The 72,089-nt window shown below is 37.8% G+C and overlaps 4 protein-coding genes across 4 annotated transcripts; 3 read left to right on the top strand and 1 right to left on the bottom strand.

The window, feature by feature from the left end:
- The first annotated feature begins 10,238 nt into the window (after positions 1–10,238).
- LOC148850547 (ABC transporter G family member 1-like) lies at positions 10,239–17,366 on the top strand. Its single transcript, XM_088943031.1, has 8 exons — positions 10,239–10,888; positions 14,624–14,703; positions 14,896–15,360; positions 15,475–15,561; positions 15,667–15,795; positions 15,903–16,097; positions 16,201–16,287; positions 16,459–17,366. The coding sequence occupies exons 1-8, from the start codon at positions 10,348–10,350 to the stop codon at positions 17,122–17,124; spliced, it is 2,250 nt and encodes a 749-aa protein (XP_088799157.1). The 5' UTR covers positions 10,239–10,347; the 3' UTR covers positions 17,125–17,366.
- A 16,169-nt stretch (positions 17,367–33,535) lies between these two features.
- On the top strand, positions 33,536–38,301 carry LOC148850546 (ABC transporter G family member 1-like). Its single transcript, XM_088943030.1, has 8 exons — positions 33,536–34,146; positions 34,276–34,355; positions 34,521–34,985; positions 35,215–35,301; positions 35,392–35,520; positions 35,614–35,805; positions 35,955–36,041; positions 37,418–38,301. Exons 1-8 carry the CDS (start codon positions 33,621–33,623, stop codon positions 38,045–38,047), a joined length of 2,196 nt encoding a protein of 731 aa, XP_088799156.1. The 5' UTR covers positions 33,536–33,620; the 3' UTR covers positions 38,048–38,301.
- Positions 38,302–41,308: 3,007 nt separating this feature from the next.
- Positions 41,309–60,130, top strand: LOC148850545 (polyadenylate-binding protein 2-like). Its single transcript, XM_088943149.1, has 6 exons — positions 41,309–41,548; positions 41,685–41,787; positions 42,561–42,631; positions 59,166–59,357; positions 59,501–59,628; positions 59,725–60,130. The coding sequence occupies exons 1-6, from the start codon at positions 41,426–41,428 to the stop codon at positions 59,771–59,773; spliced, it is 666 nt and encodes a 221-aa protein (XP_088799275.1). The 5' UTR covers positions 41,309–41,425; the 3' UTR covers positions 59,774–60,130.
- A 1,311-nt stretch (positions 60,131–61,441) lies between these two features.
- Positions 61,442–65,069, bottom strand: LOC148850544 (phospho-2-dehydro-3-deoxyheptonate aldolase 2, chloroplastic-like). The gene is made up of 5 exons (XM_088943148.1): positions 64,090–65,069; positions 63,694–63,971; positions 63,075–63,351; positions 62,513–62,758; positions 61,442–61,910 (listed from the first exon to the last, which is right to left on the bottom strand). Exons 1-5 carry the CDS (start codon positions 64,633–64,635, stop codon positions 61,641–61,643), a joined length of 1,617 nt encoding a protein of 538 aa, XP_088799274.1. The 5' UTR covers positions 64,636–65,069; the 3' UTR covers positions 61,442–61,640.
- Between the last annotated feature and the right edge of the window lie 7,020 nt (positions 65,070–72,089).

Here is a 72,089-nt window from a genome sequence, read left to right as displayed (position 1 = left end):
ATCAAAATTTTGAAGTAAAAAACTCACCAGTTCGGTTCGTAGGGGATCCTCAATGGAAGCTCCGATCTGAAGTGTGCGAGCTGGGTCCGTAGCCGAAGTCAGGATTGCGACAGTTTCCTCGGTGGGCAAAGCTCGTTCCTCACCTTGCTCCGCAGGCCGCTCCAGTTCGAGATCGTCGGCCGCCTTGGTTTTTCCCTTCAGGGCGGCAACATAACACTTGTGGGACTCGAGCTGGTCGCCCCGTACTACCCCTACACCGAAGTCCGTAGGGAACTTCATGGCCAAATAGTAGGTGGAGACCACCGCCCGTAGGATATGTGTGACCGGCCGCCCTATTATGGCATTGTATGGGGAGGGGGTCGCGACTACCAGGAAATCATGGTTGAGTCTGACTGCATAAGGCCATGTGCCGACTTCCACCAGGATGGTTACTTTTCCGAGGGGCCTGACTTCCTCTCCGCTGAAACCCACCAGGAGAGTATTCGCGGGCTTCAGCTCGCTCCTCTGTAACTACAGCTGGTCAAATGCTGATTTGAAGAGGATGTCCACTGAGCTGCCCGAATCTACGTGTACGCGCATCACCTCGAAGTCGTTGATCCTTAGTTTAATAACCTGCGCGTCATCATGGGGGTAGTGGACTCCTCACGCGTCGTCCTCCGTGAAGAAGATTGGTTCTTCGGTCTTTGGTCTCTTTGGGGGGTTCCGTTCTTCGAGGGCCGCTTCGCGAACTAAAGTCCGGGCTACTACCGAGGTACACCCCGCTACCACCAAACCTCCCACTATTACATGGATGGTTCCCCGAACTGGCCTCTCTTCCGGAGGCTGCTTCTGCAACGGTTCGGCAGGTCTGTTGCTAGACTCGGGGGCATCCTTTTCGTGCTCCCCTTGCCGACCTGCCTTATTGTTATTATTGTTGTGTTGTACAAAGTTTCTCAAGTATCCGCGACGGATGAGCCCCTCTATCTCGTCCTGGAGGTTATTACACTATTCGGTGCTATGATCATGGTCTCTATGGAAACTACAATACAAATTCTTATTTCTCTCGTTCGGATTTCCCTTTAGGCGAGGTGGCCACTTAACGTACGGGGCGTCTTTGATCGTCATTAAGATCTCCGTCCGCCTCGTGTTTAACGGCGTGTAGTCCGTCCGAACTGCTAGGGGTGCCCGGAACGACTGGTTCAGCTTCGGCTCCCAGGTCGGGTTTTTTATATTCACCGGGTTCGAGAGCTCGCCTTCTCTCTGTCTTTTCTCATTCCCGCCCTCGGTTCGTTGGTTGATTTCTTCCTCTGTCCTCATGAACTTATCCGCGAGTTTGAGGAATTCGGCCACGGTTGTGGGCTGGTTGGCCACCATGTGCCATTTGAATTCTTTGTGCGTCACTCCTCTTTTGGCCGCCGCGAGCTGTACTGCGGGGTCCAACCGCGGGATCTGCAAGCATGCTTCGTTGAATCGCTTGATGTAGCCTCGGATGGATTCTCCTTCTCTTTGGACTACTCCGAAGATGCTTTCCTCTGTTCTGGGGCACCGTTGGCTGGTGACGATGTGTGTGGTGAAGATTTGCACGAACTGGGCCCAACACTTTATCGACCCGGGGGCCAGGTTCCTGTACCAAGTGCGGGCTACCCCCCTGAGGGTGGTGGTAAAGGCCACGCACATGCACGATTCGCTTGCCCTGGCGAGGTGCATTTGGGACTGAAAGGCGTCAACGTGGTCATTGGGGTCGAAGAACCCGTCGTACTTGTCCAGAGGTGGGAGCTTGAAGTCTCTGGGTAAGGGGACCGCCAGGAGTTTCGATGCAAGGGGGAAGGAACCAAGAGAACCGGGGCAGCCCCTACCTCGTTCGACCTCATGTCTTTGCCTCTGAATTCCGACAAGGCACGGGTGGCGGTTCGGCGACTTCGCCGTTGAGTGGGCCTTGTACTGGCGCTGCTGGCCTCCGTGTTACCGAGCTCGATGGGCCCGGAATGCTGGTAGTCTGCCGCCAGGGCGCTGAATCGGTTTTTGGTGAGCGGGAGCTCGGGCTTGGAGCGCCGGGGTGCCGACCTCGCGGGCGAGGTTCCCGACCCGCCTGTGGGTTGCGAGGCGGGGATGACATTTTTCTCTCTTCGACCTAGGGACGAGGCCTGGCTGTTGGGGTGGTTCTGGGGCTGGGAGGCCTTCGCCTGGTGGGGGCGTCCATCCTGCGGGGAGGCCTTGACCGGCCTCGGAGCGGGGTGGCGAGGTGGAAGTAGTGGTTGGTTCAGTGGCAGTTGGGGGAATTGCTGTTGATAGTGATACTGGGAGATGATGTGGAGTACTTGGTGCTGGTGAAGCTGGTGCTGCTGGAACTGTTGCATTTGGGCTTGCATTGCCCGCATGCACTGCATCAGGTCCTCCAACCGGTTTTGGCTAGCTGCCAGGGGGACGGTAGTCGGTTCAGTGAAGGTTGTCTCAATGGGGAGAGGAAAGGGGATGCTTGTGGTAGGAGGGTTTACGGGTGCCACTGCTTGTGGCGCGTTCAAGCTGGGGATTGAACTGTCCAACGCACACTTCGGGGACTTGAAGTTGCTCCCCGGTGGCGTTTATCTCCGTGCCACGTCCGGTGTTGCTAGAGGAGGCCATGAGTGTTGGGTTTTTTGAAGAAAAGGGGTTGTCGATGTTTGGAGGGAGGATTTTTGAAGCGTTTTCCCACAGACGACGCCAATTGATGGAGCACGATCCGGCCGGTCTTAGCTGTCCGCGGCCTTGCTTTTGAACGGGGTAGCAGGGAACCTAAAACGGAGGAGATGGGGAAGCTCCGGGGGAAACCCGGTGTAGAGGCTCCGAAGCTCAAGTTAGAATCCTTCAAAAGCAAGGTAATACCAGATAGCGCAAAGTTTGCATACCTCTGTTGTCGGAGGGCAGGGGGCTCTTATAATCACTTCGTGCACTCGTCCCGAGTTCCTTGTCAGGTCAGGTACGATTACCCTTGTGCTTGTCAATTCGGCCGTCGTCCTTTCTGCTGAGACAGAACCGTCACTGCCTAACCGTCATCTAACTGGAGATGGCGGTGTCAGTGGCGGTGGCAGGTGGCCGTTTAGGGTGCTGCCGCCAAACGTTAGGTCCCAAGTCAGTCAGGCGCGGCACCCTTGGGCACGAACTTCCTTAGTGTTAGGCGATGCGAAGTGCTGAGCGAGGCGGTCTTGAGCTCGGAGGTATCTATAGGGCAGGTCAGTTCGGTGAGGTGTATCCCGAGCTGTTACAAGGTGGGTCAGTTCGGCGAAGTGTATCCCGAGCTGTTACAAGGTGGGTCAGTTCGGCGAAGTGTATCCCAACCTGTTACAAGGTGGGTCAGTTCGGCGAAGTGTATCTGAGTTGTTACAAGAGAGTTCGGTGAAGTATATCCCGAGCTGTTACAAGGTGGGTCAGTTCGGCGAAGTGTATCCTGAGCTGTTACGAAGGGTGAGTTCGGGCCCCCAGTAGGGAGTTCAGTCCACTCGTGTCCCCTTGTTCCCGCCTAGGCTTGGCCCTTTTTCCGAGCTGTTGTTTCTGCCACGTGTCACGTAATAGAGAGGTCGGGCCAAATCCTCCTCCATCACATGGGACATCAAATTCTCATAACGGGGCCTATAAATTTATTACTAAAATGGAATATTACTATTGATTTCATAGCCAGCTGATATTACATTCATCAATCCTAATTACAAACCGGGACATGCTATGTTCTTAAAATATATATTCCATTTTTTATTTTTATTTTTATGAACATTTTCTTGTGAGCTAGAAATTTATGAACTTGATTTGGGCCTGGGTCGGTTCAGTAGGAATAAGCATGGGTTGGTTTATTATGGTTTCATGGCAGAACTTGGAACCTATCTTATAGGGATTTGTTCCATGTTTTTGGAATTGGAACCTATCCTGTAAAGGTCGGTTTCAAATTCGGGTTTGGCCTTGGTGGTTCCAGGGTTGGTTTCAATGTCTATTCATGGAACCTGTTCTTTCTTTACTCCTCCCTTCATAAAAAAGAAGCATGTTTTTAAAAACTTGATTTTTAATAAATATAATATATAGTTTGAAACTTATATTATTTTTATTGATTAAATTAAGTAAATTAATATGTAGATTATCATTATATGGTTCAAAGCTTATTAGGGGTAATTTGGTCTTCTAAATCAAATCACGAGACATGGACTTCAAGTGACACCTCAGCACTACTAGACAAATTAGCTCGACGAGTTAGTCTCAAACACCTCATACACGCTGACGTTCACCTCGACTGGACCTAGTTGGTAGGTTTCCTAACTCACAACAACCCGCCTTAGAGACCGGTCGAGCTGTATGAATCCATGACGATCTACGAGCGAGCTCGCTAACTTGACTTGAAGAAACATTACCAGCCCAAGATATCCATAGCATTAATGCCACGACCATTAGGCCGATCTACTACACTACACGCCCTGGAGTTACTCGGACAAATCGTAACCCCACACACAGAACATGTAACAAATGCAATAAGTCACCAAATCAAAAAGAAACGGTTCCGCAAGAAGAGGAGACCCATTGCAAGGGGATTCAGACCACTGACTCCTATATAAGGCACTCATCTCTACTTATAAAGGTACACGCGATTATTAACTCTCAAGCTCTCTCATTCTTTTAAAGACTCTCAAAAAATTCTCTAACTTAAGCATTAGAGTGCCCTCCCCGGGTAAAGACAACTTGGGCACTCTAACCCTTCTTCTTGCAGAACACATAAGCTCGGCCACCTCCAGCTTGGCCCTAACAAGGAACCATCCAAATCGGCGTCCGAGTCATTTGACATTAGGGAGCAGCCAAATAGCGCTACATCAAAAACTTATAATTTAAATTTAAAATTTGTAAATATTACTTTTTACATTACTTATTATATACATTCAAATATTAAAATTAAAACAAATGATCAAATAATTTAAGTAACTCAATGATCAAGTGAGACCGTGGCCTTTCTAATCATGAGTGTTTGGGTTCAAATCTTCACATCCCTAAATGTATTTTGGGGTTTATTTTAAAGGAAAGTTCAATTCTAAGATAGGTTCCACCAAGGCCAATCAAGGTCAATTCATTGGGTCGATTCGTATAGAATAATCCCCGAACCAGCCGGAGTGAAGGTCAGTTCCAAGAATTTAGAACCAGAACCCTATCCTATAATAAATTGGATAGGGTCGATTTAAGGCTGGCTCAAGGTAGATTCCAGATATAACCTACCCATTTACTCACCCCTACGGTTCAGTACCCTTCTCTTTTTTTCACTAGTACTAGCTACTACACTAGTGAAATTGAAATTAACTTGTCATCATAGAAATTAAGTTGTAGTGCGTAGAGGTGGTCCAGGTGGATAGGCATATGAAAGACCTTTTTATAAGCCCCGCATTCTATCCTTGCAAGTTGCGGCTAATGCTCTGGTGTTAGATCTTGCGAACGTATCCACAAGCCCTACCTCTAAGATGCCAAGTGAATCCTTATCAAGAAATGGGAATTAAGAGATTTATAGAAGATTTAGATGGCAGAAATTAAGCACGATCATCTGGCACTCTAAAAGATCAACATTGACGCTGCTGTATATCCATAAAGGAAATTTTGCATGTGAAACAGGTATATTCCTCTTCCCAGTTGGGCTATGGAGGCTAAAGCAGCTTATGGAAGTTTTGAATCTTCTGATGATGGCCACTGAACTGGGTTTATTCAAAAGGTGAAGACGATGTAAAATAATCCATCATTGGTGTCTTTTTCTGAGACTGAGATATACCTTGGCTAATCAAAATATACCATTGCCGATTGCATAAGTATTCTTCAGGCATGGTTTTATTTCTTGGCCAATTTCACTCGTCGTGTCAATAATGGAGCTGTGTTATCTACTCCTTTGATACACATTTCTTGAAGCATGCAAGTAGCTAGCTAGTATTTCAGGGGAGAATAATTTCTCTATTTATTTGATGAATGGAATTCACCGTCTTTTAAAAAAATGGTTAGAGAAAAACGCGTCCCATAGGCTAAGCGGTTGCACTCGTGGACTACTTGGAATTTTCAGAAGTCGTTGGCTTGCCAATATCAATTCAAATTTCAAACGAGTCATGAAGTCGTGAGACTTTCCACCAGGAAAACGACACACTCCACACCTCGAGTACTAATTTAAGAGAATTTTTTAAACTACCTTTATGATTTTTATGATTTAGTTAATTGTTTAAAAGTATTCAAAATTAACTAATACTTCTCCTGTTCTATTCTATTAATAGAACGACGAAAAAAAGACTTACCTTTTATTCTTCTTTATATTTTCAAAATAAAAACTTCAAACCTACTAATGGTTTACAAGGTCAACTCAAAAGTTTCAACAGTAGCCGAAAAAACAAAGACAGTTTCAACTCAAAAGTTTCAACTTAAAACTGGAAATGATCAACTAATGGGATTTTCCCCTTTTTTGCTGTTCTTTCTATTTTTCTTGGAAATATACAAGTTTTTATTCTACCCGATAACTCGGTGAATGATCTATTGATTCTGCGAAGCTTAAAAAGTAAATTTATATTAACAAATTTCGCTCTTTTTGCTTCTCTTCTCCTGCTATTTAACCACAAGGCCTTTACGGTTGTTTGCTGGATCTTAGAGTTTATTTAATTGAAGTGCAGACAGAAACAACAAAGAAATTTAGCTACGGTTGGTTGATAATGTGGTTCCTTTCTGGGTCAGAGTTGTTTTGGGTTCTGAAGATTCAACTAACCTCTTTCGTTTTCTCTTGGATATCGGTACTTTTTCCATCCCAGTTACTGAGGTGGGATGTCATAAACTTATCAATCTTTGGAAGAAGCTGCTCTTTGATCATGACAGGGATTATGAGGCTAAGCAGGGCTCTTCTCTTAGACTTGTGTAGTGGACCATGAACAGCAGCAATGTTGCATTTCCCCAGAATATCCAACATGGACTGGGGGTAACCGGGAATAAGACCTTTTCCTTCGTTCAACAGTATATACCTGTTGAGCTCTGGATCCATGGAAACTATCGTAGGGCAGCCCAATATGTGTGATATAAATAAGCTTCCATACCTGTTTTATGGATAAAGGGAAGGAAAACTTTCACATATTGATGAAGTTGTAGAATTACAGAGGGAAGTTGTAAGAATGATAAGTGACTTAGAATGGTAATTCAAATCTAAATCAGCAAGAAGACCGAAGATTAAAACTGTTTCATAGAAAGAAAACCCAAGATATAAAGCTTTTTCATGCTTAAAATCTTCATAGCTTTTTTTTTTTAATCAAGAAATAAACCACCTTCTTGGAAGAACCAAGAGCTATTTCTCATTAACGGTATTCTATTCGTGGGAGGTTTGCTAGACTAGAAAGCAGGAAGACCAACTTATATCAGTAAAAAGGAGGTTCCCTTTTTGCATGTAAACTAACTTGGAAAGAGAGCTAAAAATAGCTTAAACAGGATATACGTTTTTGTAATGGTAAGCACCAATGCATCTGAACCAATATGGCCAGAAATGAGAAAAAGAAGAAACCATCCCTAAAACAGGGAAAAACTGGTGACCTTAACCATCAAAACAAGCCAGAGAAGGAGAAAGAACAAAAAAGAGCAGGAAAGACATGGTCGTCAATGAGTCGATATTTCATAAATGCATTAAAATGGGTAATTAGCACCGAGAGAAGAAGAAAAGAAGAAACACCAGCCATAACAAAAACCAGGGAAAACAGACCTTGCTCTCTGGTTTCTCATGAAGCTTGGCCCTTCCTTCAAAAATTCTGTAGTCTCTCCAACCACAGGCCACCCCATTGTCCCCAGAGGCAGCCCCTTCTTCCTGTATCTCACCTCATTCCATCTCAATAGAGCAGTGCAAATACAGAGCCCCAAAACCGCCATTGGTGCTCCCAAGAAGCTCAAAACACTCACTACAGAGTTCAGAGAGCCGTAAATGAAATGGGTATTTTCTGATGCTCAGTTGCTCACGTTCAAATCAGTCAATGGTAATATATGGGCCTCTGGACTGCTTTCCAAGGAGGGAGACCACAGCCCACATATGCCAAAGGCCATGCACGACCACCCAGGATCTTATAACCACTCTGTTAAGCACCCAATTAAGTAAAGCACGAGAAAGAGGGAAGAAGAAAAGGAAACACAGTAAAGGGGGGTTACTGGTTAGTGGCGAGTGACCATTCTTTTCCTTTAATCTTTGTCTTATCACTACCGTGGTTGTCGTGAAGTTACAGACAGAACAGAGGAAAGCGGAAAGAAGAGGGGAGAGAAAGGGGAAGGGGAAGAAGAGAGATCGGGGGAGAGAGAAAGAAATGAAAAGAAATCTGAGGTAGAAGGAATGTATATCGTGTCGTGAGGTCGGGGAAGATGAACGGTATTTTTCTCCCAATTGTCTAAATGGTTAATATAAGAATAGTATCGAAATTAAAAAATATTACAACCGTGGATTTCAACGGAAAGTTAACAAAGGAGGTCTTTGTCTCACACTCATAGTACAGGGGTCTTTATCGCAAAACAAAGTACGGGAGGATCTGGTCTTTATAATTAACCGTAAAAATAAAGATTGTGCCTGAATAACTCCCTTGTGAATCACACGGGGACTAATCTAATACGGTGGACTGGCCGGAGGTCTGAAATCCGAATTCCATGCATTCCATTCGCCCGCTTTTGACCCCTCTCTCTCTCTCTCTCTTGTTGTTGCAGATGGTAGATACTAGATAGAGAGAAGACCAGACTGTCTTATGACTACTTGAATTGTGAAGTCAAAACCCTTTATAATTTAATTTGTATATCAATCTCATTTCATCATGCCTGATGTCACCCAAGTTTAAATTTACAATTTGACAATCACATAAATAATATATGACAATAAAAACGGCCCGTCAAATGATACCACCATAGTATATATTATTTATTTGCTTCTCACTTCCGGTATGATCCCACAGCTTTCGTGTTTTTGCTACAAATTTGCTTTGACTGGCGGGGGAGAGGTTCACACCTTCAAAGATGCGTGTGGAAGGGGGGAGTTGATTGATTCGTTTATACTAAATTACCATTTGAAAAAAAACTCAGAAGAAGGGGCATCATATGATGATTGGTTCCTATGAAAATGAATACTTTTATTATAGCAAGAGCTGTCAGACTTAGAGCCGTTGGTTTCATACATCAAAATTGAGTCTGGACCTGTTAATGCTACATCCATTATGCTGTGGATTGGGCTGTATCCTCCAATCAAATCCCGACAGTTGTTTATTCACTCATCCTGTGATGTGAGCTGTATCGCCAAACAATGCAATTATCTATGTATGGTAGGATTGCTCCCAACCTCGTCGAGGTCTGAATTGCACCCATGGTTTTTTAAAACGACCTGGAGATCGAACCGATCATGGGTCTGACTACTGGGTTAAATGAATTGGCTGTTTGAAATAACAAAAAAAATAAAAAATAAAAAATGGTCAAACCGTTCGAATAGTTAATCGCCCTAATCAATGATCTATTGACTAAAATCAATAGTTTTGAACAAATTTTCAATTTTGGAAAAAACCGAAACCAATCACTTGACTGATTCTTAGTTTTTCTGGTCCTACTATCCGGTCCAGTCTGATTTTGAAAACCATGGTTGCACCCACCCTGTCCAAACATGGGGCAGGTTGATCATTTACTGAACTAGTATTTCCTATTTCTTAACTGGCACATGAGTGAGAGTGAGAGTGAGAGTCCAACCATGATGGGATTACTGCTTCCAAAAACAATTCTAACATATAAAGTTAAATTTCACGAAATTCCTATTGTATTTAAATAAAATGAACTTTTGGATATAATAATAAAATAATTCGTAGTACAAAATAAATATTCATATATATAGTAAAATGTTTATAATTCAGGAAAAAAAAGTGTATCCAACCTTCCAAAATTTCAAAAAGATATTTCATTATGGATCAAGGGCCCGAAACGATCGAAACTAAGAATCCTTGACTTGGACTTGTATGTATACTTGGACCGGACCAAAACAGGACAGGGGACATTGGTTCTCTTCAGGCCCAGCCGCACCAAGCCACCAATGCAACTTTCAAATTTCATAGGCAACGCGTGCACCGAGTGGCACGTGCCTATCACTAGTTATTGATTTGATAGTTGATACTGCGAATCTGCGAGGAATTGAAGGCCGCGTTGGCAACGTGGAGTCGTGGACTTTGATCAAGCTTCGTACCCTATTATAAATAACCATGGACTATTGCAGGCAATTCCATCAAATCAAGGCTGTATAACGCATGCAAAAGGCATAAGCTTAGCTTCATCCATCTCTCTCTTTGTCTGTCTGTCAGCCTTGTTTCAGAGCAAGCAGGTTTTGAGCCAGCTAAAGCTAAAGCTGAACCTGAAAGGATGTCTTCTCCGATTAACATCCCTAGGTGGACTCCAAACGCAAGCCCAACAAGGGTACCTCTACCTCACCACCAGCCCGTTCCACAGGTAAGAGATGACGAGACGGAGACGGGAAGCATTATCTCCTCGGAAGAAGATTCTATGTCCCATCATGGCATGGAAAGGACTTTCCCTTTCAGCGTTTACTCTTCTCCTCCACCTTCCTCATCATTTCCCAACCCAATGGAGGACCGTCATCCTAAAGCCTTGACAACTGACACTGAAATTGCGCAACATAATTCCGAGGTGAGGGAGGTTCAGTTGTCGACCAACCATGGACTACATGCGGGTATATATGGTGCTCGCCACCCAGTAACTTCTGAGTACCGAGCGGACGGCATCTACTTGACATGGAAAGATCTATACGTGACGGTTTCCAATGGAAAAAGCGGAACGCGAGCCATCCTTCAGGATCTCACCGGTTACGCGCAGCCCGGCGAGGTCTTGGCCATCATGGGTCCTTCCGGTTGCGGCAAGTCAACTTTGCTTGATACTCTGGCCGGTAATAATTAATGCACATTCCAATTAATAGCCCAACCTGTTCTTTCCTCTGCTATAATTCTTTCGAGTTTGGATTTGAGACGAACTTTCACTTTTTTAAATATAATCACGTATCTAGAATCTAGATGATGATAATTAAAATAATAATATATTTAAAATTTTCATAAATTTTGTGTATTTTTTATTTTTTGTTTTCTATTATTAATTAGATACAAATTGTAAAATCTAAATCTTTTTTTTAGTAAATAAAGCAAAATGAATATTATATTAGAGAAAAAACAAAAGAAACAAACCATACATTAAGGTTGATTGGCCATATTTTGGATCCACCAATCAATCATGGACAAACAAATCAAACCTATTTTTGCCAATATATCATGGACAAATAATCCAAATCTGACCGTATAAACATATCATCTAAATATGTGATAAATAAATCAAATTGTAAAATTTCAAGTATCTTTGATGGACTTACTTGTTTGGCTAAATTTCTCTTTTTGTAGTGTTTTTTTTTTATCTATCTTTTTTCTTTTATTTATTTATAAAAAAAATAAGATTTAAATAGATATAATTAAATGAAAAAATAATAATAGTTTAATTGACAATTTAAATCTTATAATTAAATAGAAACTAAATTTAAATATTTTAACCATTGTATTTAAGGGTATCAATAGTATCCAAAAAACCAATTTCGAATTCGAGATTCGACGTAATCGAATCGAATTCGGATGATTAAAATAGTATAAACGGTTGAATTCGAATTTAAGTTGATTCGATTTCGATTATATTATAAATATAAATATAATATTAAATAATATATTTCTATCATCCCCTTTTAATGCTTTCTGATCTGACATATCTCTTACAAGATACAGGGTGTTTATAGTTCGCGTACTATTCATTTTCGATTTACCAATAGGCTACTGACATATCTCTTGCAAAACACTCAATTATCTTCTGAGATAAGACCATTCAGTTTACTTTTTCATTTACCAATAATGTACTGTTCATCTCATCTCCCCATCTCTGCTATTCCATCTCATTTGCCTCGCTTCTCCCCCATTCGCCATTCCCCTCCGTCTCTCCATGGTATGAAGGTGGAGGCATTGTTGGAGAAAAATCAGCTGAATGTTTGGGGTTTTCAAGTTCTCCGCATCTTTTTAATGTTTTTTTCCTGTTTCTCTTTTGATGAACGATCCCCTCTTTCTATCTCTCTTGCTCTCTCTTTATTCTCCATCTGTTCTTTTTCTCTTTTCTCTTTCTCTCTCTACGATAAAGGGTTTTGTTATTATGACTAGAGACTTAGATGCTTGCTTTAGATTTTCTAAGTGTTTTGTTTTCTTTTTTTTTTTTTTTTTTCATTTGTTGTTCTTCGTTTTACTTAGTTTTTTAGGTGTTTTGTTTTCTGTCTTTTTTCGTTTGCCTGAGTTGTTTCTTTATGGTGAACAGAGCCTCGTTGTTACACTTCAAGACTTAAGAGTTTTTTATGTTGATTCGAATAACCAATCAATTCGAATATTCGATTAACCAGTCGAATTTGAATTCAGTTGTTAACTCTTCACATCCGCCGAATATTTAATCGAATTCGAATCATCACTTTTACAATCGAATTCGAATTCGAATTGGTGTGATTCTATTCGAATTCGCTCCGTTTACAAGCCTAGTTGTATTAAAAAATCGATCAGAATGGAAGGTCGAACCATTTGGCCCGGGAACTAGTTAGGTAACTAGTTATGTTTTGGCCCTGGATCACTAGTTTACAAAAAATTGTTGAAATGGTTAGAGAGCCGTTGACCAGATCAGTTTAACCATTAAAATGTTCAAGTCAGTTAATGGTTGGGTTGATTTTTAAAATAGAAATTATATCATAATCTTGTTTGATTATTTCCAATGGTCAAAATTAATTAGACTTTTTAGATTTTCAATTTTTTCATTTCTTTGATTCTTTTTAATTTATAACAATAAAAAATTGCAACTCCAATAAAGAAATAAAAAAATCAATGCAAGATATGAGAAATTAAACACCGATCTTATATTAAAATCTGAGATACACCAATGAAGTAAATGATTTAAGATTTGAGAGAGATTTAGAGAGATGTAAAAGAGGCAAAACGGTGTTGTAGCAGCAATGGTGATGAACATGGAAATAGCCGTCGATGGTAGTTACTTCTTATTCTCAAGGCAAATGGTTATGCAACAATGATCAGTGAACATGGTGACAACCACCTCCAGCGACGCTTCCTTTTCTTTTTCTTCTTCTTCTCAGGGCAAATGGTTCTGCAACAATGATCGGTGAACATGGTGTCAACCACCTCCAGTGATGCTTCATTCTCTTATTCTTCTTCTTCTTATTCTTCTTCTTCATCTTCTCAGGGCAAATGGTTCTACAACAATGACTAATGAACATGGTGACAACCACCTTTAGCGATGCTTCCTTCTCTTCTTCTTCTCCATCATCATCTTATTCTCTCTTTCTTTTTTCTCAATTCTCAACTTTAACTAGCCGCCTCTTTTTCAAAGTCTCACACTCCCCTCTCATAATAATGTATATATATGCTGGACTTTGACCCGCTCAAACTAGACGATTGAACCGCTGTCCCAGAAACTAAAAGCCAAAGTGGTTATGTTTTTAGATCAGTTTTTAAAACATTGATTTTTGTCAAAAAAAATTCCACAATATTATTCATATTTTTAACAGTAGTGTAAATATAGAATTATAGATGTATTCAATTTTTTTTTTGTATTTTTGTGTGTAAAAATAATTCTGATATGTCACACTTACTTTTTGTTCAATATGATAAATACATGTTATTATGCATGTGCTTTAATGCTTTTTTTTCAAAATTTATGTATTTTCTTATTTTGTATTTTTTAAATTATTTATTTATTTATGGCATTAAATATTAACACATTTAACCCAAAAGTTGAACTATTTACTATTAGTTTTTATATTTCATTTTTGGCCAATTCTAAATTATGTAGTTCATTTTCATTTTCAATAAAAATAGTTTTGTTTATTACACTTATTTTTTAAATTTAATTAATAACAATATCATAAATGTGTCTAATTTTTTATATTTATTTATATTTTAAAATTTTAATTACCTAGCTATAACTTCATAGGTTGATCAATTTGATTTGGATTGTTGAATTGTTTAGCCACCACTTGGATAAAGAATGAAATTATTTTTTAGTCAATTTTAAAATTACGGGCTTATATTGTTAAAATATTGACATAGATCTAATTAGTAGCATTTATTAGTGAAAAATAACTTAAAAATACAGGATTTAATAAGAGAAAATGAGATTTAATACCTTAAGTATAAGACTTAATGAAAGGGGACTAAATGAGCTGGAAATTAATAATTGAAGTTACATTTTCAAACCTTACAATTATTGGAGATGGATTAAATACACAAATATGGCCAATAAAACTATACTAAAATGATTTGTATACTCTTTTTCAAAGAAGAAAATAAAGAGCAATATTTAGTCCAAAAAAATTTTGTACTGCATTCACAATTTATATATATATATATATTTTGTACTGCATTCAAAGAAGAAAATAAAGAGCAATATTTTGTACTGCATTCACAATTATATATATATATATATATTTTACGTAACCTTTTGACCACCTACAAAGAAATCAAAAGGTCCTTTTGTTTGACCGTATTTAGGATTGAACCCATCCAAGAAATTAATTCTAATAAACCCAACTCCAAATTGCGTACAGGGCGATTGGGATCAAACACAAGGCAATGTGGAGATATTCGTGTTAACGGGCGAAGGCAAGCGCTAGCATTTGGGACGTCGGTAAGAAAAGCATCCTAGCTACATCCTTGGTGACGGGATATATCCCCTAATTAATTAATTATCATCCACACTATATATCTAATATTAATGGAGGGTGGAGGGTGGAGGATGGAGGATGGAGGATGGAGGCACACCATCAGATCGATCCGAAGCAGTACTGAACTGAACTGAACAATTGGTTTTGTAATGTAGGCTTATGTGACCCAAGATGATACTCTAATGATGACACTAACGGTTAGAGAAGCCGTTTACTATTCCGCTCAGCTCCAACTGCCGGACTCCATGCCGTTATCCGAAAAGAGGGAAAGGGCAGAGATGACTATAAGAGAGATGGGATTGCAGGATGCTATGAACACTAGAATCGGAGGATGGGGTCACAAAGGACTTAGTGGTGGCCAAAAGCGGAGGGTCAGCATTTGCATAGAGATTTTGACCCGCCCCAAACTTCTTTTCTTGGACGAACCCACCAGCGGTCTCGACAGTGCAGCATCCTACCATGTCATGAACCGCATTGTAGGCCTCGCTCAGCAGGACGGAAGGACTGTTATTGCTTCCATCCATCAGCCTAGCAGTGAAGTCTTTGAGCTCTTCCACAATCTCTGTCTTCTTTCTGCTGGTAAAACTGTCTATTTTGGACCCGCTTCAGCAGCAAGCCAGGTATTACTTACTTTTCTCCATTCATTTGTTTTAATTCTTTTTGATATGATGAAACAAAAATGAATATCCCTAATTAACAGCTCCCGTTTTCAATTTATTATTGTACGTACCTAGTTCTTTTCTTCAAATGGTTTTCCATGCCCAAGTCGGAGGAACCCATCAGATCACTACCTTAGGACGATTAACAAGGATTTTGATACGGTAAGAGAACTCCTCTACTACAAGTACTCTTATTAAAGACTCAATTTTCTATTTAACAACGTTCTCTTTTTAACTTAAGATGTGATTCTTGATTGTTGTCAACAGGACGTCGAACAGGGCTTTAATGACCAGACTACAACCACAGAGGAAGTGATTAACGTTCTTGCACAGTCGTATAAGTCATCTGAAACTTGCCAGCAAGTTCAGAGACGGGTAGCTGAAATATGCAAAAGGGTATGGATTTACTCGCGGCTCGAATCATCTCCAAATGTTGCCATCTCAAACTTAAGATCGATGATCAACTCTTAAGTTAAGACCTGCTTTCTTCATTAATTTTTCAGGAAGGTGCGCCTTTAGAGAAGAAGGGAAGTCAAGCTAGCTTCCTCACACAGTCCTTTGTGCTGACAAGACGATCTTTCGTAAACATGTATCGTGATCTAGGTTACTACTGGTTACGATTGGCAATCTATATCTCTCTCTGTCTCTGTGTGGGCACTATCTATTTCGACATAGGTTCCAGCTTCGGTTCCATTCAGGTAAGATGGCGAACTTAGATCGAGAGAATTAATTCCTTCTCTACTATGGCTGAAAACAAAGAAGCTAACTGACTCGTTTATATATATTTTGTACATCTTTCAGGCTAGAGGCTCCATGCTTATGTTCGTTGCAGCCTTTTTGACATTTATGGCTATTGGCGGATTCCCATCATTCGTTGAGGATATGAAGGTAACCTAAATTAAAAATCCTCAGAGTTACGTAGATCTCTCTTTTTATTTTTTATCATTTTTGTTTATTTGATCAGTCTGCAACTGCAATGAGCGTTGAAATTTTAATTAATTTGAAACTGCGAATAACTATTTTTTTTGGTTTTCTATTAATTTGTACGTACGTATTCAGATATTCACACGAGAAAGACTGAATGGGCACTATGGAGTGGGTGCATTCGTCCTCGGGAATTCGTTTTCTTCAATTCCCTATCTGCTACTCACTTCTCTGATTCCAGGAGCAATTGCTTATTACCTTGTGGGTCTCCAAAAGGGAGCCGAGCACTTCATATACTTTGCTTTGGTGCTTTTCGTGTGCATGATGTTGGTTGAGAGCCTGATGATGATCGTTGCGAGTGTAGTGCCAGATTTCCTCATGGGTATTATTACAGGAGCAGGAATTCAGGGGGTGATGATGTTGAATGGTGGGTTCTTCCGATTGCCTGACGATCTTCCTAAGCCTTTCTGGAAATACCCAATGTATTATATTGCCTTCCACAAGTATGCCAACCAAGGATTCTACAAGAACGAATTTGAAGGTTTAACCTTCCCTAACAATCTAGCTGGAGGCCCAGCCACCATCACTGGAGAAGAAATTTTGAGGAACACGTGGCAAGTGGAGATGGGCTACTCTAAGTGGGTGGACCTTGCAATCTTGTTCGGGATGGTGGTTTTGTACCGATTCATGTTCTGGGCTATTATCAAGACCGCAGAAAAGGTTAAGCCCATTATCAGAGCTTTCTTAGCTACCCCGCCCAAACAGAAGGCCCAAATAATGGAGACCCCTTCTTCAACTTAGCTGTTGCAGACCTGAATTGGGTGTGTGTGTGTGTTTATTTCTTTTAATGTATTGCATTGATTTGTGCTCGTTCAATTTCCGTTGACGTGCATTGGCTGTTTTTTCATTAACTCTGTAATAGTCGATGATAAGTTTCATGTATTTTCGCTTGGAAGCCCCTTCCTCAGAGAAACAAGTGTTCATTCAATTCAATTCTAAGATTGATTTTTTTTCCCTTTGGGAAAAAAAAAGTTTTCATTATAGTCATCTGATCAAGCAAGTTTCAAGGATGGAACAAAAAAGACATGATCGTTAGGTTCTTATTTGTACATTTGCATGTTACCACCAGATTCTGTTCTAATCCAACTAAACGGCTGGCCAAAACTCTTAACAACCTATTGTAAAAGAGATAATAGTTAAATGAAATTCTTGAATAATATTGGAGCATGCCAAGTAACCAAGTCATTCAAGGAGAAGTAGTAGGAATAACTGAAGAATCTATCATGTGGCAAGATGATTGGAAATTAATTCCCTCTGTTTATGGGGCAAATTAATTTCAGTCTTAGGCCTCGTTCCCTTTTCGGTAAATTATTTACCCATGTAAGTGTACTTATCTGAGTAAGTGTTTCCTAGGAAAGACTTATTCGGGTAAGTGCATTTATCCATATTCTTTTATTTCCCATGTAAATAAGGCAATGACCATTTTATCCATAAAAATCCATTATTAAAAGGGGCATTTTTGTCCCATTCAAGTGTTGGCAATTTTTCCCCCAAGTGGGAAAGTTATTTACCCACGTAGGAGATGGGTATCACTTACCTGATGCCCGGGAAAATAAATTATCCCTGGTTTTCACATAAATCTGAAAATAGAACATGGAATTTTTGGTCAATAAAAATCAAAATCCCATTGACCAACTTTCCCCCTCTCAAAATCCAGAAAAAGAACACTCCCTTAAATTAAAACAGATGATAAATAGAGTGACAATTCCATTAAAACAGATGATAAATAGAGTGACAAATTAGTAAACTATGATGGATTGATCCTAAGTTCCTTACCATTGTCAATAAAAAACGATCGAACTGTTGACATGTAGAGCCATACGTCCTAGCGTATGCACGATGGTCGATAAAGGGAAGAGTTCGGACAGTCCAATTCTGAATTCTGAATTCCAGCCCAGTCATAGCAGAATCAAGAAACACATGTAAGTCATCTTTTTGAAAAGTTATGACAGATTCCCACACCAAGTAGAAATTATTACATTGAATGATTTGGTGTCAGATCAACATTGCTTCAATGTCAGCCTTCGTTTTTTTTTTTTTGGAAGATAAAGATTAAAATACCCTTATTATAAAATATGACTCATTCAAAGAAGAAAATGTTTGAAAAAATGCAATCTCATTCTCGTAAATGTTTACCAACTTGACACATATAGCCTATATATGCCAAATGGCCATTAAGGAGATGTAGAGGTACAAATCGGGCTGTGCCGCCCATGGCCCAGCACAGCCCGACCCGACTTTGGACTGGCCTGGCATGATGGCACATGGGACGTACCAAGCCCGACATGATTGTGTGGGCCGTGTTGGGCCTAGGGTTTTATTTATATATGATATATTTATATATAATATATTATATATTATATAAATTATAATTATATAATAATATCTATACTATTTTAAAAAATGCGAATGGCCTCAAGAATATTTCTGGAATTTTATAAGGACAAAATTTACCCCTCTATATTTAAATTTATTGATAAAAAATGAGAGCAAATAGGGCAATCAATTATTGATATTAAATGAGTTGAAAAGAGATAATTTAAAGATATTCAATGCATTCAATTCTCTTCAATAAATCCAACATTTAAGTTATTAACTTACACTCATGTTCATCGAATCACATATTCAAGTCATTTTTGTTTCTCCTCATCATTAAGTTCTATTAATTAAATCCATACTTAATAAATTAATAATTATAATAACATAAAATCTTATACTTTTAAAATCTACCTAGCAAAAAATAGTGTTTTCATCTAGGTAGTGGTAAGAAATTAAATCATTTTGGGTCAAATGGGTTAATCCATGTTGCCATGATTAAATAATAAAAAATTAAAACATAGATTAAAAAAATAGAAATTAAAAAAAATGGAAACATTTTCAAACAATAATAAGTATGATAAATAAGAAAGGTTTTTATTAACGATGGAAATGGAATGTAAAATTTAAAACCAATTGGAAATAAAAATATTTTCCTGTTCTCTCTCATTAAATCATATATTTAAGATATATTATTCTCATCATTAAATTATTGTAATTAAATCCACAATATTAATTTTAATAGTATAAAAATAAATATTTTGAAAAGTAATTTGAAAAAAAAAACTATTTTCTTCCCTCCTAGTGGTTGGTAAGCAATTCGACCATTTGAGGTCAAATGGATTAATAAATAATGCCATAATTAAATAATATAAAATTAAAATAAATAACTATGAAATGTAAGAAGTATTTTTATTATTGATGAAAATGGAATGACAATTTCAAAATCTACCTAGAAATGAAATGATTTCATAGTCAAATAATAAAATTTTTAATAATAGAAAAATACAAAGAATCACAAAAAATAAAAAATAAAAAAAGATAAAGAAAATTTTGGGTACATGTCTAATGTTATATATTTATAAAAAATAAAATATTGGGCACATCTCTAATATTGTGCATTCATTATATTGAATAAAAATAAGTTTTATACATAATAAATAATTTTATCAATGATGGAAATGTAATACAAAATTTAATGTCAACATAGAAATCAAACATTTTTTTTAGATGGTGGATTAGTGGTTTGAGTCGAATGATACCATAGACAAACAAAAATTAAGTGTGATAAGTATAAAATATTTTATATAATGTAAATGAGATATATAATTTAAAGGGAAAATTATAGTCAAATTCGGTTATACATTTAAAATTAGGTTGGAGGTTGGTCCCAAAACCAACAAAACTCTAACAACCGGCTCTATATTTTAAATTATAAAAACCCCTACTATGTCATCGGAGGCTTATGTGATTGTTGCCAACGTGGGACTCTTAGTCCATATTGGACACAACAAAAAACCTATACCGAAAATAGGTTTTTATTTTCTCTCCCACTCCCTCTATCTCTCAATCCCCCCCCCTCTCTCTCACTCTCACAGTCATCTCTTGATCTCTCGCTCCCTCTGTCTCTCCCACTCTTAGCTTCAATCTCTAGCCAAATCAAAGCCTCCCTCTCTTTATATATTGTTCTCCTTCAATCTTTATCATTCTTCTCCATCACTCCTCTCTCTATCAATATCTCCTTCTCCCTCAATCTCTATCATTCTCCGATTGGTATAAATTTTATAGCCAAGAGCTTCTTGTGAACTTTTATCAAGTTGGTGTAATAATTTTTTAACCATATTAATTTGATTTCATGTTATTTTATACGATTTGATTAATACTATATAAGTGTGTAAAAAATAAAAAACGAGACAGGGAATAGGAGAGAAACTGAGGGAGAATGAGAGAGATTGAGGGGGAACGATAGGTAGAGAGAAAAGAGAGAAAATGAGAGAAACTGATATAGAGGACATAAATACAAAAAAACAAAAATAAACTTTTTTATTTATTTTCAAATCACATAGTCGTTGAACAGATAAAGATTATTGCGAGTGAGAGAGTGTGAGGGATATTGAGAGAGAGAGAGAGAGAGAGAGAGAGACTAAAAGCCTTTTTTTTATTATTTTCCAATCACCCAACATTAAAGGGCAATTTTAGTATAAGTTTTTTGTTGTGTCCAACATGGATTAAGAGTACTGTGTTGGCAACAACCACATAAGCCTTCGATGATATGGCAAAGATTTTTATAATTTGAAATGTAGAGTCAGTTGTCAAAGTTTTTTTCAATTTTTTAAATAAATAGCTTTGGCTTGGCCTAGCCTAAGGCTTAGCCCATGGGCCAGCCTGACCCATGGCATAGCACGGGCTTGGGCTGTGGGACATGTCGGGCCGACCCCCCAAATTATCCCGGGGGAGGGTGGCATGGCCCAAGATGGCCCACCCACGACCGTTTTACACCTCTAAGGAGATGGTGTATATACAATAACCAATACTATTATATCACTATCCTTAAGTTAATTGTGATAAAACAATACTATACATTTGTGATAGTTTTTGCATGTTCTCAAATTTGAAAATAACCCCTTAATCCCATTTTCGTAAAATTTTACCAAGTTGACACATATAAACTCATATTTTCCAAATGGCCATTAAGGAGATGGTGCATACAATAACCAATGCTATTATGTCACTATCCTTGAGTTGGTTGCAATGAAACATATTTTCAAAATGAGGATGGCCATGTTCTCCCCAATGAACTTAGCCAACACCCTAGACCCATCCTCATAAAATTTTACCAAGCTAGCAATTAGGGCAAATAATGCCATTATAGGAGGATAATCAAAATATAACACCACCATACCTAGAATATCTTTATTCCATTGTCAAACAATATTACATATCTATAATGGTTTTTGCATGTTTTTAGATTTAAAATTAACATGTTAATTCCATCCTAGTAAATTTTTACCAAGTTGGTTGGTATGGCCACGTATTGCCAAATGGCCATTAAAGAGAAGTGATAACACAATAATTAATATTTTATGTCATTGTCCTTGAATTAATTGCCATGAAACGTACTATCCAAGTGGCGAAGGTCATATCCTTTCCAATGAATTTAGCCAACATTTTGAATTCATATTAGTAAATTTTTACCAATATAATATTGAATTCATATACAATCATTATGGGAGAGCAATCAACGTGTAACTAACACAGGTATGTCTAATATATTTTTGATTTATTATTAAACAAAAAATAAACATTTGTTATGACTGCCACATGTCCCCACACTTCTGATTACATATATACACGAGTCCAAGATAATTGGATCGGATGTTGGATCGGGCCTCAAGTTTTCGGGTATCAATGACAAGCCTAAAACCTGAGGTCATGCCCAAGCTTTCCAACCCATGCCTAGCCTGCATTAATATAATTTGATGCATTCGAGTTGGTCAATGAACCCACTCCAAAATTATACATAGATATATGTATTTATGAAAATATGTATGCAAAATATGTATGTATGTATGTATGTACGTGTATAGTTGAGTTAGGCTTAGGCGGCGTTCAGGCTACATTAAGAGCTAGGCTTGGGGCCCAACCCAAAACAAAAAAACAAAAAAACAAAAAAACTTGACTTCTTGGGCCTGAGCCCAGCCTGAGGACTGAAAATCCATACCCAACCTGTGTAAAATTTCAGGCTGGGCCCGCCTAAGTTGCACCCCTAGTTTGAGATAAGCTTATGAGGTCACGATGTAAAAACACAAGAGGGAGAGACTGCAATGATTGGGAACAGAGGGCGAGAGATTCAAATGAGTCATGTTTTGTAACAAGGGAATGTTAGTCTTTGTCTTTTTAAAGGGGAGATGGGGTTTTGAAAAGTTTTATTTTGAAGAATTCAAAACTCTTAATGGCCATTTGGCATATATGAGCTATATGTGCCAACCTGCTAAACATTTACTAGTATGAGATTGCATTTTTTTAAATATTTTCTTCTTCAAATGAGTTATGTTTTGTAATAAGGGCATTTTAGTCTTTGTCTTTTCAAAGAAAAATAGGAGACTGACATTGAAACAATGTTGGCCTGACACAAAATTAGTCAAGACAATAATTCCAACATAGTGTGGGAATCAGTCCTAACTTTTCAAAAAGTGGAGTTATATGTATTTCCAGATTCTACTATGGTTGGACTAGAATTCAAAATTCTGAATTGGGCTTATCCGTACTTTTCCCAAATATAAAATGTAATTTTAGATTTCTAAGGGGGAGTACAGTCTACTTATCCCAAAGATAAAACTCAACCATCAATGTTGAAAACCAAGTGATAGTTAGTAACTCAGTTCAGTCAGTTGGTAGGGTCTCTAGATTGGATTGTTGTAGCGGAGACCGGGGAACAACTGTTGTTGCACCAAGGTTTTGTGGGGGGAGCAAGTTATCTCTAGCTGCAACCCTATTGTAGCGGAGACCGGTTCTTCCGGTTGTATCTGTTGCACCAGCCAACTTTGAAAGTGCACTAGTCTTGGCATTTTCACATCCTGGAATTTGCTGGAAGTACCAAGAACGAAAGTATAGGACGAGCTCTCTAACCTTGGCCAAGTAAACCAATATGGTGGGCTCCCATGCCTCATACTTTGTTTCGTTATTTGATGCTCGGAATGGGAATCAGAGAGCGTACTCCAACTTGACCTCGCTTGGTCCATAGATGATTAGTCCGACTCCACTTTCTCCCTGATTGGACAAAACATTTACATGGAGGATTCAGAGCTCTTCATCCTAGGTTGGGATAGGTGCAGCATTGGTCGAAGCCTTCGATGTAGTAACATGTTCACCTACTTCAGGGGTCAACGTGTTGAACGTGCACTCGACAACGTGGTAACATGTTCACCTACCACGGGAACATCGGCTGGGATGAGATATTTCTTCTGCAATTCCTTATGTTCAAAGGCTCCTAGAAATAGAATATTTGTTGAGCTGCCAGAGTGTACAAGGATTCATTTCACTTTGAAGTCATGTATTATAAGCTTGACCACAAGGGCGTCATCATGAGGATATTGGACTTCGTGTGCATCATCCTCTGTGAAGTAGATGACCTATTCGACATGTGGATGCTTCGCTGGATTCCCCTCTTCGCAGACCAACTCTTAGACTGATTTTTGACCGGCCGAGGTGCTGCAACACCCAACTATAGACCCGCCCATGATCATGTTGATAACTCCCCAAATCGGGTGATCCTCTTGTGGTGGGTTACGTGGGGGTTGTTCTCTCCTCGGCGGAGATTCATCTCTTCTTGGCTGGTCGAAAGGGTGACCACAGTCGTCTATTTTAATAAACTTCTTTAGATAACCTCTCCTAATCAACTTATCAATCTCATCATTGAGGTTCTGACAATTTTCAGTATCGTGCCATCTCTTTCTATGGAAGTGGCAATACCTATCCTGATTGCGATTTGTTGGGTCTCCCTTGAGGCGAGGTGGCCACTTCAAGTACTTGGCTGGCTTGATCTCCCTTAGAATCTCCCCCCTTCTAACATTCAAGGGAGTGTAGTTCTTTGCCATGACTAGGAGAGTCTGGAAGAGTTGCCCTAATGATCTATTGCTTCCTTGGGACGACCTAGTTTTGCGATTGAGCAACCTGCTGTGTCTATCGTGAGGTGACCTGTTGTGCTTAGGAGATTTGCTCACTTCGGGACCCGAGCACTTCCTTTGCCTTTATATACTTGGTCGCTTGACCCAGGAACTCCTCCATTGAGGTAGGAGGATTCAACTCGACCTCCCAACCCAAGTCAAAGTGTCGAATGTCATTAATTGCCACGATGAGCTGGACGGCAGGGTCGAGGTTTGAGATCTACAATCGCTCTAGGTTGAATCTCTTGATGTTGTCCTTGAGCAATTCATCATGGCGTCGGACCACATTCATCAGGCTAGTTGCGAACATAGGGCACCACTTGTTGGCCATGAAGTGGGACGTGAATAGGTCTGCGAATTGCCTCCATGTCTTTATTGAGCCTGTGGCCAGCCTTGAGTACAACATCCGAGTTGCACCTCGGAAAGTGGTTGGGATGGCCATGCACAGAATCATGTCTAACCCCCCGTGACGCTGCATTAGGGCCTAAAAACTATTGAGGTGGTCAACTGGGTTGGTAGTCCCATCATAAGACTCGAGGTTGGGGTGCCTTGAAGTCCTTTGGCTTGGGAGCTACAAGGATCTCGGCCGCCATTGGGGATATGTAGGACACTTGTGGCGCAAACGTGGCAATATGACTTGTCACCTCCTTCTTTGCCTCTTCCTTGTCCTTTGATGCGAAACAACTTTTCCCTGTGGTGTGATGACTATGTTTGTGATGCCTCCTTTAGGACACCTCAATAGAGCTAGTGTCGGTAGGCCCGATCGAGGAGGTAGTTTGGATTGCATCTTTAGAGGGGACATCAGTTGGATCCCGAGCTTCAAAAGTAAGTCCCCTCCTGATTATTGTTCATGACCCGATTCTAGTTCTAGTTGTCCTATTGGTGGGGAGGATCCGACACTTGGTTCTGGTTCTGATTTTGGTCGCTAGGTTGTCGGTTCACATTAACAGTCGATGCAAGGATCTGGCCGATGACCTATTGTTGCTACTAGGGTGCCTGCGGCACCTACATGCTAGGCACAAACTATGGTTGCATCCCAGCCATCGCTGCGAACGGTCTTTCCATGTTTGCATCTGTAGATCTATAACACGGATGTATTGCACCAACTCGTATAATTGATGACCATAGTTCCCAACAAGAACCACTAGGGGCTTAACCTGAGGGAGAGGCGTCGTTAAAGCGGGCAGCGGAGGGAGGTTCAATCCCAAGGCAGTCAGGATGCCTGGTAGGGTCAGAGGAATGGTAATTTGCCTGATTATAATGGTCGTGATCTCCACGTTCTATGTGGTTTGATTCTGCCCCCCAGTGGTAGTGTTATCAACCTACATGTTGTCAACGTTGTTGATGTTTTTGTTTCTTGAGGATGTCATTGCTGAGTATTCGGTAATTTGCAAGAACTTATCATTTAGTATAGTGTTTCCCACAGACGACGCCAATTATTGGTGTGCGATCTGATAGCTTCCTATTGGTGGAAAACTCGGACGATAGGCTGAGTAGGTCGGCTAGTCAAGCTGCAAAGAAACAGTCAGAGTACCTGGGTTACTTTGTTTGGGGTGGGCACTCCGATGCTTAAGCTAGCAATGAGTGTGTTGTAAAAGCTAGAAAGCGAGAGAGCAAGAGAGATGAGTGCTAAATCGTGCATACCTTTTTTTATCAATGGGATGCCTTTATATAGGCACAAGTTGTCGTGGGCTTCACATAGCACGTTTGAGATCACTAGCCCATCTCGCTCGAAGGTGGTTTCTATGTACTAAGCTTTAAATATGGATTCTACTTAACTTCTGCCCAAATCTAAACATGTACCTTTGCTTGAACCAAAATTGATGCCAAAAACTTAAAATTGTCAACTAAAATCTAACTAAAATTTGCATGGGTTTATTTTATAGTAAATAAAATAAATACCATGACTATTCTTCTTTGTCGTTGCCTACTCTCTCTCTCTTTCCGCCTTGAAATTGGATTTGCTTCTTTATTTTATTATTTTTGGCACTTCAAGAAAATGATATCATTAACACTATTCAGTGTACACATCAAAATTGAAGGCCTCTAAGAGGAAGGGAGAACCACCCAAGTCAAAAGGTGTAGCTAAAGACATAGTAGACTAAGCCAATTTATGAGCCACCTTATTACAAGAACTATGCGCTAAAGACAAAGCAGACTAAGCCAATTTATGAGCCACCTTATTACAAGAAGTATTCACAAAAGCCACTAAATAGTTGGAGAAATGTGATAATATGTAGCTCTTTGAAATTGGCAAGAGTAGTATTTATCCACCAAGGAAGTTTAGCGGACACCTTCAACAAACAGCCTATGACAACCTTAGCATCTCCTTCAAATACAAAGGAATTCAGTTTCATCTGCAAAGCCAATAACATAGCTTCCCAAGGGCAAGACCTTCACATTCTACAGGAGAGCAAACAGACAAATACTCTTACTTTAGAACTGGCAGCCCCATCAAAGTTTATTTTCAATCAATTCAGAGGAGTACAAACCCAAGTATTAGGCTAGGGTTCCGGCTGTGGAAAGATCCGTTCTGGTTAAGAATTCAACACAAAACCTTGGTCTCAAAAAGTAGCACAAATTGAATTAATAACAGAACATGGATCAAAGGGGAAATTTTCTATCACCAATTTGCATCTTGCTTTTGAAATGGTCCAAAAAACTATTGCAATCTGAGCCACCAAAGAGATGGAATGTTTAGACCAAGGATCATCATCCAACTTCACCCACTAAGATAGCTCGTGTATTATAAATATCTGTCATGAATGACAGCATATATATAGACATTCCTAATGCACAGCTGGAAGTGTTGTGAAGTTGGTGTAAAGAGCAAGGAACATATATTTGTCCACGTGTGAAATATCTACCATAGACCATTAGACCCCTTCCCTTCCTTCCCCCATAGACCATTAGACCCTATATTTGTCCACATGTGAAATATGTACCACAATACAAGGCTCGTCACATTCATACAGCTGCACATAAGGAACATATGTGTGTATGTCCATGTATCCAGCAATGTGTTGTGGTCAGTAGATCCGAACTCATCACGTTTGACATAAACCTAACCTAACTCGTCTCTACTTACACCCCCAGTCCACAGTTTAAGAAATACTGTTTATATGGAAATAGAGATTAGACAACTGAAAAAGAAATATTCATTAATACACTTAAATGCAGACAGTGGAATGTTAAATCAACCAAAATTAGGTTCCAACTTTGCATGGGAATTGGGAAGCATCTCCCAATTGTAATTTGTATATATAGAATATCTCCGATCAAAAAGTATATCTACTAAACTTGTGTGTTATTATCTATGGAGAGACATTCTAATGCACGGTGGAATGTTTGCTGTGAGTTCGGTGTGAGGAACAGATATCCTCTAGGCTCTATGAAGTGTGAAGGGCACATGAAGATTCCAAACGCGCCAATTAGACAGACAATAACCTTGCATCAACCAGAATATTCAGTTTCAATGCAAATTTCCCAAGTCACCACAAATCTCCATTAATATACTTAGCAAATTTAGTGACTGAAAGTGTTTGTGTTTATGTCTTCAACCTTTTTTTCACCTTCTTTAAATAAAGGGACTAATTTTTACCCCAGGGATCTTCTTGGAATAAATAAAATTCCAGATAAACATAATTACGGCGAAAGGCTTTCAAATTTAAAGGGACTAATTTTTTTGTTCCCCGCCCGACCAGTCTATTACATCATTTTCATTTGTGTTGAAAACAATTATTATCATTATTATTATTCAAAAGATTGAAAGTCTAAATAGAAAAGAATTTAATTAATAAAAAAATAAACATCTACAAATTCCTCCACAACATGTCATCCATTTCAGCCGAATGATCAAAACATCAATATCAGCCGCCTCGTTTTTAGATCCACTTATTAATTTTTTTATTTATTCCAACATGATCTGTGGCTATACATACATACATAATCTCATTGTTAGATGTGAGGATACAAATATGGTTTATAGTGTGTTGGGACAGCTTTTGCCCAAGTTTGTAATCAAATATGGTTATTAGTGTGTTGGGACACCGAAAAACCAATGACTACTGCTTGATGCTTTCCTCCAAAATTCCAAAATAAAGTTAATAGCTCAAGCCTAGCTATATATCAAGGTTATTAAGTGGTGTAAATGCCTGCAGCTTACATCATCACTATATATACTTCATAGGCTTGTACCTATGCAATCTCTTGACATGAGATGTATCTTTTTCCTACTTTAATTTTAAAAAAGCAAAATCCAAATTCATTTTATTCATCAACCATAACTGATAATATGGCTTCATTGATGACTGAGTAGAGTAGAGATAAGTCAATATGTATTTGCACGAATTCCTGAATGATTGTTATCGATGAAGACAATATTGATACAATGGTCAATTTCTCTGCCACTAACAAATATTGGAGTCTCCACCAATTGTACGTATTTATCTATATATGCGTGTATGTAAAAGCTTGATTATGTTCAAGCTCAGTTCGATTAGCAAATGCGTCTAAATGTTGGACTCGAAGCTCAGTTTAGATAATGAACTTTTCACATATCGAGCTTGAATAGCTCATGAAAAACTTAATTTGTATTCACCCCAAAAAGATGTTTAGTTCTTTTGTTTTCTTTCTAATGTATATGCTAATGTCAATTTTTTGTCTTTTTAATACTCTAAATAGATAACTAATCAAGATATTAGAAGATTGTTTGTGTAATTATTTTTTAATGGTTTGGCTTATTATGACTTGTTCATTACCATAAGCCAAAGAAAATTTATATAACTTGACCTCCAAGATAAAACTTCAAGCTCTGCCACTTTTTGGATGCTTCATGTTTCATTACATTTAGGCCTTTCTATGATACCTAAAAACCTAAGACCCGATCCAAAATCCAATCCAATTATCTCAGATTTGGATGATGTATTTAAATAATTGGATTGGATTTTGGGTGTTACAATCTATATTTGATTAATAATCAAACCAGATTTGATTTCATCTGGCCCAATTAAAATCTGAATCCAATTATATTATAATATTATTGAATTTAATATACAAATTACATATAATTATAATTGTAATTATAATAGCTAGAAGGCCTATTTGTGTGGTTGAGTAGTAGTTGAGGCTTTAAATATGATAATTGAAATGGTACGTAGAACCCCTTTTAAAGACCAAGTAAGAAATGTTTTAGATGATTTAATTAAGTGATTTTCAAAATGTTAAATCTGACTTATTCCCTTTGATTGCTGCTATTCTTTGGCCCATTAATTCGTAACCATCATTTGCCTATTCTAGTGCTGGTAATCTTGCTGTGGATATTCTGTTGTTAAATATTATATGGTTAGTGAAAAGAATTAAAAGATAGCCTCTTAGTGAAGGATCATTATTATTAGTAACTTTGTTGTGAGTGACCAAAATCTTATTTATTAGATCTAACCCAGTACTTTTAACAACATAAAATCTATGCTTTTATTTAAGAAAATGATTAAAAAACTGAAATCATTCTTCTGTCCAAGTGGTGGATAAGAAAACAATTTTGTATATCTCTAATATTATATATTTATTATTTTAAAAGATGGTGTAATAAATAAGAATTACTTGAACAAATAAAAATGTAAAAAAAAAAAAAAAAAACTACAGAAAAAATTGATCTCATATATTACTATCATTATCATCTAAAAATATGACATAGATGGTGCATGTATATTTGCTAGTACAGCAAAAAAGGGTTCGGATGAGGTAGGCACGAAGTTGTAAACACGTTCAATAAACACTAAAAATTTTTTTTGACACGTGTCTCTTGAAATACCCTCACCCCACCCTTGAAAAAGATTAATATCCAGTTTGGATAGTTGTGAAAATATTTATCAAATACTCGTTTAATGTACCTACTAAATCCGGTCATATAAAAGTTTGAGGCTAACTTATCATCATCATCATATAAAAGAGCCACGTGGAAAGTGCATGTATACTTGGTAGTACACAAAGAGAATAAGGGGGTTTGAGGTTAACGAGCATGGCTCATGGTCCGGTTAAGAAACATCCCTTTCACAAGTAGTTGAGACAATTTTATTGTACATTTATATTAAATCTTATTTTGCTATTACTTTAGATTTGTCTTTGACATCAACCATTGCCTACATCTTTAAATTAATACAACTACGTACCACCGCCAATTGAAAGTCCCTACAAAATCTTAGCTTATGCTTCTATGGTTCTTTTAAGTGCGAAATCACCTCCATAACTCACCCATTAACAAATTTCATTCAAAGAAAATGATTAAGGGCTCATTTGGTGTGTCTTTTTATATGGTTTTTTGTCTGTTTATAAGTCAGAAAGACCGAAAATTGGTTTATTTTCAGTTGGCATATGGAAGATCTAATCACCAAAAGACGAGATGCACGAAATCTATTTTGGACTGATTTTGAAAAGCTCCAAATGAAGTTTTTCGTGTATTTTGCATTTTAATCTCGTGCAAAAAATCCCAAAACGATGCACGAAAAAACACACATCTGCCAAACGGTATTCAGATTGTCCAAACCTTATGTCAAAAGCTTAATGCATCTTTTGATTGTCAGAACTACAAGAAGATTTTCTCAAAAAGACTTACCAAACAGGCCCTACATTAACCAAAAACTATAAACCCCTCGCTTTCCTGTGATGATCAATTAGAGAGCAGCTTCACTCAAGAAATTTCAAAATGCACATGCTGATAGTTTGATATGGTTTGTAACTTATATAAATGCTTGACTGTTACACGCAAAATAAATTAATAAATAAATAAAACAATATATAAATAAATAAACTGATTCATGTTCCTAGCAAAAAGGATGGATCTGAAATATGATATTATTCTACCAAGACGATTTCATTGAAATTGCTCGGTCCAAAGTAGCTTTGATTTGGATGACAAAAAATCTACCAGCTGCTTGGAATTAGAAAAATATATTATATAGGTGATATCTGAGAATTTGGATTATCTGAATGCGGTAGCTGTTTAGCCGGTTGTGGAATCAATGATAATGCCCCTCATTGGTAAAAAAAAAAATACATAGGGCCCATAGTGAGAAATTAAATAATTGTGAATCTCATGCATTTTATTACTTGCGTGCGTGGAAAGATATCATTGGTTCCACAACCCGCTGAACAGCTATAACATTCAGTTAATCCTTATTCTATATCTGCTCTAAGACAAAGCAAAAAGTAAAGAGGATGGATCTATTTCAATACCAGCCTATTGAGTTGATTATTACAATTTACAACTTTGAGTATTTTATCCAAGGAAGGACCAAGCAATATGTCTCTTACTGTATAACAAACGGCCCCTAACCCACGAGAGACATTCCATTAGGGTTGTTTACGGATCGGGTTTGATTGATTTATTGGTATTTTTCCAATCGACCCAACCCGGTCGGTTTAAGTCGGTTTTGTGAATGATTTGATGGATTAAAGCAGAAATTTTATATATAATATATATATTTCTAAAATAAAGCTGAAATATATATATATATATAATATTTAAATCGGTTTGGGTCGGTTCAATTTTGATTTATACATATAAATTTCGAAATCGAACTGAACTATCAGTTTATGTTTTTTTGTAACCCAAAACCAACTGATGCTGAAGAAAAACTAACGAACTTGAATTGGATCAGACCAAATTGATCAGTTTGATTGATTTGAGTCTTGTTATGAACAACCCTATACTCCATTGGCTCAAAAGTTAGGAAAAAAAAAACAATTTTTTTTATTATCCAAAGGTTTAAGTCATTTATTTGCAAAGGCCCGAGTTGTTGGATAAATTCCTACTGCATCCTCTAAGAAAAATCTGAATGAATGAATGAATTGATTGAATAAAAATGTCAGACTTTATCATGTCCCCGGCCCATTAATAAGTAGCTAGGGCGCTATGACGACGTTGATATAATGATACATATGAATAGGCAATAATTTCATGGGGCCCAACAGCCTTCTTCCTGCTTGCGTACGTACTATCATATACCAGTATTTTGGCAAGTGATCCGGACTCCAATGGATCGGCCTAAGATAGATAGCACAATTAATTGTAGTTAAATGTGTCTCAATAATAATTAAGTTTTGAAAAAAAATATTGTACAAATTTGCAGAGTCAAATGAATTGATGTTCTAATTTCAAGTATATCGGTCCTCCTAATACTTGGAATATAATTTCAATTATAGAGGACAAAGTAGGATATGATGTCGGAGGAGTGTTTGGGAAGTAGATTTAGGAGCTTTTAATTTCTTTTATATATCTTTGTTGATGTTTCTGAATGGAGGAACAAAGCGTATAGAAGAATTTAGTTTAATTACTATAAAATCATATATGAAATGGTCTTTTATAAATGGAATGTTCACCAGATTGGTCTTTATCAACCCTCAAGCAAATTAATTTATGATTAGTATAGTATTTCAATTGGTATACCTAGGCAAAGTCTTCTTAAATGTCTAATTATATGTATGTAGTGCTGTTTATCAAAGCAATAGAACAAAATTAAAACTCAATCCAGTGATAATTTCATGTAAGACCCAGACCCTGAATGTAAGTAGTAGATTTTAATCAATTCTATCACGCAGAAGAAAATGAAGTATTTTATTCTGTTATTATTGTTATTAATTTTTTTTTTGTAGCAAGTTATTTAAAGAATAGAGCCACATAATATCAAAATAATTAAGAAAAGATAGAGTATATCGATGAGAGCCTCCCCAAGTTATGTAGAAAGACAAACATAAGGCGGCCAGGTTAATAAACTCGTCTAATGGTTCAAGCAACCTGATTCATTCATTGAGCGGTTAAGACACCGTTATTAAATATTAATTAAGAATCCCTCTTGGGTGACTTGACTTGGATTCGTCTGGAAATAGTCATCGAAGATGACTAAATAAAGCATTTAAAAATTGTTAAGCTTGACCCATCCTATTTTTTTAACTTGTTTTTGTTGCTTGATTAAGTCCACAAGCCACCAGGAAATATGGGAAAATTACAAATTCAATAAGAAAGATAGAACGTGTGGGTGTGTTACCAGTCTCGATCACTCACTTCCTGATCGAGCTGATCATGTTCACACGAAATAGTAATAATAAGTTCGTTTGCGCGCGGGTTGTCGATCCCTATTATATAGCATGCATATTAGGCGCTAGAAAGACACAAGATCTCTCTCTCTCTCTCTTCCTACCCAAGTGCTTATAGCCTTATAGGATAAACCCTGAGCGTATTTGTTGCAGAGATTAATCATGGCTTCTCCCGGAAATGTCCCTGCTAGGTGGAATCCAATAAGTGCAAGCCCATCAAGAAAACCACATGAAGAACCCGCGAAGAGGGTGAAAGACGATGGGTTGGAGACAGAGAGCACTGCTTCCGAAGAAGATAACACTACTAGTTGTCATGGCGTCGGCGTAGGGAGATCCTTCCCATTCAGCACTTGCTCTTCCCCTCCACCTCCTTCTCTTTCCAACCCCATCTTCAGCCTCCCTCACACCGCCCCATCCGACGAGTCGGAGGTAAAGACGGTTCAAATGTCCCAACAGCTGGCGGGAGAAACGGGTTATGTTAGGCGCGAACCAGTTCGATCGGACTTCCAAGGGGAAGGGGATGGTGTCTACTTGACATGGAAGGATCTGTGTGTGACAGTTTCGAATGCAAAAACGGGGACCCGAGCAATCCTTCAGGATCTCACCGGCTATGCCCAGCCTGGCGAGGTCTTAGCCATCATGGGTCCCTCTGGTTGCGGCAAGTCTACTCTACTGGATGCTTTGGCAGGTGATCACCACACTAGTCCTAATTAATTCTCTTCATCATGATTAATGATTAATCTGCGCTGCTCTTCCTTAATTAATTAACACCCACACTGCAATTAAGCTGATCAATCACATATTCATGAAATTGCAGGACGACTGGGTTCAAACACAAGGCAGTCTGGAGATATTCTTGTCAACGGTCGCAGAGAGGCACTAGCGTTTGGGACGTCGGTAAGGAAATTAAAATATATAGCTAGCCTAGCTAGATGCTACGATGCATGTCATCTGGAATGATGAATAGTTAGCTAGGCTGGTATATATATAAGCTAAGTTTTATTTCCTAGCTAGCTAGTTTAAGTTTAACTACTGGTTAATCATCAATTTAATTATAATTAGGCTTATGTGACCCAAGATGATACTCTAATGATGACGCTAACGGTTAAAGAAGTCATCTACTACTCCGCACAGCTCCAACTGCCGAACTCCATGCCTTTATCTGAGAAGAAGGAGAGGACAGAGATGACTCTCAGAGAGATGGGTTTACAAGATGCAATGAACACTAGAATTGGAGGGTGGGGTCACAAGGGGATTAGTGGCGGCCAGAAGAGGAGGGTGAGCATTTGTATTGAGATCTTGACCCGCCCGAAGCTCCTCTTTCTAGACGAGCCCACCAGTGGCCTCGACAGTGCGGCATCCTACCATGTCATGAACCGAATCGTGGGCCTAGCTCGACATCACGGAAGGACTGTCATCGCATCCATCCATCAGCCTAGCAGTGAAGTCTTTGAACTCTTCCATAATCTTTGTCTTCTTTCCTCTGGTAAAACCGTCTACTTTGGTCCGGCTTCAGAAGCAACTGAGGTAATTAACTATTTATATATATATATATATATATATATATATATATATATATATATATATATATATATATATATATATTATTAACCACTTATTGATCGAGCGCTTTTGCCTAGCTGTATCTTCATGATCAGTTTCCTAGCTTCTTAATTTCTTATTAAAATTTCCATTGGACATGGTAATAGTTAGTTAACACTGATAACAATTCTCATTTGTTTTTGAATGAAACTAGTTCTTTGCTGTGAATGGTTTTCCGTGCCCAAGTCTGAGGAACCCATCAGATCACTACCTTAGAACCATCAACAAAGACTTCGATACAGTGAGGAATCTGTGTTTTAATTAAGTTCCTAGATCTCTATCTTTAATTTCACTCTAGAAATTAAAATTTTCCTTTATGATCATTAATTAGGATATAGAACAAGGCCTGGATGGCCAGAAAATAGCCACCGAAGCTGTGATTAACATTCTTGTACAAGCATACAAGTCATCTCACACTAGCCAACAAGTAAATACAAGGGTAGCTGAGTTATCTAAAAGGGTACGCAAGTAGTGTTCGACAGCTGAAATCCTCTTCCATGTTATATATTTGTGTATATATAGCCTTACGTAGACAGCTTTTGCTCTTCATCAGGAAGGAGAAATTTTGGAGAAGGGAAGCCAAGCTAGCTTCCTTACGCAGTCCCTCGTTCTTACGAAACGGTCCTTTGTGAACATGTATCGTGATCTAGGCTACTATTGGTTACGATTGGCAATCTACATCGCACTGTGCTTATGTGTGGGCACTATCTTTCACGATATAGGTTCTAGCTTTGGCTCGATTCAGGTAAGCCAGCCGATGAATATTAAGGATTTAATTAATTAATATAGTGAAAGCGTAAGTAGATGATATATATTATGGATTTAATTACTTCTTAGTGGCAATGGAGTTCACTAGCTACTGCATTCTAAGGGTAGTTCTAATTAAATTCTCAGGCTAGAGGCTCGATGCTCATGTTCGTGGCTGCTTTCTTGACGTTTATGGCCATCGGTGGATTTCCATCTTTTGTTGAGGATATGAAGGTGATGAATTTCATCTCTCAAACTGCATTAGTTTTATAATGGGCAAATATCTTAAAACTGTCCTTGCACCCTTATTGTTTAGAAATTCCCTTAAAGTATCCCTAAGTTTTTTTTACAATTGATTAAATCCTCCCTTATTATTAGTATCCGTTAACAAAAAGATGGAAATGAATATTTTATCTATCATTTTTCTCTGCATTTTTAAATGAAACATTTGAATAACACCTTGTTGGCCTTGATTTGACAATAACACTTTTGTTGGTTTTCTCCTCAGGGAAAACTTTCTCCATTAGCAGAGCTTTCTAATGAATATAGATGTCTAACAAAACCATCTACAACCCAAAAATTAGATGGGATCATCTCCCTTCTTTGTTGCTACAAAGACCCCTGAACAGGTGAATAGGAGGGATCATCTCCCACTGAAAAACTAGATTTTTGGGATGCCACCTTAGCTCTTACTAGCTCCATGTCCATTTGTTTCAGTATCACAAAAAATGTTGAAGGAATTCCCTGACCTTCAATCAAGTAAAGGTTGAAGGGTGTGTTATTGTCTGCTAGGTAGATGTTGAATTCTATTTTGAATTTTTGATAAATAATGGATGGTAAGATTGACCATAAAAGGGGATTATTAGGTTTTGAAAAATTCTATATGTCAGTGGTATCACATATGAGTGGATTGTGATGGAAGGGTAACAGATGCTAACAGCAAGGGAGGATTTAGTCCATTATTGAAAAACTTAGGGGTACTTTTAAGACAATTTCTAAATAGTAGTAGCAGTAGAATTTATCAATTTCCTAAAAAATAGAGGTAATTTAAGGTGGCATTTGGCATCGATTATTGATGATTCTTCGTTGTTGATTTTCAAAAATTGGTGATTTATGAAATCAATTAATGTCTTTTCAAAAATTGACAAATTTTATTATTTGGTATTACTTCTGCCATGTAAGACAATTATTGAGAAATCAACTTTGAGTCTATTTGGTACCGATTCTCAAGGGCTGATTATTTTTTGTATTGGAGTTATTATTCAATGCCACGTAGGATGTCATGTCATCTTCAAAAAATCTGAATCAGGTAGAAATCACAAAAAAAAAGTGATCCCTAAAAAGGCTGATTTCAAGATTTGATTTTTGGCCAATTTCTTGAAAAACATCAAAACCGACCAATCAAACAAAAATTCGAACTGCGATTCCTCTAATGCTGATGCATCTCCTTCATGGTAGTGATTTTCAAGAATTCATCATCAATGCCAAACATCACCTAAGTGATTTGCCCTTAATTTATTTAATTATCAAAAATTAAAGTCGTTGCATTAATTATTTGTTTCTTTCTTTGTGTTAAAATTATTTGTTTCTTTGTTTGTGTTAAAATTCAGATCTTTCAGCGAGAAAGACTGAATGGGCATTATGAAGTGGGTGCATTTGTTGTTGGAAATTCGTTTTCGTCCATCCCCTACCTGCTTCTCATATCTCTGGCTCCAGGAGCAATTGCTTATTACCTTGTTGGTCTTCAAAAAGGAGTTGGACATTTTGTATACTTCGCTTTAGTGCTTTTCGTGTGCATGTTATTGGTTGAGAGCCTAATGATGATCGTTGCAAGTGTTGTTCCAGATTTCCTCATGGGTATTATCACAGGGGCTGGAATCCAGGGCGACGATCTTCCCAAGCCTGTGTGGAAATACCCCATGTATTATATTGCATTCCACAAGTATGCTAACCAAGGATTCTATAAGAACGAATTTGAAGGTTTAACCTTCCCCAACAATCTAGCTGGAGGCCCAGCCACCATCAGTGGAGAAGAAATTTTGAGGAACACATGGCAAGTGGAGATGGGTTACTCTAAGTGGGTGGACCTTGCAGTCTTGTTTGGGATGGTGATTTTATATCGACTCATGTTCTGGGCTATTATCAAGACGGTAGAAAAGCTTAAGCCCATTATCAGAGCTTTCTTGGCTGCCCCTCCCAACCAAATGGCACAGATCATGGAGAATCCTTCTTCAGCATAAATATGATACACACCACACCTGTAATGCATAGTTTGTAGTTTGTGCGTGGTTAATTTTCAGTCTGAGTCTCTTACGAGTTTCAATGTTGTATTGTTCAACAGTCGTTGACGTACCGCGCGTGCACTTGTATTCGTGCTTAGTCCCTACTCTTTAATTTTAGCGTAATTTCAACATTGTAAAAGTTGAAATATGTATAATAAGCAAACGATAAAAGGGGGGTTTTATCCTAAGAATGCAGTTGCAGTTTACTTAAATCTCCTTCCTTCCTGTTTACAGTCGAATGTCAATTAAGTTGGGGGTGTTCCGCCTTATTTGTTTTAAAAAATTAAGGCTGCATTTGGTAAGTATTTCCGTGCGAGTTTCAAGCTGTTTAGAAGTTTGAATTTTGGGCTTTTTCGGTTTGGCAATAAAAATATTTATTGGGAAAAAGCTTCAGGCCATAAAAGAGTCTAACAACCCTAATTTGGGCTTTTTCAGGAAGCTTCAAATGAAGTTTTTACAATCTTTTAGCGTATTCTATCTTCTTCGAATGCATGGCATGATGCATACGATTGAGAGAAAATGGATTATCTTTTCACACTATATATATATATATAGAATGTGTGAAAAGTGAGACCTAGCAATGGTATGTGGGGTTCACTTTGGAAAATGTATATGGACCCCACATACATGTCCACCAATGATATGTGGAGCCTACCTTGAAAAATGTATGGTGAGCCTCATATGCATGTCCACACATGGACTCTACATGCATGTCCACCAATGGTATGTGGGGTCTAACTTAGAAAAATGTATATGGGTCACATGCGTTAAATGAGAAATTCGTTAGCCCACAAATATTTTAATTACATTACCAAACCATCTTTAGCTTTTATGGTCTTTCATGAGATCTATGAAAAATATTTCAATCCAACAGTCTTTGGTCTTCCAAAATCTATTTGTAAAAACTACCATGTCTTTTAAGTTTTAACTATCAAATATTGTAAAAGATCTTCTAGAAAAGATTTGCCAAACTGGCATTAAATAAAACCATATATACATACTAGCCAATATCAAGTTAGTGAGTTTCCTAAACATTACATTTGTGTTGATCAATACAAATACAAATTCAAATTTATAAGAGATACCTTCTGTACAAACCTTTTAGGTTAATGATAGCTGAAATGTCAATTTTAATGTTTCAACCATGAGTCCAACTACATTTTGGATTGATGCTTCTACAAACATTTTGAATATGTAGATGTACACGTGGTTTGGTGATTCAGTTCGAGTGTAGGTTTTGGGTTTGACTGATCACAGTTGTTATAGACTTGTAGTCTCTAAGCTTTGCATTTCTAGTGTAGGCCCTTTTGTCTGGCCCAATCCAAAATGCTTAGAATCCGATCAGAACCCAAAATGCTTAATTATGTTTCCCCACTTGGCACTTGGTTGAGTTGGTTCTTCTAATAGGGGGTGCATGTGCATCTCGGTTTGTCCCGATCCCGAGTCCCGACTTAGCATTTTACACTGGTTCGGGCTCAACCAAGCAGAGGCTGAAATCACTAGAGGATAGTATCAACTATAAAGCATCCGTTTGTGACAGCCTTATAAAACGAAAAGCTGGTGCTGGCCTCTCACAGAATGGGGAATTATTGGCCATCAAGTTCACAGTTATAAGTGAATGGCTTCCACAATTTTATTCTTCTTTTTTAATATTGAATGCTTACAGCTTACTGCCAACCGAACATGAGCTACCCGCAGGCCAAACCAGCCCAACTTTCTCTAACATCTTTACTTGGGCTGAAATTTGGGCGGATTGGGATTTTATCAAAACTTACACCTGTTCATAAGCCCGAACACAATATATATATATATATATATATATATATATATATAACCCCAAGCCTAGTATAATTAAAACTGATAATCAATCAACTGGTATCACAAAATGTGGTAACCAATCACTGTGTATTGCATGGGATATGGTCTCCTCCAGTATATTTACCTTATCCTATGAATATATCAACACATTAATATGATGAAGGGTGAGGCTTTTACTTAAAGCTGAAAGCTGAACTAAGGGCGGGACAAAAATTATTATAATGGATGGGACCAAAATAGAAGCCTTTTTTTTTTGAAGAACAAGGTATCCATTAAATTGAGAAGAATATATTACAGTGAGATCATGAGAAAGTTGGTGCAGAAGACCAAATATAGACGCTTTATACTGAGCAAGCAAACTTCGTTGTACTGTGTTCTACACATTTAGAGCATGGGGCATGGCTTCCCTCCACCACCCTGTTTCTGATTTTGAATTTGATTTAGGTTGCATTCATTTGCCGTGTAAATATGGATTGGTGTAATTAAATACTCTAGTCTGCATTTATTGGTGTTTGGATAGTGTAATTTTATGTTGATAATTGATATAAAATTTCATTGATTATAAAGTTTGATATCAATAACAATGTAAATACAACATCGATAAAATTGATATAAATATTTACATCGATAATCACACTTTTCACTTTATAACAGTTTATAACTTTAAATCAATCAGGTATTTGAACTCCACCAATGTATTTTTACATCAATAAATATTTATATTACATTAAAACTCAGACTTGAGGATGATTAAAAAGTGATCTATTTATAATTGAATGGAATATGGATCGACACGTGTTTCTCGATATACCTATATCTAGGGATGCAAAATGAATCGGCCCAGAGGTATATTCGAATCCATTCCGATAGTATAACATCGGATCCAAAGATGTGATCAGATCTCATAACATCCAATAGGATTCAATTGAATTTGATCTGACTATACAACATCTGATCCGATGTTGGGGTGTCTAAGTATGATTGATTCAATTTAATTCATGAAAAACTAAAAATTATAACAATTTATATAAAAAACAAAAAATACAAATATTTTCTTTAACTATTTTCATCACATAATACATGTGTCTTTATAAAAAACATAAATAATAAAAATGAAAAAAATACATTTTAAATATATTTATAAATAAATAAATAACATATATATATATATATATATATATATATATATATAAGATGGAATAGGATTATTTTGGATCGGATAGGGGGCTGATCCCAATCCGATCCGGAAAACCGACAGGAATATACCCGAATCCGACAAAATATCGCTGGATTTCGGATCAGATATCATGATCGGATATTCGGATCATGGGTAATTGGGTATGAGGAACGTGTATAGTGTCAGGTATTTATACGGACTACGGTAGGAATCATACGTTGTACGGGCGTACGCTGCACAGTTCGAGCACGTAGTATTGGAAGTCGCGGGAGATTATAAGTTCGTCGAGACAGCCTTTTATTGTCATAAGTTCAGAGAGAGAGAGAGAGAGAGAGAGAGAGATGGAGGAAGAGGAGCATGAGGTTTATGGGGGAGATATCCCAGACGAGGGAGAGATGGAAGGGGACATGGATGGGAACACTGCCGATGTCGAGATGACTAGGGCGGACGAAGATGCTGTCAAGGTTTTTATTTTTCCTTCTTTTTTTTAAATATATGTTTTTTGTGTGTGTGTGTGAGATCTTCTTCGGAACCCTAGTGATGGGAGGATTTATGGCTGGAAAATAGCTCTAACTGTTGGGTTTTCCTCCGGTGATGCAGGAGTTGGACGAGATGAAGAAGCGGTTGAAAGAGATGGAAGAAGAAGCTGCTGCCCTTCGGGAAATGCAGGCCAAAGTTGAGAAGGAAATGGGTGCCGTACAAGGTCCGTTTTCGTTCTTCTTTGTATTTTTTGTTTGATTCCTCAATTTTATACTATGATTTTTATCTTGTTTTTCCAGGTAATTTTGGGACTCGGATTGTTAACTTTGTTCCTTTAAAAAAAAAAATTAATCCAATTTTCTTATCACTTTCCTGTTCAGGGAATTGTGCTCGTTAAAACAGTGCAACGAATCATTGGGTTGATTTGTTTTTTTTTTTTGTATTTATCATTATTCCGGTTTTGTTATATTTTTTCAAAACTGTTCCTAAATAGCTTCTTCTGGCAGCATATATCTCGAAACGTTAGGTAATCGAAATGAGATTACTGTTGTATACTGTCTATTCAATACCATGAAGCCTTTCAGTGGTTCATCTAGAAACTTCCAAATTTAGTTACAAAAAAATTAAGTTGTTGCATTGTCATAGAATGGTAAAGCAACTATTTGAATGTAAATTCTTGTGAAATTTATATACATTATATTGGTAGATTAAGTAATTTAGGAAACTTCTTCTGGAAATTTCTAAGGAATCTTTGTTTTTCAATTATGAAAAATAAAATGGGTATTCGATGGTTTGAATAGAAAAATAAAATTTCTAAGGAATTTTTAGTTTGTGAAGTTGGTTAGACTATTTATAATGGTTCTATAATAGCACTCACTTTACTTAGAGATCTCAAGTGTGCTAAACCCGTTTTGTCTGAGTTCGATTACATTCAGTGCCCTCGTTTTTTGTTTTCATTGTTTTTTGCTCATTCATATTCCTCTACGTTATATACAGATCCTGCTAGTGCAGCTGCAACTCAGGCAAGTAGGGAGGAGGCAGATTCTCGATCAGTTTTTGTTGGCAATGTAAGTTTCATGATCCCTTGTTCTGTTTGCATTTTTCCATTATAGAGTTTCAATGCTTTTTCAACTGTAGTACGCGTACAATTTTGCAAATTGTCTGTTAGTATTCCTATGAGGTAAATTTGAAGAACGAGGTGCTATTGTGGTTCCTTTTTGGCATGCTGATTTATTCCTTTCCACTTCTGTTTCAGAAAGTTAATTGAACATAAATTAACATAAACAGACTACATAGAATCTCTCATGCCTTTGCTTTTGTTAAACATCGAAACTAGAAAAGGCCTGTCGTATTTGTACTTTGTGCACCAGACATGGTTGTTCCACTTGATAAAAAATGCCAATATTCATTTTCTTCTCCTATTAGCAGTTAATTAGTTAGAAAGACTCTCTCTCTCTCTATAGTTTGTAAGCACTTTTTTATCAGCTCTGTAGTTTGTAAGCATTGTATGGTAGTCATGTCTTTTATTGTTCTAGTGTTGTTTGATAATTGGATTTAGGTTAACATGGTATGGATAATGGAATTTGTCTTTTTAGCTTTTTTTTGAAGATGGTAAGGTAAACATGATTGTCGACACCCGAATTTTGCTCAATCCTTCACCTGAACCCCCACTCACCTTCGAACACCCGATTATACCATTTTGATCCTTCCAACACCCAAAGAACCCAATTCTCAGCCCCCAAATCCCCAAATTCACAAAATACTCCTCGACAATACCACTAGAATACCCTTAAATCCCGAAAATACCCCCTCTTACCAAACAACCAAAATACCCTTAAACAAATTACCAAAATACCTCAAACTAAATTCCTAAAATGATCTACATTCCAAATTCCCAAAGTACCCTTCATTCAGAATTACCAAAATCCCCTCATTGGTTAAAATGACCAAAAAACCGTTCGTTCTCCAAATATCCCTCTAAACCTCCCTGGTCAAACCCCAAATTACTCCAATTGCCTTTTAATACCCAATTTACCAAATTCCCCTTTTAATCCCAACTTTCCAAGTTGCCTCCATTCCAAAATTATGAAATTACCATTTGGACCCCAAGTTATTGAACCCTCCTATCCCTTTAAATCCTATCTTGCTAAAAACCCTTCTTCCATCTTGAGAGTTGGTAGAACCTCCCCTCCCCGCATTATAAATAGAGTCTCCACTCCTAAGAAAAAAGGTTGAAGGAAAATGGGCTTAAGAAGAGAGGGTCCTAACTCCTAAGGGTTTCAAATGAGTGGGGAAGACCTGAAGTGAGTCGGTGAGGTATCTTTTGAAAGGTAAGAGACGAGAGAGAGAGCTCAGGCAAGAGTAGAGAGGAATTGAGAAAGGGAACGAGAGGTTGCAGAAGAAAAGAGAGAGGAGACTCTCGAATGGAAAAAAAGAGACTGAGAGAGGGCTTTGAGGGAGAAATGAGAGTAGAGAAGAGACGAGAGAGAGCTTGAGCAAGAGGTTGCAAAGGAGTTGAGAGAGAGATTAGAGAGGCAAAGGGGGAGAAGATTTCTTTTCCTTCTATACTAGCTACCGAATACATTAATTGTCTCTACCCTCCCTTCCGTTGATATCCTATTTGCCATTCGGGTTCGATTGTTGCTGTTAGAACCCTCGATCTGCCTCCTTTGTCACTGCCAAGCTAAAGTTTCCTCAGCACCAAAGAGCCTAGCTTCATCAAGTTATTAAAACCTTTGCATTCAAGTTTGCTAGTTCTACAGATTCTCGCAACAACATCGTTAGTTTGAAGGCTACAAGAGGTAAAATCCCTTACCTCACATCTTTTTTTTTCTAGGCATGTAATCTATTAGCTTGTTTCAAGTTTTCTTGCTTTGTTCAGTCTTTTATCTTGCTCCTAAGTTCAAGTACGAGAATCACCGAGGTGGGGGTTATGATAGAAAAGGGGTGAGAATTCACCCTTTTGCTCAAACCCCTACATCCAAGGTCAGGAGGGAAGGAGAGAAGCTTCCATGTCCTTTCGAGCTATTGGAGATCCCAGATCCTTAGTTTGAATTAAAGAGGGAAATCCAATATTCACACTGACAAGAGAGAGGGGTGCCTAACTCCTTCCCTCTCTCTCTCTCTCTCTCAACTTACCCAGATTGGCCTTGTCCTGGCTGAATGATGTGGATGTCGCTGTTAATTCCAAATGCTTTGTGAAATTTAAACCCGGGAGACCCATCACTCCCTATTTTGCTTTGTGGTGGGTGGTGACTCCATCTGATCAGCCATGAAGTGAACAGCTGGGTTTTCCCAACGTTCACAATGATAATAGTACAACAGGTCCCATTCCTGTACAAAACAGAGCTATGGGGTGACACACCTTCAAATAAGGAGCACAGAGGAAAAAAGAAAATTAGAGGGGGCACAAGCATTTCTATCTAAGCAGCATAAAAATATTCAGGGTGGCAAACCTTAACAGCTGCAGTCCAGGAGGCAATCTTGCCGAGCACCTTGTAGAGGATTTCATCGTCCTTAGAGATTCTGCCTTTGAAGATCCTATTGTTTCTCTCTGTCCAAGCCACCCAAATCCCAGCTGCAGGAATCTTGTCTCGCACAATTTTGCTCTGCTGCTAAGGCCCCTAACTCTCCAAGTGGAAAGGACTGCAATGGAACCTGGATGCACCCAATAACTATTAACTACTTGGATGAAACGTAACGAGATTCTCTGAGAGAAAGGGCAGTGGATGAACAAATGATCAGTTGTCTCCGAGGAGTGCCCACAGATGCACAAATAGGATCTTGAATTTGAATTCCTCTTCCGAGTAAGCCATTTCTAGTTTCACTCTTGCCCAGAGCAAGGGACCAAATAAGAAAGGAGATTTTTTATGGGGTATGAATTCTCCAAGTTGATTTATAAGGGACAGCCTCTGATCTGACCGTCTGTCTCAAGCAAGCACACAAGATTTAACTGAAAAACATGCGCCATCTACTTTTAGATGGCCAAAGTGAAGAGGGAGAACGATCTGGAGATGCACAAGGGCAGAAGTACTATGGGTACTATGGGAGGAAAGAAATCGGAGATTATTTGAAGATAAGGAAAGATGCAAGGCAGAAATGATAGAAAGTATTATGATGAAGGTGATCTCATGGGTGAAAACACTGAATTTATTTTCAAATTTTATAGTGGATGATATGATAAGGAATTGGAGGTTAGTTGCTTTCTCTTCCTCGTCCAAAAAGAAGATCCTGAAGGAGTGGGTGCCCCCTGAACCAGGCATTGTCAAATTGAACTTTGATGGCAGCAGGTTTGGAAACCGAGGAAGATCTGGAATCAGAGGGGTTATAAGAAATGAAAGAGGAAATGTGTTGGGGCTGTATTCGGGTCCCATTGGAATTGGAAATTCCATTACAGCTGAACTGAAGGCAATGGTATATGGGATACAAAAAGCTAAGGAGATGGGGGTGGAAAGGTTGGTTGTGGAAGGGGATTCCAAAGTTATCATCAGTTGGCTAAAACAACGTGACAGCACACCCTGGATATTCAGAAATGACATCAAGAAGATTAAAAGTCTATCCAAGGACATGCAACTTTCAATTCAGTGGACCCATAGAGCAGCAAATGGACTTGCAGACCAGCTAGCCAAACAAGGGGTGAACAGGGATCAATGTTTCTGGGCTCAACTGTAAGAGTGAAAAGTAAATTTATTAGTGGATGCACTGTAGTGGGGTATCCGAGGCTACACATAAACTATAGCCCCTGTAATTTCTTTACATTAATGAAATTTCTTTTTACTGATTAAAAAAAAGGAGTTTTTTTTGAGAAAAAGTTAACCAGATTTCATTGATAGAGATAAAGGTGTACTAAAAGAGAAAACAGCAATTTGATTCATCTCCCTCGAGATCCACTTCAGAATAACATTCAAATGTTCCAGGGTGTCTCTTGCCTCTGACAGGTAATGACTCAACCTCCATGGGCCCCCCTCCTCTTTCAGCCATTTGATGGTATTGGCTGAAATCTCCTACTATGGATAATTTCTGAATGCCTAGGTTTTTTATGATTCTGATACCAGTGAGGGCTGCCATCACTTCAGCCTTTGTTGAGTCTGTAACACCTAATGGACCACTAAACACCCAACAAATCAGTCCCTGTTCATCCCTCAAAATTTCACCTATCCCAGCTTTGCCCGGATTGCCTGCAGCACTCCTATCAAAATTTAGAATCATCCCTGCTTCAATTTGAGGAAGCTGAAGACTTCTGGTTGGTTGAGGGTGATTTGGGAGCTCGTACAGTAACAGCGAAACAGTGGAGTGTAACAGTGAAACAAAATTCATGTAGCTCATCCATTTAGTCAGAATAAGGATTGTGATGTGAACAATTTCAGTAACCAAATACCTTTTACTGCTGTGTTGAATATTCAATGCCATAGTTGACATGATATCCCTAAACAAAGTGAGTCTTCAAGTCTAGAAGAAAAGAGAACAAAAAGCAAAAGCTGAAACAACAAAAAAATCCTCATAAATGGAAAAATTACCCAGGGGGATTAGAATTAGAACCCAAAACCCAGAACAGATGGATCATTCCAAGTTCCAACCCCTTCCCAGCCTAGACATTCAGGAACACAGTTTGCAGGTTTAGAAACATATTTGTTAAGGTACTAAATCAAGATTGGGTGACAGGGGAACACCTTGTTGCCTAGAGAACTAGGCCTAGGTGCCCACCTAGGTGATATTTCTAAATAAAAATATAGTTGTTTTTATTTTGGATAAGTAAATGCTGAAAAAAGGTTGATTTTAATTTGTTTCCCTATTCATTTATGAATTATCTTGTTTTCTCATCAGTATAACGACTAGAAAACAATAAAAGCAAACAAACAAGAAAGAATCAATCAATTAAAGTGGAACTAAAACAACATTCATAGCCTATGAGAATCTAGGGGATGAATGTCTATTTAGTTAATGCAAGAGGGAGATGCAAAGAAAATGTGCGTTAAGCAAGAATAGGAGAAAGCAAACATAAGGGCATAGTTGTCAACGCGTCACCTAGGCAACTAGGCACCCTTGGCTGGGCACCTCGCAGCCTCACCCCAATGCCTTGACTTTTGGTAACTAGGCTCCCTTCTAGGTGACAAAAATGACAAGGCAGGCGCCTTTTATAATATCATTTATACTGCTGTGTCTTATTAATATGTGTGTTAATACATTTTATTATATGCTATATACTTTGTTTTAATGTTTTACAATTTAAATTTAAAAGATCAAAGGGTGTTGAGGAGAGAAAAAGAAAGAAAGAAAGAATAGAATAAGAGGTTTTGTTTTTTTTGTTTTTATTCTCTCTCTCTCTCTCTAATTAAATAAAACAGAAACTCCATCCTTGTTTTTTCTATTTTGCTTTCCATCTTAATACTTATCATATAAAGTTAACCTTCTTTAGCCGCTAATTGATATGATAATTTTCTATTTAATCCCTATTATAGCATAATTGTTTTTGAAAATAATGAAATCAATCTATGTAAAAGATTTTTTTTTTCTTTTATGTGATGATTTTCCACATTTTTAGAGGAAATTTAATGTTCTTAATAAAGAGAATTGCTATTTTTTCAATCAATGTACATGCTGAATGGTATATAAAACTAGGGAACTAGCCAAAATTTAGATTTTTATATTATGGATTTTTTATTGCCTAGGCGGCTAGGCAACCAGGCACCCCAGTGTTGCCCATCACCTAGATGCCTTGAAAACTATGCATAAGGGGCAAAGCTGTTGTTATTTTGCCTCCACAGCCCCCCAATAGGCTACAGATAGAGTGAAAAGCTCTTATAGAGGGTGTGGTAAAGCTGAACTTTGATGGCAGCAGTCTAGGTAATCCAGGGCCTTCGGGCGTAGGAGGGATCTTAAGAGATAAGGATAGAAACATCCTATCCCTATTCTTGGGACCAATGGAAGTTGGAGATTCAACAAGGGCTGAGATACTGGCTGCAGTGCAAGGAATACATGTTACAAACCAACTAGGAGTGGAAAATCTGATAGTTGAGGGAGATTCTAAGGTGGTAGTAGGTTGGTTGTTGAGTCTAGAAACAGTTCTATGGGGCTACATGGGTCTTCTTAAGAAAGTTAATTGGCTCACAAGGAATATGTCAGTCACCTATCAATGGGTCAGTAGATCAGCAAATGCCATGGTAGATTCTTTGGCAAAACAAGGGGTCTCAAGGGTTGAGTTATTTTTTGCCACTCTATGATTGTATTCTATTAAGTTTATTTTATGCTCTCACCTCTAAGGGGAGGTAACATCTCATGCTTGCTCTTTGGGTGAATGTACACTCCCTTTCTTATTAATAAAATCATTTTTTCACTTATAAAAAAAAGGTGTTGTTATTTTGAAAATACAGATGTAGAGGAGACAATGCGTAAGTGTTAATTGGGAGGCCTGCCTAAGGAAACTCAGAGGTAGATGTATCTCTCCTCATGTTTTCTCCCTCTGTCTCAACAATAGCGAGACAGTGGAGCACCTTTTTCTGCACTGCCCAGTAACAAGGAAAATCTGGTGTTCCTTTTTTAGTCTAGTGGGATTCAACTTGGTATTCCCAGAATAAGTCATAGCTCTTCTACGACAATGGCACTACAAAGGTCTTGGAAGTAGGGGCAAGATTTATTGGAGTATGGTGACCCACACAGTGATGTGGGGGGTCTGGGAAGAAAGAAATAACAGAACCTTTGAAAATAAAGCCAGGAACATTACTGTTCCAATCACTAGAGCAGAGGGCGGAGAGGAGAGGAGGAGAAGAAGACAAGGGAAAAGAGAGGAAGAGATTGAGAGAAGAGTCAAACTACCAGTATTTTTATCATATATACTAGGGCAAACATACAACTTAAAAGAGGAAGAAAAAGACCAAAATGCCCCTTGTGGAATACACTAAATATTACATTACTCCCCCTCAAGTTGTGGCATAGATGTCAATCATCCCTAATTTGTCGCAGACCATAATGGCGCAAGGAATTCAATCCCTTAGTAAAGACATTTGCAAGTTGTTCTTCTGAGCTGATATAAGGGGTGCAAACTTCTCCTTTCTCAAGCTTCTCTCTGATAAAATGCTTATCAACCTCAATATGCTTGGTTCTATCATGGAGAACTGGATTTGCAGCAATGTTGATAGCTGCTTTGTTGTCACAATAGAGTGGCATAGGGTCTTTAGCTTGGAAACCCAATTCACTTAAATGGTTCTTGATCCATAGTAGCTCTGCAATTCCATGTGACATGGCCCTATATTTTGCCTCTCACTGGATCGAGCAACCACACTCTGTTTCTTACCCCTCAAAGTATCAAGATTTCCCCCTACAAAAGTACAGTAACCACTGGTGGATTTCCCATCATCTACCGAGCTGGCCTAGTCAGCATCAGTGTAAATCTCAACTCTCATATGCCCATGTTTCTTGAACAATAGGCCTGTCCATGGGAATTTCTTCAGATATCTCAGTACCGTGTAGGTCGCTTCCATATGTGCTACCTTAGGAGCATGCATAAACTGGCTAAGAACCCCCACAACATTTGCTATGTCAGGCCTAGTCATGGATAAATAGAGAAGTCTCCCCATAAGTCTTTGGTACTGCTTTGGATCCTCCAAAAGTTCACCACCACAGTCCCCAAGTTTATGATTCACATCTATAGGAGTGTCGGCAGGTTTGGTCCCAAGTTTTCCTGTACCTTTTAGGAGATCTAGAGTGTACTTCCTTTGAGAAATGAAGATGCCCTGTTGAGAGCAGGCCACTTCAATTCCAAGGAAGTAACGCAATGGACCTAGATTCTTTACCTCAAACTGTATCTCCGAGGCCCAGTCATCGATAATGACAATATCATCCACATAAACAATCAGAGTTGTTGTTTTCCCTTGTTCCTTCTTCACAAAGGGCATGTGATCAGATTGGTATTGCTTGAACCCCATTTGTTGAATTGCCTAGTGAAATTTGCTAAACCAAGCCCTTGGTGATTATTTTAGGTCGTATAAGGACTTCTTTAATTTGCACACTTTCTGCTCTTTACCCTTAGCACAAAAACCAGGAGGTTGAGTCATGTATACTTCCTCTTCCAAATCCCCATTCAAGAAGGCATTTTTAATGTCTAGTTGATGAAGCTCCCAATCAAGGTTTACCGCCAAAGAGATAAGAACCCGGATAGAATTCATTTTTGCCACAAGCACAAAAGTCTCAGCATAGTCAACACCATACACTTGTGTAAAACCCTTTGCAACCAATCTAGCCTTGTATCTCTCAACTGTGTCGTCTGCCTTGTGTTTCACAGAGAACACTCATTTGCACCCTACAGGTTCCTTTCCCTCGGGAAGATCCACAATCTCCCATGTGCCTTGTGTTTCACAAAGAACACTTAGGAGAAAGGAGAGCATCTGTGACACTTTTAAGAATTGGCACATTATCAATTTTAGATAGAAAAGCACGAAATGAAGGTGAGACATTTTCATAGGATAAGAATTGAGCCATGGGATGGTCTGTGGTGCATGATCTAACCCTCTTCCTTTTTGCAATAGGAAGGTCTAGATCACAATTTGAAGTGTCAATGTCAATGGGTTCAGGAGTTTCAACAAGAATAATAGTACCTGAGTGAGGGCATTGATTCGGCTCCTGGCAGTCCGATGGCATTGAGTGCGTAGTCTCAGGCTGTCCCTTGGCTATTGAACTCTATTGACCTTGACTTCTATAACGTTGTCTCCGAAAGACACGAAATGGAGGAGGGTCAGGTGGGGAAGGCAACAAGACTGGAGTCCGTTTTTGTTTCTCTTCACCAAGATTCTCCCCCTGAGGGGAAACAGAAAAGAAGGGAACATTTTCAAAGAATGAGACATCCATAGAGACAAAATATTTCCTTGAGACTGGATCAAAACAACGATAACCCTTTTGAGAAAGGGGATATCCAATAAAAACACACATAACAACCTTAGAATCAAGTTTACCCCAGGTAGGAGAGAGATCATGGATGAAGCACTGGCACCCAAAGATACGCATGGGTATGGGAAACATTGGAGCCTTGGGGAAGAGGAGTTGGTGAGGGGACCTATATTCCAACAACCGAGAGGGCATCCTGTTGGTAATATATGTGGTAGTCATAACAGTATCCAACCAAAATCTTTTTAGAACTTGCATTTGCAACAAGAGTCCTCGAGCAACTTCTAAGATGTGACGGTTTTTTCTCTCTGCAACCCCATTTTGTTGGGGAGTCCTTGCACATGAGCTCCTGTGAATAGATCCACAGGATGTAAAGAAGTTGGAGAGGTCTCCATGAAAGTACTCCTTGGCATTGTCTGATTGAAAGATCTGAATCTCTGTTTGAAATTGGGTGTAGACCATTCGTTGAAAATCTTTCACAAGCTTAGGAACTTCTTCTCGTGAGTGCATAGGGTACACCCAAGTGAATCGTGAAAAATCATCAATAAAAGAAATGATGTACTTGTAGCCATTCTCAGTTGGAATATTCACAAGTCCCCACACATCAGAGTACACAATATGGAAAGGAAAATTTGATATTTTATTACGTAAAGGAAATGAGGTTCTACATTGTTTGCTTAGTTGACACACTTGACACTGAAACTTATTGACAGAAACAGACTTAAATAAATCTAGAAATAAGTACTTAAAGATATATGACCCAAATGATGGTGCCACAAAAAAACTTGACTGTTACTAGACTGACTCAAAGACTCTGAAACGGCAAGACCAACTTTATTCTCTAGCACATAGAGGCCATCGACCATTCTCCCTCTACCAATCGTCCTCCCGGAAGCCAAATCCTGAAAAACACAAGAGTCGGGAAGGAAAGTTATTGAGCAGTTCAAAGCATGTGTAATACTACTGATGGATAACAAATTAATAGGCATTTTTGGGACATGCAAAACATTTTGTAATGAGAGACCAAAAGGTAAAGACATAGATCCTCGACCAACAATGGAGGAGAAGGATCCATCAGCAAGCCTCACTTTATCTTTCCCAGATAGAAGGATATATGATTGAAACAAAGTTGACTTACTAGTCATATGGTTGGAGGCACCAGAGTTAACAATCCACGGAGACTTCGGGGGATCAGTAGTCACATGAAAAGCAAAGGTTAAGTTACCTAAGGAAGAAGCAAATGAGGTGGAAGGTGTAGGTCTAGGATCTATTTGTTTGATGGCCCTACCATACTTCTCCAAATGGTCACAAAAGGAGCTGATAATATCTTCCTTGGGATCAGAACTAGAGGGACAATCTGGAGACTCATATGAGGCAAGATTGGCAGAGGTGAACTTCCTCTGAGTTGGCTTCTTGTTTTGTTGCTGATTTCTTGTTGAGTTCATGTGTCCATTTCGGTTTTCCATGCAGTTCCCAACATGTCTCACGGGTGTGTCTAGACTTTTGGCAATGAGTGCACCATAATTTATCCTTATCATCCACCTTTTTCTGATTTCCCCCCTTCCTAGCTGAATTTGTGTTATTTCTTATGGCTAAAGCTATGGTCTCCCCCTCAGGAGGATTCATAGCAGATCTACTCTCCTCAGATTGAACTAAAGCATACACCTCTTGGACGGACAGGAGATCCTTGCTGCCCAAAATCTGTACCCGGGTAGTCATACATGGGGTTAAGGCCAAGAAGGAAAGCAAACACCCGTTGTTGGGAGACCAGCTGTTTGTAGGCCTTGGCATCTTTCTCACTCTCCCATTCAATGGTTTGGTAGTAGTCTAATTCCTTCCAGACAGATGTGAGAGCAGAGTAGTAGGCTGATAATCTCCTCTCACCTTGCTTGCATGTTGATGATTCAGCCTGCAGCTGATAAATCCGTGCATACTGTCTCTGTTTTGAGTATGTTGCCTTGGCTTTATCCCAAATTTCTTTTGCTGTGTCAGCCCACATGAAATTTTGCTTGACAGACGGCAGCATTGAGGTCAAGAGCCAAGACATTATCATGCAATTTTCCTGGTCCCACTTATCATACTCAGCAGTACCAGCTTTAGATTCCTTTGTCTTCCCAGTTATATATCCAGCCTTACCCCTGGCAGTGATGTACAGTCGCATCTCCTTAGACCAAGCTAAGTAGTTTCTGCCGTCCAAGGGAGTAATTTTCATAGGAAAGTGCAGGGTCTCATAACCACCAGGCATATCCCTCCTTGATGTGAGGTAGCTTCTGAAGTTGCAGACTCTTCAGAATTCATTTGAACCAAGTGAAGGCAGCAGACACGAACTGATTACAGTCCTTACCCAACTAGGCAAATACAAAAAACTGCTAAAAACAGAGCACAGTTCTTGCTGTCTCAGATTTTCACAGACCTGAGAGGTGTCTTCTTAATGCAATATGAACTATAGAAATCATTTAACGAGGCTGCTGCCTTCTATCAATCGAACCAGGTCACTTATGACCTACCAGATTCTTCAAACATGAAGATTATTGGGTCTTCACACCCACGAAGAGGGATGAACTTCCTTTATATCATTCGGTCAAGCACAATAACTTAATCAGTTCTTGGTTTCAACATCAAGAACTAAAAAAAAAGGTGGTGAAAGCTTCTTTTCGTATTCAGTCCAGGGTCTGTAGTTTCCAGCCCAGGAACAACAAAAAACACAGGAAGAAAAAAAAAACCGACCTCTTAGGGAGATTCAGTCAGTCATCCACTGGCCTCTGGGTGTCGTATGAATCAGTTGCAGTCCAAGAAAACAGGGGCAGGGCAAGAACGAACAGTCTTCAAATGGGGCAGGAAAGAGTTTCGACTTGCGGGAGATGATTTACAGAGCACTGTCCCGCTGTGATACCATGTTCCAATCACTAGAGCAGAGGGCGGAGAGGAGAGGAGGAGAAGAGAAGGGAGAAGAGAGAGAGATTGAGAGAAGACTCAAACTCATACTGGTGGCACCCGTATTTTTGTCATATATACTAGGGCGAACGTACAACTTAAAAGAGGAAGAAAAAGACCAAAATGCCCCTTGTGGCATACACTAAATATTACATCAATTACGTTCCTTTGCAATAGTTGGGCTCTAAATTCTTAAATATTTAAAGGCATCTCATTAAATGACATTCAGAGAAACCTAGAAGTCCTCTACACTTCCCTGGAATTGGCTTCACTTGAACATTTCATCCTAGGGAGGAGAACCAGTTAAATCTAAGCTGTGACGGTAGAGTTCAAGGATCCACAGGTCAAGCAGGAGTCGGAGGAGTAAACCGTGGGAGTGGGGGAAGCATCTTTTGGGCTTTCAGTGGTCCGATTGGGAGAGCTGATGCCACCAAGGCAGGGATCTTAGCTGCCCTCACAGGTCTACGCTACGTCAAAATGTTAGGCCTTTCCTCTTTATCAATTGAGGGTGATTCAGCTAATACAATAAACTGGTTAAGGCAGAGGACTGGAGGTCCTTGGAGGCTTGCTCATCTGTTGACTGAAGCCAGAGATATTCTAAATACCCTGAATGCGAAGCTGCTTTGGATTCCTAGGGAATTAAACCCTGTAGTTGACAGCTTAGCCAAATCTGGAGCCCATAGAGCTAATATGTTTTCTGATGTTTCTCTGCCTGTGTAACTCTGTTCCTGCCTTCCAAGGCCTTGTACTCTGTTAACTTATCTCAGTTCTCTCTTAATAAAATCTATTAACCTTTCTCAAAAAAAGTGTGTAAGTGTTAATTGTAGAAAAAATAGGAGGAAAAAAACTTACTGAAGTACAAAAACCTTGTTATTTATAACATGACACAGATATAGAGGAGTGAATAAAAAAGTGTGTTAATTGTATAGGAAGGAAATGAAGGGATAGACCCTTATTCTGGTAGTAATTAAAAAGAAAAAAGATGAGTCATCTGTCATTCTAGATGATTAAAAAAAGGAACAAAAGAAGTGGCAAAGCCCATTTTATGCATCTGTAAATTTTAATGATGCCCTTTTACTCTCCTTACCTTATTTATATGATATGATATGTTTTAGCTGCAGTTGTATAAAATTATTACACCTCCCATATGGAAACACCAAGGTGAGGCACAAGGTGATCCCTAGAAAGCATGTGGTCTGAGAGTGATCAAGGGTCAACATAGCCAAGTCTGGATATCCTCCCAACAAAAAATTGTCCCAACACGCTCCAACATGATCTGTGCCCGCACATCTCATGTATGGTGGATCCCAGACTCATGGTGAGATGTGTGGACAGAGATCGCGTTGGAACCATCTTGGAACGGTTTTTGTTGGGCGGGAGATCCTAGCTGAACATAGCCATCCAAATACACCTTACAATGTTTTGGGATTCACTTCACAATATGATCAAACCTGAAAACGAATGTCAACTGTAGTCCTTGAAGCAAGGCTAAGATCTTATATTTTCATGAATTCCACTTCCCAAGGTGTCATGTGAAGATAAGAATGATATTCCCCAATTGTATTTTGAATGTTAGACCTTTCAAAAGCAACCTAGCAAGAAAAAAAGAATCTTTTGGGGGGGGGTATCTCTTGCTTGGGACCTATGAAAAGATCATGAGAGAACACAAATATAGAAGAAAGTGGAAACTAAACTGGTAGGGCGGAGTTCCGATACAACTTCTACTTAGCTTACTCCTTTTCTAGAAGGCTAGATCATTAAACATTCAGAAATTTGATCAGGACAAACACTTCATTGATCTCAAAACAGCTGAAATTTTTCTGAAAGCATAATATCTGCCTAAGATCTCGAGGGAGGGAGGGAGGCTATAGTTAATTAGATATAATTGATTCTATCAAATAGTGGGATGCAATAGATATAAATGATTTTGTTTAAGTTTATTTTTCGATATAATCTTATGATGCTAGTTGAATTTATATACCAGTTTCGTTGGCAGCTAATGTAAAAAGTTTGTTGTTGATCTATAAAGTGTGGTCTAATGGGGATTGATTTTGATGAACAGATCCTGAGCTTATGTGCATACATTCTGTAGAATTTTTTTCCACTATATCTGCAGTTGTTAGGTTTCTGTCAGCCTGTATTGATTGCTAAGTTTGTAATCATCTTCTAATTCTTTGCTCTCTTTGTTTTTTTTTTTTTTTTTTTTTTTTTTTTTTTTTTTTTTTCTGCATGGGAAGGAGGTATATAAAAGGTTTTCTGCTTGAGTTCTAGTGCAAATAGGTTCTGGATAATAAACCATGGAGAAGGTCCTCCCATGTTGCTTTTGAAACATTCACCCACTTTTCCTGCTCTGGAAGATGGAACCCTTCCTATTAAAAGCTATTGTTAAATCTCTATAACCAAGAGTAAAACTTTTTCATCATAATCCCAAAGCGGAAGAAAGAAAAATGGTTTGGCTAACTATTGTATTCTTTGTTTCATTTAAGTTCTCTTGTTGCAAGTGTTTAGAAAGCATGAGCAATTATTATTTTGGCAATTGATGTGTTTTTATACTGCCTTCCACACTATGTACTGAATTTGGGATTGATCTTCCTTCTGTTGCTCATTTTGAGTTGTTTGGTAGTTGAAATATTGATTCCAATATTTCATACAAAATTTTGTGTCGGTTGACAGTTATCTCTTTTTAACTTTTTTCTTAGATATTGGAATGGTTGTGGGTACTCTTTAGCTCTGGAGTCATTGGTTGACTTTGTCTGACAATGATCGCAGGGTCATTCTTCATTCTTCAAGTTCTCTGATAATTTAGCGCTGGATTTGTTACCCAGTTGATGAAGTTATTCAGATATAAAATGTGCTTGGTCTAGAAAAAAAAAAGGAAAAGAAAAAGAAAAAAAAGTTAGCCATATGTATGAACCTAACAAAAGAAAAAAAAAAGGAAAGAAAGAAAAACTAAGGCCAAATAAGGTAGACACAAAATGGTTAAAAAAGAAAATGGTGTAAAACCAGTTTTTTGGAAAAAGAAAAGTGAGACAGGAAAGGGGGCAAAAAATAGGTGAATTTCCTATATAGGAGAAAAAAAAAAAAGAAAACAAAGAAGGAAAAACCCAAGTGGAAGGATTTTATAATTTATTGGCAAAAGCATTCGGATTGGTGAGAAGACCAGGTCACTTGACGTGAATTGAAAGACAAATCCAAGCTGTGGGCATATGCTGACTTAGCTGCAGAAGCCAGAGTTCTACTAGTGATGGTCGTGAATTCCTCAAGAACATCTAATTACATTGCAATATATGGTGAGGGGTCTTTGATCTCCTTCTCATGAACTTGATCTCTTATTCTCATATGGTTTGCTTAACCATGATGGGTCATCAATAATATTTGACAAAATATAGGTGATATTGTTCCCATGAGGAATCTGGTTGCTGTTTTCACTATATAAAAAAATGTTTTCCGGGTTGCAGCGTTTTCTATGAAGATATATCGCAAACATAAAAAAACAGAGATAATCTGGTTTTACATTAATGTCTATATACTGTTATATTTTATTTATTTATTTATTTATTTACAAGGAAAACTGAGCTTGTTGATTGCCTAATTTGACTGATGGCCAGCCACAAAATTGTGGGTTTGGATAGTGCTATCTTAAAAGCAAAGACAATTATCTAATGTGATTTTGTTAATCTAATTTCTGGAGATATTTTGTATATGCTTCTGGCATGCAATTATTTCTTAGAGTTGTCATATAATAATATTTCTATTCATAGAAATAATACTATTTGTTTAAATATATTAGACGTGATTTTTACAGTTAACAGTCCTGATTTTTGGTTTTTTGTCGTGTGTTTTTGTTTTTGTCATTTATCCTTTTATTGATTTTGCACTGTATCGATGTTCTCTGTTATTACAGTCTTATGGTAGTAGGGTTTCTCTTTTCTCCATTAATCAAACTCTTTTTGTTGTTGTAACCGTTCTCTGTGTATTGGGGAAGATTGAGGGGGGAGGGGGTTCCCTCTGGACAACTGCATATTCAGCCAATCCAAGCCATCCACCAACTAGAGGACCCTCTGGACAATCAGGTCAAGTAGGGAGTTCCCCTACAACTGCATATTCAGCCAATCAAAGCCATCCACACTAGAAGACCCTCTAGATAATCAGGTCAAGTAGGGAGTTCCCCTACACAACCACATATTCAACCAATCGAAGGCATCCACCAACTAGAAGACCCTCTGGAGTCTGGACAAACAGGTCAAGTAGGGAATTCCCCTACACAGCCGGCATATTCAACCAATCAAAGCCATCCACCATGGTGTCCCTCTGGATTTATCATCAGTTACAAAATCACATCAGCCCTGTACCCGAGTTTTTAGCAGTTTCTCTAAATGGTATTTGGCTGTTGGAAGTTTTAATATTTTGACATTAGATGTCAACCTAAAATAATTCTTTTCTTTTCCTCCACATCTTGTATGATAAGGTTTGTTCTAATATACCATAGATATAATTGGTTAAAACGGACCAAGGTTCTAGGTGTGAATGTATCCAGATTTTGTTATTTGTTCTAATAGCCATGCTTATTAAAAGAAAATTCAGAGGTTCCACAGGGGATCGATCGGTTTTCCATGACAGGTGAGGTTTTTAGTTGGAATTGTTTCGTCTATTTGGACCGGTGTTATTATTAGACTCACATTTATCATTTGTACGGAGTCAGAGCTGTTGAATGCGGTATTGTTCTGCTGTTGTAGTTCTAAGCTGACTTCAAATTGTTACGCAAAACCATAGATTAAATGATATTTGCAGGTTGATTATTCATGCACCCCGGAGGAAGTGCAGCAGCATTTCCAATCATGTGGAACGGTGAACAGAGTGACTATATTGACAGACAAGTTTGGCCACCCAAAAGGTTTTGCTTATGTGGAATTCCTGGAAATAGAAGCAGTTCAAGAGGCTCTCCTCCTCAACGAATCTGAATTACATGGCCGCCAATTGAAGGTTTAGTCTTGGGAGTGAACACACATGCTCTACTTTTAGTTTTAGGGCTGAAATTGAATTTCCTCATCAAATGCATATGGGCAGGATCCCATTCTATTCAATATTTTTCGATTTGATAAAATGCAATGAATGTACACTTGTAGGTTTTAGCTAAAAGAACCAATATTCCCGGGATGAAGCAATTTCGTCCACGACGTTTTAATCCATACATGGGGTACCGTTTCCGGAGGCCGTATGTACCTCCATATTTTTACTCTCCATATGGATACGGGTATGTTAATGTTATACTTGGGTGCAGATCCCATCTTTTTTTATTTGGGGGGGGGGAGTGGATTGTTGATGGATCTCTCTTTTGCATCTGTTGCAGGAAAGTTCCCAGGTTCAGAAGGCCAATGCGTTACAGGCCCTACTACTGAAAGGCTCTGTTAAAGTATGCAAATGGAAGATAAACACATATACAGTATGCTCTACTTGAGACTTGAGAGAAGTCCCAGAATAATTAATTATTGGAGGACTACCTTATGAATGACGAGTCTCTTTGCTTTATAACCGCTATCCATTTCAGACATCGTGACCTCTCCCAGATAGAGTAGAACAAAAAAGCAAACTTATCTAATACTCTGCTTGATGGTAAACAATGCGATTATGTTTGGATATTTACCTAAATCGTGTGGCTGGTAGCTCCATTTTGGGCTTGTAGTCTATAGATACTTGGTCCTCTTAACACCCTGAATTTATATATCTAGAATTAAACATTTTGATTTTTAGGCCCAGTTTGGGAAGAGTGCAAATATAAATATGCATTTGTCTTTAGCGCCTAGCATTAGGAACGTAAATTGGTTCCCTCAGTTTTGAAGGATTTCAAATACAAATATATACAGTGCAAATGCATATAAAATAAAACAAAATACAATGATTTGCATTCTACATATTTGTATTTGCACTCTTTCCAAATTAAACCTAAGGCTCAGTTTGGTAGGAGTACAAATATAAATATGTACTGTGCAAATACATATAAAATACAAGGTTTTGCACTTACAAATTTGTATTTGTACTCCTTCCAAATTGAGCCTAAGGCTCAGTTTTGAAAGAGTGTAAATACAAAATTGTACAATGCAAAACCTTGTGTAAGATATTTCTAAACCTTGTATTGATACTGTACATTGTATTTTGAATGTATTTATGCTGTATATATTTATGTTTATAGGCTCGGTTTGAAAAGAATACAAATATAAATGTGTATAATACAAAAACATTCAAAACAATACAATGCAATATAAATTTACAATACAATACAAATACATGCAAAGCAATACAGAATATAAGGTATTGCATTTTACATATTTATATTTATACCCCTCCCATACTGAGCCTCTTAGCCGGAGGATTTAGGGATGGATATGTAGTGTGAGGGTTGGTTGCTCTACTTCAACTTCTTGCATCATTTCCATCTGATAACCAATCCATCAGTTGGATTCATTGTTGGATTAACGGTGGATGTTAAACCCATTTTGTCGATATAAGTTTTATTGTCAAGAAGTTAGTTAGGGAAGGGGACACGTGACTGACACCAACCCTTTGCGTTTGCCAACTATTTCACTGATCTTTTATATCATTTACTTGGTGGCCATGTCACCTGTCTTTGTTGGACAACCTTGATATATTATTATACATCCGATCAGCTGGCTGATGGGCGATCGTCCCCACCCATTCTCATCAATACTTGCTGCTTTCTCACGCTTTTATTGATAGTTGACACCTTGTATTTTGCACATTCTTCCGAGCTTTGAGAACCTCGACCCATTCTAAAATGAATGGTTGAGATTTAAAAGATGGGCATATTTTTGCAGTTAATCACGATCATCATCAATCCTTATCCCAACCCTACCCTCTATGGGGTCGGCTAATAACCATCAGAGTTTGACAAGTCTTATGACAACTGCAAACCTAACACAGACCTCCCTACTTCAAATGCACAGGCTAAGGAGAGAGTGCCTGATGAATGAACATGTGCCCCTCTTCTCTTATGACCAAAGGCTAAGAGTTTTTAACTAATCCAAAAAGAACCTCTCACAGTTTGAATCTGAGAACAATAATAATTAGCCATGGCCTTAGCTTTATTCATCTCAACTCTCAACCATCATGTGTTCCAGTATACATGTTAATTAATACAAAGTACAACCCAACATAGAATATATTAAGAAGAGGGCCATGGCCATTCCTAACGGAAGAACCCACGCAAATAATGAATAACCCACACAACCCTCCCCAAGTCCTTCCTACCTACAGCCCCCCCAAGGAACCAATGGCGCTCTGCGTTCCGATCCTCCTCTTTCTAAGCCGCTCAGCGATGATGAAGGCAAGCTCCAGAGACTGAGATGCGTTGAGCCTTGGATCGCAGTGGGTATGGTAACGCGAGCTCAGGTCATCAAAGGTCACAGTCCGTGACCCTCCGATGCACTCTGTCACGTTTTGACCAGTCATCTCTAAATGTACACCTCCGGGGTGGCTGCCTTCTTGCTCATGCACATCAAAGAATGCTCGGACCTCCGCCTGCCAACAATTACAAAATGATGTTGATGATGAGAACATGAAATGGTCAAAGACCGGGGGAAGGGAGGGGGGGTGGATGGCTGAAATTGTTTCAAACGGATTATTCCAAGTTCCAACCTAATCTCCAAGACAAAGAAACATAACCACTACCCACCCCCAGCAACCAAGGAGTTTCCCAATCTCCTAGTTGTATATGCATGTATTAAGAAGAGAAACATTATTTCCACTTACCTATATACTACCACATCTTTGTTTTACTAGGTCGGTCTATTATATATTTTAAAACAATTCATTTGGTGATAAATTTTATCCGGTGGTGCTTTCTAGTTGCTACAACTAAACTAGTTGCAGGACCACCCTCATGGCTCAAAGACGACACAACAGTCGCCAATACCAATACCAATGGGCTTTATTTATTCATGGAGAATGGACCATTCTGAAAATGATGGTTAATTATGTAATACTTATTGGGCGATGGTTGGTGTGTAATCTATCTAAATTTAAACTCTAAAGGAATTGAAGATACTGGTGGGTGGTGTATATGAAGTGATTTTATTTGTAATCGCATTAATTGAAAAGGAAAAAAGGGAGAAAAGACATACCCTAATTGCGTCGAAGGGACGTGTTTTGAGACCACATGGAGCCTTGATAGTGTTACCGTGCATAGGATCACTAACCCATGTGACGATTTGCCCTGCTCTGCGGACTGCCCTTATCAGATGCGGAAGTTTCACTCTCATGTTCTCAGCTCCCATCCTCGTAATTATTGTTATTCTCCCGGCCTTGTTCTGTGGGTTGAGGATTTCAATCAGCTTAACTAGCTCATTGGGGTCCATTTTATCACTCACCTGCATCATGCACCAGAAGCAGCAATCAGCTTCTCTCTCTCAGAAGTCAGAAATCAGAATCAAATGAAATGAAACCTCCTTAATTACCATAAAACAAAAACATGATACTCAAAAGAAAAGTAGAAAACAAAAAGTGTCAACCCAAAATTTGGGAGAAACACACATACGATTTGATAAACAGAACTTTGAATTTCATAAAAGTAGAACAACTATTATGGTATGTATGTATGTATGCCTTAACTAGCTCATTGACAGGTTATGTATGAGTTATATGGGAAGTATCTTGCTCTGTTCCAAATATATCCAAATTCCATACCTTGATTCCAAGGGGATTGGCAACTCCTTTGAGGAACTCGACATGGGCGCCATCTAGCTGTCGGGTGCGTTCCCCAACCCAAAGCATGTGAGCGGAGCAGTCATAGTGAAGGCCAGAGGTGGAATCTTCCCTAGTGAGGGCTTGCTCGTAGGGCAACAGCAAGCACTCATGGGATGTCCAGAACTCAGTCGTGGTCATGATTGGGTGGTCTACCGTGAGCCCAGCAGCAGTCATGAACCCCAGAGCCTCGTCAACCCGGTGAGCCAGTTCCCGGTACCTGTTTGATGTTTGAACCAGTGAATAATCAGAAAAACAAAAACATATTTAAATTAAATCAGAGTAGTTATAAGCTTAATTAGAACAGATACAGAAAATGACCGTCCATATAAAGTTGATGATAATTACTGGGAAGGATTGAACTTTGAAGGAAGGAAACATATAATTAGATGCAGGGATTCAGCAATGAAATGATAGGGACGGGAACTGTGTGAATTGTGATTCATAATTTGAGTTTCCAATCCTTGGCTTGTTACCCAGTTCACTAAATGGCATGATTCACATCATAAACCAATAATGGGAAAAAAATGAATTCTGGCTGGATAATTGATGTATTGTATACCTGTCTCCCTGTTCGCTGTGCTCAGTGAAATCGAGATTCCACTGGGTAACTCTCTGCATGGCTGCGTAGCCTCCCGTAGCAAAGGCCCTGATAAGGTTTAGAGTCGCTGAAGCTTGGCAGTAGGCCCTAATCATCCTCTGTGGGTCCGGAACCCTCGACTTCTCATTGAAAGCATCGCCGTTGACATTGTCCCCTCTGTAACTCGGAAGCTTCACTCCGTTCTTCTCCTCGAACGGTTCTGATCTCGGCTTTGCGAATTGACCCGCCATTCTCCCCACCTAAACCAAAAGCGGCCCACATCTTCAGGCTCTTGTAATTCTCCATAAAAACCTAACTTCGAAGAAGGAACCACAAAAAAGAGGAGCAAAGAGTGACGAAAGAGAGAAAATAGCAGACCTTGATGACAGGCATCTGTCCTCCAAACATGAGGACAACACTCATCTGGAGAAGAATACGGAAGGTGTCTCGGATGTTGTTGGCGTTGAACTCCTTGAAACTCTCAGCACAGTCGCCGCCTTGCAGAAGGAAAGCCCTTCCCATTGCAGCCTCAGCGAGGCGATCCTCCAGAGTCCTCGCTTCACCAGCGAAGACAATCGGGGGGAAAGATTCGATGGTTTTAAGAACAGATTCGAGCTCTAGCTGGTCTGGGTATTCAGGGAGCTGCAGAGCTTTCTTGGATTTCCAGCTATCGACGGACCATTTGCCGGAGGTGGTCTTTGGGGATGTGGAGGTGGGAGTCGACTTGGATGGCTTGTCAGCGACGACGGGAGTTTGGGCAGGCTCAGCGGCGTGGACGGCCGAGATGGGCTTGACAGATCTGGACATGGATTTGTTGGTGGGGAGAAGAGGGAAAGAGGGTTGGTGGGGTTTGGAGGAAGGGAGTAGGGATTGAGATTGTAGAAGAGATTTGGAGGAGAGACCACAGCTGCTTGGAAGAGCCATTTTTTTTTTCCTTCGGAAAAACCTACCCTCTCTCTCTCTCTCTCTCTCTCACTTGTTCAACTTGGAAGATGGAAAGAAAAACAGAGAGAGAAAGAGTTGCAGAGGATGCGAGAAAAAAGCCCTGAAGGAAGGTAGAAGAAATGAGAGGGATTTTATAATGTGGTAGCGTTTGGTTGTTGAGGGTGGGGAAGGTTTAGCTCATGATGGAAGCGAGAAGGGGGTAGGTAGGTCGAGTTGAGCCTCCACTCTCCAGTCTCCACTGCAGGCGGAGGGCGGGAAGCGGCCCAGGCGGGTGAAAAATATCGAAATAAATAAATAAAGAAATAAAGAAAAAGAGAACACACACAAACACAAGTGATGTGACAATTGGAATTGGTGGAAGACTGAGGGGTAATTTGAGAATAAATTAAAAGTATTTTTTTCTTGTTAAGCAGATTACAAATTAAGATCAATCAACATATATATAATCTGGTTTTGTTCGTAGTGCTTCGTCATTCACCACCAATTATGACGGGACAGACTTTAGCTGTTCGGGGCCCACAGCGAGAGAATTTATAGGAATGCCACGTTATCATAAGAATAGGTAAATTAATAATTATATATTATTTTATTTTTATTAAAAACCAAAATATAGACGTGGATAGGTAAACTGCTCAAAACGTGTCCAGCCCAAAAACGGTCTGTTGGGCCCCAATAGACAAACAGGTCGTTCCGTCCCAATACACGGCGTCGGTTAATGAACAGGAAAATGGCTATGGGTAATGGGATGTGATTGATTGCTGTTCCCTTAACTTAATTTTATTCCCATCCAAGGGAGTAGAACTTTTAATACGCATGTGGAATTTTTGGAAAAAGAGAAATTTCATGATAAGGCGCATGCATTATGCGTGGGAATTCAGATGACAAATCTTGACCAAGAATTTTGTCCTGTCTGTCCACGATGATTTCAAAAATCTCATCATATGCATCATGGATCAAAAAAAGATATTATTATTATTTTATTGATATGGGCCATATGGCATCTTTCCGCTGAATATGAGAATATCCAGCTCCAGCAAATGCAGCCGGTGGCCACCCACGTGAGGTGAGACTCTTGGGTAGGTTGGTCGTTGGTGTATGAGATTAAAACGCCTCGCCCGGAGGTCCGATCAAAACATTTTTCTCTTTTCCTACAATAAACAACAAATTAATAGCTTATACATTTAACCAAATTAACATGTGATTGATTAATGGTAACGGCGGTAGGCTTTGAGCCAGTTTGGACAGTTGGATTTGATTTGATTTGATTACCAGTTTTATTTGACGAGATCAAAAAGAAAAATTCACTTTGTTGGGATGGGATCATCTGTCCTCCCATTCTCGAATCTCCTTGTCCCGGATGCATAGTTGGGGATGTGGAGCTAGGTCTAAGTAATCATACCCGAAAATACTAGTTCCTATCCGATTATCTTGTCTTCAGATGATTTTAATATATAAATTTTATATAATTATATTTAAAATTATATAAAATGTTTCTATATATTATATTAGTGGGGACCCGTGCGATGCATAGAAAAATCAAAAATTTTGATAATTTTATTTGCTATTAATTAATTAATTAATAATTAAATTTTATTGTTAATTAACTAAAAATATTCAAAATTAGTGTTAATATTTAAAATTTTAATAATTATAGTTTTCATAATTTATAAAAAATAAATATTGTTAATTTAATATAAATCAAATATTTTTTAATAAATTTAGTTTTATTAATCATTTGTAGTAATTTTAATATTTGCTATAACTTTTATTATTTTAAATGAAATTTTAATCGACTTTAAATGAATAAAAATAATTATAAAAGCCAGCATTTTTATTAATTTCACTAATAATTAACAATTATATAGGAATGGCAATGAGGCAAGTTCAAGGTGGGGCACCCCATAGTCAAGACACTCTACCCTATCCCCGTCCCGTCCCCGATGTCAAGCTAGTTCAAGGCAAGGCACCCACTCCTTATCAAGGCACCTCGTCCCTAGTGTTAGGTGGATTCAAGGTAAGATACCCACACCCCGTCAACCCAATATTCAATTTGATGACAAAAATGATCAAAAAGATATACTGAGTATTGACCACAAAGTAAATTTCTAAAAGTACACTAAATTGTCTTTAATTTTTAAATATGTAATTTTTTGACAATTTTGGAAATTTTATTATATTTGTGTAATTTTGAAAATTTATTCAATTTTATTTTTAAATTGTTATTAAATAATTTATTTTATTTTTAAATAGTTTACTTACAGAATTACACTAATTTATCATATATTTTCTAATATAAACTAATCAATATATAATTTCCTTTTTCCAATATTATACTAATTTATCTTAATAATTTTATGTAATTATTGATTCAAATTACAATTTTCCCTTTCCCATACTCATTTATCTTTAATAATTTACAATAAAATTATATAATTTTTCAATAGCTTTCCAAAATATATCAAATGTAATAATTTTCCTAAAATTTCTAAAATACTTAATATTTTTCAATAATTATTTAATACTTTTAAACTTTCAAAATTTTTTATCATTTAATTTCCAAAATGTTATTTTACAAAAATGTAGTTTTATGATTTTTTTTTGAAAATTTTATTACATTTGTGTAACTATGGATATTTATTGAAAATTATTTTAAATTGTTATTAAATATTTATTTTTATTAGGTAGTTTACTAACAAAATTAAACTAATTTATCTTTTATTTTCCAATATAACTTAATTAATAATTTCACTTTCCAACATTATAATATTTTATTCTCCTATCTGCATTCATTTATTAACTATGAACTAAAATTTTATAGTTTTTGATAATTGTTAAATATAATTCTCAATTTTATAAAAATTAATTAAAGATTTTCAATTTCTATAAAATGTTGTTAATTAACATGAATATAACACTATTAACTCAAAATAATTTAAAAAGTCATGATGAGTTAATTAATAATAATATTTATTAATCTTTGGTAATTTACTAACCACATTTATTAACTTTTGGTAATAACACTATTTAATACTCGTTGAATAGGGGTTGGATTAAATATTAATTATATTTAATTATTTCTTAATTAATATGAATATTTTAAATGATAAAGAGTGAATGTAGATTAGGGGGAGAGATTTTATGAATTGATTGGGGAGTAGGGTAACATGATAAGTTCCTAATGGCTTAGAGGAGATACCTTAAGAGAGCGATTCTAGGAATATTTTTAAGTAGTTGGATTGGGAATGGTGACATGGTTTAATGGGAGTGGTGGGAAGGGGAGAGGAGAGAGAGTCAAGGAGAATGTAAGGTGGGGGTAATGGAGCAAGAAGAGACATGACAAGGTTGCTTTGGTTGGCCAAACAAACCCAAAAATCGACCCAAACCGATACAATCCAATTGAGCTGGTTTCACAAATGGTCAATCAGTTTTGAGTGACCAACTCCCCAACCTGACTAAGTCGCTTTGGTTGGCCAAACAACCTATAACCGAACCAAACCAACCCGTATACACTCCTAATTTCAACTAAATTAATAGTCTAATCTGCAATAAATAACGGTAATTTATCTCCAATAATTAATGAAATTTTATAGCAAAAATATCCAATTATTGAAAATACAATAATTACAAAAAATACTAAAAATATATTAAATTAGTCAATAAATAGTATAATCTCAAATAATAATTTAATCTCTAATAAATATTAATCAATAAATTATAACAAAAATACAATAAATACAATAAGTAGAATAAATTAAATTTAAAATGTTCAATAATAGTAGTTTAATCTTCAATAATTATTGAAAAGTTTCTATTAAATAAAAAAACAAAAAATAATTTTGTACATAATTATTGAAAATATTTATCACAAAAACAATAAATCATTACTGAAATATAATAAATAATAATTTTAATATATATAATTATATAATAAATATAGATTAAGAATTTAAAATTATTAATAAATATTATTTTTTTGAAGGTTATTTTCTCGAATTATTAATTGATATAGGTGGAATTAGTTATTTATAGTGGGTTGATTTTTTGGTTTAGACCAACTCTTAATGAAAATTCCATATTTTCCATTAGATTTAGAACATTCAAAAATGTTTATCCACCATATTACAGCAAGTCTTATTGATTAAAGCATATCAAGCTATGGATATCCATAATCCAAACTTTATTTGACCAATTACAACCATGATGAGAGACCTAAAAACCCTAATACCTCGAGTTTCACAACCTAATTCATCCATTTGACTATTAAATAAGATATCATTTCAAGCCTTCCCATTAATTGATGAGCCATATTCTAAAACTTGATCTGGATCAAACCTTTCAATCCATATTTATGATCAAGATCGGTCTCTTCCATTAGATTTAGGGCATTCAAAAACACCTATTCACCAAATTTCATCCTAAATTTCTCTTATTTGACCCACTATTAAGTAAAGATTGTGTTTTAGTAAATCTCATTGATTAGAGTTTATTTATAAATATCCATCATCCAGACCTTATTTGACCAATCGGACATCACCACCATGTTTAGAGACCCAAAAAACCCCACTATATCAAAATTCACAATCTAATTTAATTGTTTGATTGTTAAATTAAAAAGATCTGATGCACCAAATTAAATTATCCATTCATTTGTCCCAACCTAAGATCTCAAGAGAGTGGGGGATGATGTTATTCCTTTACTACTTAAACCCCTTGGCCCATTAAACCAATTAGGATAAGCCAAATAGACTAAAAAAAACCTAAAACCCCAAAGTGACATTTCTTAAACATAGATAATGACATAAGAGCTATTATGCTGCTTCAAATTTATGCTTTTTTTTTCCATTGAGATGTCAAATTCTAACCACATAGATAGGTTAACAAAAAACCCCATTGGGCATTGGAAACCTAATGAAAATTCATTGTTATTCATAATATTTTTGAACCATCGTTGAATCAAATGGTCGAACCGTTCGACCTAGGAACCATCCAAGCAACCAGTTTTGTTTTACCCCAAACCCGGTCATTGGCAAAAAAATCGTTGAATTGGTCAATGACCCGTTGACCCGAGTGATCGAACCATTGACCCATTCAATGGTTTTGGCCATTTTTTTATCTTAATTTTGTTGTAAAAAATAAATTGTCTGTTCGAATTGGACATCAAATTGTTGATCCAAAAACCAATGGCCAGAACAATTCCAATTCCTGGTCGTTTTTTAAAACATTGATTGTTCATAAGATATTTCTATGGACACAATCAATATAATCAAAGGTATTATTTGGGATTAGACCTGTTCATGGGTTGGGCTAGGGCCTAGCTTTTGTCAAAATTTGAATGGGTCTGACTTAAAACCCGGCCCCAATATAGTGTAAAGTCAGGCCCGAAGCCCAACCCGTGAAAAGGTCTACTTGGGATTTTAAAGGCTGTCATGATGCAAATAATAGCGTTTAAGAGGTTAATCTCCCACCAAAGAAAGAGTGTTTTTTTTTTTTTTTCATACAGCTAATTTAGTGTTATTTTTTTTTTCCAGCAGGCTACCATTAATAATGGGAGCCCTCAAATAATATTTAGAGTTTGTATCAATGAAAATTATGAACAATCTAAATCTAACCAGGATTTTCTAAAGTCTACGCGGGATAATTTTAGAAAACTTGACCATAGAGAAGTTGGATTGTGTTACGTCTTATCCTAAAATGGACATGCGCATATGACACGACCAATAAACTATTCAGGTTTTGGCTGGAAATTCAGACTCGGGATTTCCTGTCCACGAGAACCCTGCCTACGCCTATCCATAATAGGCCACCCCCCCCCCCCGTGAATTGGGACCATCTCCCCTTGCATAATATTATACAGAGACTGAGATGTTCTCCATGTGTGTCTGTGATAAATGTGAGCAGGAGATCCGGACTCTGAAATTCATCATCATATTTTAGTTATATTTAATTTAGGAAATGGATCTTTGAGCGACCAACCCATTAACTATGGAAATTGATCCGTCTGGATATCAGGTAATTGGCTCCATTTTCATTGTGCCCTACAAGTGAGCTAATCCAACTCTCAACTCCAGTTATCATGTCAAAATTTCTGGATTTTGGCTCTATTTGTTTGCAGTGTAAATTTCGTACTTAGATAAATTTTGCAACCATTTGTTCGCGTTATAATTTGTGCTTTTACTTTCTGCAAAATTTGTACTTTTATGAGTTAGTACCATTTTTCTTTTGGTTGAAAGCAAAAACCAGTTCATTACCACTCACCACCTTATTTTACCTAAATTGTCTCTCAATATAATCATTTTACCTCCTACAGTGTTAAACATTTTTACTAAAATTGTCGATGATGGTCTTTGATATATTTCTATGGGTCCACCATAAATTGGATAGATGTAAGTGAACAAGGTGGGGTCACAAGTCACAACAAGATAGATGCTAAAAAATAGAGAAGCTTCAAGTTCTTGGCAAAATCTGCACTATTTTGAGATTAATATGGTATAATATAGGAATCGGTGCTCATTTGGAAATAAAATTAATAAGAGAAATTGTCTGAAATTCACCGTGAATTTTCAATATTTCTCTTAAAGTCACCACAACTTTTCAAAATGTCTAATACTCACCATATCAGTAAGTTTTTATTTTCCAAAAATCACCTTCTGTTAGTGCACCGTTAATGCTTCTTAACAAAAGTGTCAATGTTAGCATAAAAAACAATTTTTATAACCAAATTACCCTTGAATGGTGAATTAGAGGAAAAATGGTCTTTTTCAGTTTTCAATTATCTTGCTTTTTTTTTTTTTTTTTTTTTTGCATTTTAGTGTTTTGCTATAATTTCCAATGTTTTGTTTTTACATTTTTCTATTTTCTACAATCCATAAATTTTCCTGTATTTTTTGTTATTTATTTGCAATTTCTGTGTTTTTTGTAGTCTTTGGTGTTTTTTCTATAAATTTTATTTTCTGATTTTCTTTTCAATTTTTATAGTTTCTATAATTTGAAAATAATTTTTTTAATTTGTTTGCAATTTCTATAATTTTTTATAGAAATTTCTATGTTTTTATGTATTTTATATTTGAAAACATTTTTTTGAACCTTTTCCTTTTTCATGTCTAAATATTAAAATGGTAATATACTAACACCCGTTAATTTATTTTGCATATATTTTATATTTTTATATGAAGGTTAAAATGACAATACATTAATACCCATTAGTCTGTTTAATGTCAAGTTAGGGACATGGTGAGTTTTAGACATTTTAAAAATTATGATGAATTTAAGAGAAATGCTGAAAACTCATGATGAATTTTAGATAATTTCCTAATTAATAAAGCCAGAAAAAATTGATTGATTGAATAAGCACAATTATATCAAATCCAGGTAGTTTTGAAATATTGGGAACATCTCCCAATGATAATATAAAAATGATGATGTCATCATTGAAA

Source organism: Nelumbo lutea, chromosome 5 (genome assembly GCF_056320005.1).
Source record: "Nelumbo lutea isolate HS-2025 chromosome 5, American lotus-T2T, whole genome shotgun sequence".
NCBI classification, from domain to species: domain Eukaryota; kingdom Viridiplantae; phylum Streptophyta; class Magnoliopsida; order Proteales; family Nelumbonaceae; genus Nelumbo; species Nelumbo lutea.
Note: the sequence above shows the minus strand (reverse complement) of the source record. Positions and strands in the feature narration are given on the sequence as shown.

Coding starts and splice junctions, on each gene's coding strand:
- LOC148850545 (XM_088943149.1), top strand. CDS start 41,426: ATGGAGGAAGAGGAGCATGAGGTTTATGGGGGAGATATCCCAGACGAG. Junction 42,632..59,165: donor GATCAGTTTTTGTTGGCAAT/GTAAGTTTCATG, acceptor TGATATTTGCAG/GTTGATTATTCATGCACCCC. Junction 59,629..59,724: donor TACTCTCCATATGGATACGG/GTATGTTAATGT, acceptor CATCTGTTGCAG/GAAAGTTCCCAGGTTCAGAA.
- LOC148850544 (XM_088943148.1), bottom strand. CDS start 64,635: ATGGCTCTTCCAAGCAGCTGTGGTCTCTCCTCCAAATCTCTTCTACAA. Junction 63,972..64,089: donor GACAGATGCCTGTCATCAAG/GTCTGCTATTTT, acceptor CTTTTGGTTTAG/GTGGGGAGAATGGCGGGTCA. Junction 62,759..63,074: donor CCAATCCCCTTGGAATCAAG/GTATGGAATTTG, acceptor TGCATGATGCAG/GTGAGTGATAAAATGGACCC.
- LOC148850546 (XM_088943030.1), top strand. CDS start 33,621: ATGGCTTCTCCCGGAAATGTCCCTGCTAGGTGGAATCCAATAAGTGCA. Junction 34,356..34,520: donor CACTAGCGTTTGGGACGTCG/GTAAGGAAATTA, acceptor AATTATAATTAG/GCTTATGTGACCCAAGATGA. Junction 34,986..35,214: donor CGGCTTCAGAAGCAACTGAG/GTAATTAACTAT, acceptor GAATGAAACTAG/TTCTTTGCTGTGAATGGTTT.
- LOC148850547 (XM_088943031.1), top strand. CDS start 10,348: ATGTCTTCTCCGATTAACATCCCTAGGTGGACTCCAAACGCAAGCCCA. Junction 15,361..15,474: donor CCGCTTCAGCAGCAAGCCAG/GTATTACTTACT, acceptor GTACGTACCTAG/TTCTTTTCTTCAAATGGTTT. Junction 16,098..16,200: donor CCAGCTTCGGTTCCATTCAG/GTAAGATGGCGA, acceptor TACATCTTTCAG/GCTAGAGGCTCCATGCTTAT.